Raw genomic sequence first — 60,948 nt, 5'->3', positions numbered from 1 at the left:
TACATTCTATCTGTGCCTGGATAAACTGGCCATTCCATTGGCTAAGGACAGGGATATGTAGTGTGTCTCTGAAATAGGCAAATAGAAGATGTAGACTTAAAAGCATAGGAGAGGTTCAGTGAGGGAGGAATCCCCTTATCCTCTGGGTCAAGTCATGGAGTGGAGCGAGTGTGGTCTATCAGTTTAAGAGGGAGCTGGGTAGGGGAAAGGACAAAGAAAGGGAGAGGAAAAGGAGAGATGGGCAGGAAAGGGGCACACTGGAGGGAATATGGTCGTTCGGGCATCATTAAAAGTAAAGAATACTATTCTCTGTTCTCTCAGAAGTCAAATGATGGCTCATGTCAAAACAGTTTATTATGTTTCCCTTTGCACATGACTTCTGATTTGCAGTTTTGTAGACCAAGCAGTTCAGGACTTTTAGCTTAATTATGAGGCTATATAGATTAGGTTATAGTCATACTTTTCTGAATTAAATTACCCTTGAAGCCTTTTACTTAATCTAATTTAATCCCCTCTATTGGCTATAAAATAGAACTAGACTAGTCATCAATGATCTTGTCTAGAAATAAGAACTTCCAAAACATACAGACCATGTTAAAATGCATTGAATAAGAGTAATCCACATTACCATGACATTCAGCACAATCAGCTCCAACTGTGCTTGAGTGTGCCACTCTTCTGAATAAAATCTTTCCACCTCTGTATTGGAGGAGAGGGTGTATCGACATGTCGGTGACGTCCCTGCATTACTACGCTCAAACAGCTCATTCAGGGAGAGGAACCCATGGCTCACTCACGCAGAACATCCGCATTATACTTACCAAAGAAAAACAAACGCCGGCAAAACATAGACCCTTAAATAATGGACGGAATGACTACACATCGGCTGGTTCAGACTATTGTCGTTTTTTTCTCTGGACAGGAAACAATATAGAAGTAGGGCAACGTGTGCCTATATTTTGTGAATCAAGACTTCGCAAGAGTTGTAATTTGTGTGAAGAAAAGGTGGAGAGAGAAAGCGCGTGGCTCCATACTCTAGCATGATCTCGCATCACAAGCTCCGGATCACAGCAAAGCAAAACAAAGGCAAACTTTATTTCATAAGAGGAATAGAAGTTGGTATACTTCACTTTGCGCTTTTTATTTTTGAAGTGCTGAAACAAAAGCACTGTCTTATTCTCAGGAACAGTGAATCGTTTTGGAATCTCACCCAATCAGCACTGAAGTCTTGGACGGAAGCAAAACTCTTCCTATGGCAAACAACACCGAGAAGGACCCATGCCACAGCAACCTGCACATCGACAATGGGAACCCGCGCACCAGCGCGATAATGTTCTCTGCCGGAGTGATAGGGAACTTGGCCGCTTTGATCCTTCTGGAGATCCGTCGCAGGAAGGACAAGAGCCGGCAGCGACTGTCGCTCTTCCACGTCCTGGTCACCACGCTAGTCGTCACTGACTTGATGGGCACCTGTCTGGTCAGCCCTTTCGTCCTGGCAGCCTACTCCTTTAACACCACCATTATTTCTATGATTGACAGTAACCCTCCCGCAATGTGTGAGTATTTTGGATTCTGTATGACTTTTTTCAGCTTGGCCACGTTATCTGTCCTCTTCGCAATGGCGCTTGAGCGATGCCTCTCCATTGGGTGTCCATACTTCTACGGGCGGCACATCACCAAACGTTGTGGATACATCACCATTCCATTCATCTATTTAGTGTGCGGGGTGTTTTGCCTCATGCCCTTTTTGGGTTTTGGGGACTACGTGCAGTATTGCCCGGGGACGTGGTGCTTCATTGATATGAATCCGTTAATGCCGGAAGACCGAGTTTATCCAGTCCTTTACGCAACGGTTATGCTCATCCTAGTCCTCGCTATAGCGGCGTGTAACGCCTTTGTCGTTTACCACCTGGTTTTGATGTACCGGAGGCGCAAACTAAACGGGGGATCCGTGACAACTCGGAGTAAGAAGGACCGGAGAGTCCTCTCCATGTCCGAAGAGGTCGAACATCTTATAGTACTGGTGTTCATGACGGTGATATTCGTGATTTGCTCCCTTCCTCTGGTGGTAAGTTAAACAATTGTTTTTCTAAAAGTTATACGATTTGTCTGTTTTCCTCCCGGGTGTTCCCTTAATTGACTAACACTGATATTTTTTGCACAATTGAATCAAGCAAAATTTTATTTCTCAATTGATAGGCGGTAGTTACACTCTTTAAAAAAAGGCTGGAGGCACCTTTAGGGGTTATTCAGATTGCAACACCAGCAGAACACCTAAAGGGCCTCCAGGAACCTTTTCCCTGAGGAACCTTTTAAAAAAGTTACTCAAAGAACCTTTTAGGGTGTTAAAGTTCCTGTAGGAACCTTTTATGTTGCATGTATTCTATTATGAATAATAGTAGTAATAATCATAACAAGAATAATAAAATAACATGGAGTGGCAATCTTGTAAAGTCACACATTCATTTTATTGACTTAAGGTAATACAAATACAAATATGCAATCAATAAATTAAGTACTCAGGGATACAAACCTACCATTGTTCAGTGATATTCACCATTTTGATCTCAAAATAGGTCATCCATGTGAATTGTGTAGATTTGCAAAAAAAAGTTTTGGGGGGGTCTGACAAAGTATCCAGACGCAGAGTGTATCACCCATTTAGCTATAAAAGAGGCGCAGACAGATATTCTCCCTGGAAGAATCTCATTTGCATGCTCCTCATGTCCTCTTCTCGCCCCCTTCTCAAAACCCATTGGAGAAGGTCAGAGAGAGGGGAGGGAACTCTGGCTTTCTCATCAATTAACAGTAAAGAAAAGCAGTAAACAAAAGCAGTAAACAAAAGGCGAATGGAGATCCAAATAACCAAAACATATGCACAGCAGCCATGCACAGGTGTTTTGCCAAACAAATAGGCCTATAGTCCCGCTCATGAGCTCAGCGACACGTTGTGACACGTTGTGATATGTGATATGGCACAATACACTTCTGTGGATTAAATTTGACCTACGTAATAAATTACCATAAACATGTTTCCAGAGTATTAAGATTGTTAAAATATGTATTATGTACTTGTTATTCTCTGCAAATATGCAAATTATATGCACATTTTTTGTTCCCTTTTTGGACCCTCACCAGTTGTAACGTCCGTCGTCAGAATTAGACCAAGGTGCAGCGGAGGATGTGTTCATCATTAGAATTTTAATTGAAAAAGAGAACACTTGACAAAAATAAACCAAAGACGACAGCAAAACAGTCCTGTCAGGAAAACACACTAACAGAATACAATCACCCACAAAACCCAAAGGAAAAACAGGCTACTTATGTGTGACTCCCAATCAGCAACAACGAACTACAGCTGTGCCTGATTGGGAGCCACACACGGCCAAACCAAAGAAACCAGCCAACATAGAAAAATGAACATAGAACGCCTAACCAAAATAAAGAACAAAAAACCCCTCTATGGCCAGGGCGTTACACCAGTTTCCATCCCTGATACAATGTCAACTGTTGATGAACATTCATATTTGATAATGTATCAACAACAAGATAGGAACCTATACTAAAAATACAATAATAATTATTGTTATCAACCATACCAATCAAAAGACTATCTTACTGATAAAAATTATATGTGTAGGTACAGTGGGAGAAAAAAGTATTTGATCCCCTGCTGATTTTGTACGTTTGCCCACTGACAAAGAAAGGATCAGTCTATAATTTTAATGGTAGGTTTATTTGAACAGTGAGAGACAGAATAACAACAAAAAAATGCAGAAAAACGCATGTCAAAAATGTTATGAATTGATTTGCATTTTAATGAGGGAAATAAGTATTTGACCCCCTCCGAATCAGAAAGATTTCTGGCTCCCAGGTGTCTTTTATACAGGTAACGAGCTGAGATTAGGAGCACACTCTTAAAGGGAGTGCTCCTAATCTCAGCTTGTTACCTGTATAAAAGACACCTGTCCACAGAAGCAATCAATCAATCAGATTCCAAACTCTCCACCATGGTCAAGACCAAACAGCTCTCCAAGGATGTCAGGGACAAGATTGTAGACCTACACAAGGCTGGAATGGGCTACAAGACCATCGCCAAGCAGCTTGGTGAGTAGGTGGCAACATTTGGTGCGATTATTCGCAAATGGAAGAAACACAAAAGAACTGCCAATATCCCTCGGCCTGGGGCTCCATGCAAGATCTCACCTCGTGGAGTTGCAATGATCATGAGAACGGTGAGGAATCAGCCCAGAACTACACGGGAGGATCTTGTCAATGATCTCAAGGAAGCTGGGACCATAGTCACCAAGAAAACAATTGGTAACACACTACGCCGTGAAGGACTGAAATCCTGCAGCGCCCGCAAGGTCCCCCTGCTCAAAAATACATATACATGCCCGTCTGAAGTTTGCCAATGAGCATCTGAATGACTCAGAGGACAACTGGTGAAAGTGTTGTGGTCAGATGAGACCAAAACGAGCTCTTTGACATCAACTCAACTCGCCGTGTTTGGAGGAGGAGGAATGCTGCCTATGACCCCAAGAACACCATCTCCACCGTCAAACATGGAGGTGGAAACATTATGCTTTGGGGGTGTTTTTCTGCTAAGGGGACAGGACAACTTCACCGTGGTCGTGGATGGGTATTCCAGTATGACAATGACCCAAAACACACGGCCAAGGCAACAAAGGAGTGGTTCAAGAAGAAGCACATTAAGGTCCTGGAGTGGCCTAGCCAGTCTCCAGACCTTAATCCCATAGAAAATCTGTGGAGGGAGCTGAAGGTTCGAGTTGCCAAACATCAGCCTCGAAACCTTAATGACTTGGAGAAGATCTGCAAAGAGGAGTGGGACAAAATCCCTCCTGAGATGTGTGCAAACCTGGTGGCCAACTACAAGAAATGTCTGACTTCTGTGATTGCCAACAAGGGTTTTGCCACCAAGTACTAAGTCATGTTTTGCAGAGGGGTCAAATACTTATTTCCCTCATTAAAATGCAAATCATTTTATAACGTTTTTGACATGCGTTTTTCTGGATTTGTTTGTTGTTATTCTGTCTCTCACTGTTCAAATGAACCTACTATTAAAATTATAGACTGATCATTTCTTTGTAAGTGGGCAAACGTACGAATGTGATGGAATAAACAATGTCTGGGTAGGAACAATGGTGTTAAAAGTTTATTAGTGTGTGAATTCATGTGAGTAGGAAAATTGAAGAATTCATACATATCCCTTCCCCGTCTGGTCTTTCAACGAGGAGTACTTTTGAAGCATAGAAATAGCACACATAGAACAGATCTACCACTTCTTATACTTGCTTTCAATGATAATCACAGATCTATAACACCCATTTCTATGTGAATTTGCTCAAGTCGCCCAAAAAGTTACATATTGCTGCTTTAATGCTTTAACTGGACAGAAGCAGAATAAGACAGGGACTAAATTCTTGAAGGGAGGAGGATGGAAGGAGGTGGTGAGAGTGTATCAGGGTTAAAATGAAGACTAACATTTCTAAATATTGAATTGAGCTAGCTAAAGTTAGCTAACATTACAGTAACTGTCACTGGCTAGCTAACATTTTTTAATTTAACTAGCCAAGTCAGTTAAGAACAAATTCTTATTTACAATGACGGCCTACCCCGGCCAAACCCTAACCCGGACGATGCTGGGCCAGTTGTGCGCCTCCCTTCTAGACTCCAATCACGGCCGGTTGTGATACAGCCTGGAATCGAACCAGGGTCTGTAATGACGCCTATAGCATGCAGTGCCTTAGACCGCTGAGCCCCTCGGGACCCCAAAACATTAGCTAAAACGTACCAACAATTATCAGCTAACATTACAGGCTATGTAGCTTGGCTAGCTGATCAAAACAGAGTACATTACTAGATTTGGCATAGCTCCTCAGAAGGTTCTACAGCTGCACCATTGAGAGCATCCTGACTGGTTGCATCACCTCCTGGTATGACAACTGCTCAGCCTCCAACCACAAGGCACTACAGAGGGTAGTGCATATGGCCCAGTACATCACTGGGGCCAATCTTCCTTCCATCCAGGACTTCTATACCAGGCGGTGTCAGAGGAAGGCCCTAAAAATTGCTAAAGACTCCAGCCACGCTAGTCAAACTGTTCTCTTTGCTACCACACGGCAAGCGGTACCTGGAGCGCCAAATCTTGGTCCAAAAGGCTTCTTAACAGCTTCTACCCCCAAGCCATAAGACTCCTGAACAGTTAATCAAAGGCTATCTGGACTATTTGCATTGACCCCCCTCACCCCCATTTTTACTCTGCTGCTACTCTGTTTATTATCTATGCAGTCACTTTAGCTACATGTACGTATTACCTCGACTAACCTGTGCCCCCGCACATTGACTCAGTACCGGTACCCCCTGTATATAGGCTCATTACTATTATTTTATTGTTGCTCTTTAATTATTTGTTGTTTTTCTATTTAATTTTTTACTTAACACTTATTTTTCTTAACTGCATTGTTGGTTAAGGGCTTGTAAGTATGTATTTCACTGTAAGGTCTACACCTGTTGTATTCAGCACCTGTGACAAATAACATTTGAGTTGATTGTACTGTTTTTTGATAATAGTTTGAATTATTATTGTTAGCTAGTGAATAGCTAACATTTACTCACCATTCACATCGATCCATTGCAAGTCGTCTCTCACCTGTCGTGTCTCCAACCATCCGTGCACGTCCCACCTCCAGTGCGTCTTTGGACCAACGGATTATACATACAAGCACCCTTTACTCACAAGCGCACTGCTGGTTTCAAAGCGAACCACTCGTTTGAAAAGGGTTCTCAAAAGCACGCCTTAAGTCTATAAACGTTTAAAAACAAACTGATGGCAGAGTATGGGTTCTTAAATTAACCTTAAAACCTCTTAAATGTAATCAGAAATATAATCTACGTACTCCCCAAACTTAATTATTTATCATAAGAGCCATAAAAAATAACTAGTAATGCTAAATACTCCAAGAAAGGATAAAATCTCACCTTTCTGGTAAAAATAGTTATAAATTGCTGAAGTGTAGTTACTTTTGAGGACAAAAGCTCAAGTACACAGTACAAATACGATATAAATATCTGATGTATTTCCTATTCAACAAAACTATGAATAAGGCTTTTTTTCTCTTCCTAAATAGAGTATAATCAATATATAAAATGACAAAAAACAATCACCATCCTTATAACTTTAAAATACATATTTGTGTATTGAGTGTTAGAGAAAATGTGCATATTCTCAAAAGGTCTCTCTTGATCAAACCGTCTGCCCCCATCGCTGTGAACATCTCACAGAGCTCTAGCTTGGCTTCCTGAACTTGTTAGGAACCCGCCATTCATATTAATAATTTCAGTCTATGACAAACAGAAAGTGGTGTTAATTTAAAGTCTATGAATTATTTTATATGAATGGCTATGAATCGATCTCTGAATGTCTTACAGCGACGAAACTGCAATCTCCTGCTGGGTTACCAGGTAAGGATTCCAGGCATATTGTTGTTAGTGGCTGTGACATAGGGTTCAGCCAGGAGTTGATGGACAGTCGGAAGAGCGAATTAAATGGTTGGAGGGACATCCCAGCTTCATGTGGTGTCAGATTTCACATCCTGGTGTCAGACGTACTCCTGTGTCCATGAGAATCACGGCTACCACTCAATGCAAGCCATTTCAATATATGGTGTCGGTCGAAACAGAAAAATGTCAGTCGAAACCGGTACCAGAACCACACAGATCCCCAAAACAGGGGACTTTACATCTAAGAGGTTTAAGGTTCCTTTTTTAACCTTGTATTATCCTTAACGATATCTGTCAAAAATAAGCCCAATGCGTTTCTATCAGTGGCGTATATTCATGGATGCCAAAGGAAGAATTTACCAAGAAAATATACCAAGAAAAAAACACAATGTATCTTTTTGTTTCATACGTTCAGCTTTTCATACATTCAGCCTGCAAATTGAAGGAAATGTATCTCAGCGGAGAAAGCATCCATCCGAGCGAACGAAACAGCGCCCTTCTGTCTTAGTATGTGCCACCTGTAGCATCGAATGCAAGGGAAGCCAGCAAGCATTTGGCTTCCCTTGATAAAAAAAAAAATGTCAAGGGAAGCCAGTTTGGATTTGGCTTCAGACCAATCACATCACAAGCCAAATGTCATTATTGACCCCAAAAAATGGAATTGTTGCATGTCGTTGTCTTGTGGCCTTTCTGCCCCTGGCCTGAGAGGATGGAAGTTCAACAACTACAAGATGTAGTAGGATAATGTTAACTAGCTGACGTGGCATATCGTTGCACATGAAAGGAAGTTAGGCTAGCGAGCAAGTAGTTTAGCCAAGTAGCCTAGGACAACAAAAACTAAAAGTGTGTACTGTATAACAGAGTCATAGACCATTTAGGCATTGGAGGAGGATGGCATTGGCATTTCTCTACAAGTAGGGTGAGTCAACATGTTTTTTCTACTTGCACGCGCACACAAATCAGTACCATGGACAGCCACGTCATATTTAGCTGATGCTGATTGGACTAATTCGTTTTTGGTATCTTTTAGTTGTCACTGTTTTATACCAAGCATAGGTGATTAGATGATGTTGATTAGTGAAGGCAGATCCTGTTTTCTTTGCGACTTGCGGTAACTCGCTGTGGTTCTAAATCAATAGTTGTTTAGTAGTCCGAAAATGTTGGAAACATTACCTTGTTTGACCATGCTGTAGGTCATGTACAGTTGAAGTCGGAAGTTTACATATACTTAGGTTGGAGTCATTAAAACTCATTTTTCAACCACTCTACAAATTTCTTGTTAACAAACTATAGTTTTGGCAAGTCGGTTAGGACATCTACTTTGTGCATGACACAAGTAATTTTTCCAAAAACTGTTTACAGACAGATTATTTCACTTATAATTCACTGTATCACAATTCCGGTGAGTCAGAAGTTTACATACACTGAGTTGACTGTGCCTTTTAAACAGCTTGGAAAATTCCAGAAATGGTGTCATGGCTTCTGATTGACTAATTGACATCATTTCAATCAATTGGAGGTGTACCTGTCGATGTATTTCAAGGCCTACCTTCAAACTCAGTGCCTCTTTGCTTGACATCATGGGAAAATCAAAAGACATCAGCCAAAACCTCAGAAAAAAATTGTAGACCTCCACAAGTATGGTTCATCCTTGGGAGCAATTTCCAAACGCCTGAAGGTACTACGTTCAGCTGTACAAACAATAGTACGCAAGTATAAACACCATGGGACCACGCAGCCATCATACCGCTCAGGAAGGAGATGCATTCTGTCTCCTAGAGATGAACGTACTTTGGTGCGAAAAGTGCAAATCAATCCCAGAACAACAGCAAAGGACCTTGTGAAGATGCTGGAGGAAACAGGTACAAAAGTATCTATATCCAGAGAAAAACGAGTCCTATATCGACATAAATGGAAGAAGCCACTGCTCCAAAACCGCCATAAAAAAAGCCAGACTACGGTTTGCAACTGCACATGGGACAAAGATCGTACTTTTTGGAGAAATGTCCTCTGGTCTAATGAAACAAAAATATAACTGTTTGGCCATAATGACCATCATTATGTTTGGTGGAAAAAGGAGGGGGCTTGCAAGCTGAACAACACCCTCCCAACCGTGAAGCACGGGGGTGGCAGCATCATGTTGTGGGGGTGCTTTGCTGCAGGAGGGACTGGTGCACTTCACAAAATAGATGGCATCATGAAAATTCTGTGGATACTGTATATTGAAGCAACATCTCAAGACATCATCAGGAAGTTAAAGCTTGGTCGCAAATGGGTCTTCCAAATGGACAATGACCCCAAGCATACTTCCAAAGTTGTGGCAAAATGGCTTAAGGACAACAAAGTCAAGGTATTGGAGTGGCCATCACAAAGCCCTGACCTCAAACCTATAGAAAATTTGTGGGCAGAACTGAAAAAGCATGTGCGAGCAAGGAAGCCTACAAACCTGACTCAGTTACACCATCTCTGTCAGGAGGAATGGGCCAAAATTCACCCAACTTATTATGGGAAGCTTGTGGAAGGCTACCCGAAACGTTTGACCTAAGTTAAACAATTTAAAGTCAATGCTTCCAAATACTAATTGAGTATATGTCAACTTCTGACCCACTGAGAATGTGATGAAAGAAATAAAAGCTGAAATAAATCATTCTCTCTACTATTATTCTGACATTTCACATTCTTAAAATAAAGTGGTGATCCTAACTGACCTAAAGACAGGGAATTTTTACTAGGATTAAATGTCAGGAATTGTGAAAAACTGAGTTTAAATGTATTTGGCTAAGGTGTATGTAAACTTCCGACTTCAAATGTAACTGTTTGCTACATACAATATGTTATGATGGCAATATTGAGCATCCTCCCAAAACATATACTTCCACCATTTTCTGCCTGTGCATCCAACATTGTAATAGATCCTCAGTTGGTTGAGATGGACAACCCCGCCCATTTTCTTGTTGTAATCCATTATAAACTCTGGAACAGTTACACACTATATATACAAAAGTATGTGGACACCCCTTCAAATTAGTGGATTCCGTTGCTGACGGGTGTATAAAATCGAGCACACAGCCATGCAATCTCCATAGACAAACATTAGCAGTAGATTGGCCATACTGAAGAGCTCAGTGACTGTCAACGTGGCACCGTCATAGGATGCCACCTTTCCAACAAGTCAGTTCGTCAAATATCTGCTCCACTAGACCTGCCCCGGTCAACTGTAAGTGCTGTTTTTGTGAATTGGAAACATCTAGAAGCAACAACGGCTCAGCCACGAAGTGATAGGCCACACAAGCTCACAGAATGGGATCGTCGACTGCTGAAGCGTATAGCACATACAAATCGTCTTTCCTCGGTTGCAACACTCACTACCGAGTTCCAAACTGCCTCTGGAAGCAACGTCAGCACAATAAATGTTTTTCGGTAACTTCATGAAATGGGTTTCCATGGCCGAGCAGCCGCACACAAGCCTAAGATTCACCATGCACAATGCCAAGTGTCGGCTGGAGTGGTGTAAAGCTCGCCGCCATTGGACTCTGGAGCAGTGGAAACACGTTCTCTGGAGTGATGAATCACACTTCACCATCTGGTAGTCCAACGGACGAATCTGGGTTTGGCAGCCCTAATCACCCAACATCAGTGCCCGACCTCACTTATGCTCTTCTGGCTGAATGAAAACAAGTCCCCGGATCAATGTTCCAACATCTAGTGGAAAGCCTTCCCAGAAGAGTGGAGGATGTTATAGCAGCAAAGGGGGGACCAACTCCATATTAATTCATCTTCTGCACATCTATCACTCCAGTGTTTAGTTGCTAAATTGTAATTACTTCGCCACTACAGCCTATTTATTGCCTTACCTCATTTGCACACTGTATATAGATATTTTTTCTATTGTGTTATTCACTATACGTTTGTGTTGTTGTTTATGTCGCTTTGCTTTATCTTGGCCAGGTCGCAGTTGTAAATGAGAACTTGTTCTCAACTGGCCTACCTGGTTAAATAAAGGTGTGTGTATATATATATATATATATATACTGCTCAAAAAAATAAAGGGAACGCTTAAACAACACAATGTAACTCCAAGTCAATCACACTTCTGTGAAATCAAACTGTCCACTTAGGAAGCAACACTGATTGACAATACATTTCACATGCTGTTGTGCAAATGGAATAGACAACAGGTGGAAATTATAGGCAATAAGCAAGACACCCCCAATAAAGCAGTGGTTCTGCAGGTGGTAACCACAGACCACTTCTCAGTTCCTATGCTTCCTGGCTGATGTTTTGGTCACTTTTGAATGCTGGTGGTGCTTTCACTCAAGTGGTAGCATGAGACGGAGTCTACAACCCACACAAGTGGCTCAGGTAGTGCAGCTCATCCAGGATGGCACATCAATGCGAGCTGTGGCAAGAAGGTTTGCTGTGTCTGTCAGCGTAGTGTCCAGAGCATGGAGGCGCTACCAGGAGACAGGCCAGTACATCAGGAGACGTGGAGGAGGCCGTAGGAGGGCAACAACCCAGCAGCAGGACCGCTACCTCCGCCTTTGTGCAAGGAGGAGCAGGAGGAGCACTGCCAGAGCCCTGCAAAATGACCTCCAGCAGGCCACAAATGTGCATGTGTCTGCTCAAACGGTCAGAAACAGACTCCATGAGGGTGGTATGAGGGCCCGACGTCCACAGGTGGGGGTTGTGCTTAAAGCCCAATACCGTGCAGGACGTTTGGCATTTGCCAGAGAACACCAAGATTGGCAAATTCGCCACTGGCGCCCTGTGCTCTTCACAGATGATAGCAGGTTCACACTGAGCACATGTGACAGACGTGACAGTCTGGAGACGCCGTGGAGAACGTTCTGCTGCCTGCAACATCCTCAAGCATGACCGGTTTGGCGGTGGGTCAGTCATGGTGTAGGGTGGCATTTCTTTGGGGGGCCGCACAGCCCTCCATGTGCTCACCAGAGGTAGCCTGACTGCCATTAGGTACCGAGATGAGATCCTCAGACCCCTTGTGAGACCATATGCTGGTGCGGTTGGCCCTGGGTTCCTCCTAATGCAAGACAATGCTAGACCTCATGTGGCTGGAGTGTGTCAGCAGTTCCTGCAAGAGGAAGGCATTGATGCTATGGACCGCCCGTTCCCCAGACCTGAATCCAATTGAGCACATCTGGGACATCATGTCTCGCTCCATCCACCAACGCCACGTTGCACCACAGACTGTCCAGGAGTTGGCGGATGCTTTAGTCCAGGTCTGGGAGGAGATCCCTCAGGAGACCATCCGACACCTCATCAGGAGCATGCCCAGGCGTTGTAGGGAGGTCATACAGGCACGTGGAGGCCACACACACTACTGAGCCTCATTTTGACTTGTTTTAAGGACATTACATCAAAGTTGGATCAGCCTGTAGTGTGGTTTTCCACTTTAATTTTGAGTGTGACTCCAAATCCAGACTTCCATGGGTTGATAAATTGGATTTCCATTTATTATTTTTGTGTGATTTTGTTGTCAGCACATTCAACTATATAAAGAAAAAAGTATTTAATAAGATTATTTCTTTCATTCAGATCTAGGATGTGTTGTTTAAGTGTTCCCTTTATTTTTTTGAGCAGTGTATATATATATTTATTTATATATATTTATATATATATTTAAATATATATATATATATATATTTATTTATATATATATATATTTAAATATATATATATTTAAATGCCCATGATTTAGAATGAAATGTTCGACGAGCAGGTGTCCACATACTTTTAGTCATATAGTGTAAGTTCCTACCGTTTTTAAAAACAACTCCAAAGCCACTGTCACTTCAGGCCCAGGCAGTATGGTACAAGGGTGAATGGTGGTACAAGGGTGAATGGTGGGACTTCGGGCACACACAGTCCATGGAAATGTAGACTCCCCTCTTGGGTGTGCCCTCCCTCTTCCTCTTCATGTTCCTTTCCCTCCACTCTCCTCTCGCTCCCCTCCTCACTCCACATCTCTATCCCTCCAATTATCCCTAACTCCTCATACTTCCTGCCTTTTGCTCCTGAGCCCTTACTCTCCATATCCCTTCATTTACTTTCACTGACTTAGAGGAACAGAGTAACAGAGGGAGAGGAGAGGATCAACAAATACGGTACAATTGTGGTCAGAAACATAATCTCTCTCTCACACTGTCTGTATTCCTTCCTGTCTTTTAATCAACCATAGACACTCTTCATAATAAGGGGTTTCCATAATAAATTGTGTGATACAGTTACACACCTTCCAATTCCTCCCACAATCAACACTTGCTTTCTTGCCTGACAGACTAACTATAAAGTTTGTCAATTTTAGCTGATTAGTTACGAAGCTGAGACAGTTTCCAAATGAATTGCATTGGTAGAAACAGGACAAAACAAGCAACTTGTTAGCTGGCTATGTAAACATATATCCAACTCATCATATGAGCTCCACTTCACGGGCATCTACCCTAACACGAAAGCTAAGCTGTCAAATAATATGAAAAAATAGGCAATATATAGCCTTTGAATATCTGCACCTAGCAAACATGACAAACCATAACCTAAACACAACAGAAAACACAAATTACTCCAGCCTTCATTTCGGTGGCTAGTTAGCTGTTTGTCTGTGTGACAGCTGAGGTGACGTTTCGTGAGCGCAGCTCAAATTTACCGCTACATAGAGCTTTTCTTGTCTAACAGACTAACTAGCTTGCTAGCTAGCTAGCTATAGCAAGCAGCAGGCCATTTCCATATGAATTACATCGTTGTGAACAAGACAAAACAACCAACTAGTTTGCTTACTATATACAGCTAAACACTGCGACTATTTCCATGAGACAGAGCACAATCATTCGAGCTCCACCAATGATGTGCTCGCCTATACCAACAAAATTATCATGACATGACAGGACTTGCTAATCTTAGAGCTATTCCCCAAGTTTCACGGCATCAAACATACAGTATATCTGCTGTTTACTTATTTCACTCACCTCCACATCATCGCTTTTCAAAGTGCAAGGATGTGTCTGAATCCGTATCACCAACCAACATAGAGATACAACCTCTTTCACAGTGAAAAGTCGTGTCCGCTTCAGCGCGTTCATTTTGAGTAATGAAGTGAAAAAAACATTGAAAATTAAAATAACAGCATACCCTGTTTCTGGTTGATGACAACAGCCACGCGAATACAACAAAGTTTGTTAGCAAGTTCATTTAGCGATATTGACAAAGATATTATTGTTCGGAAAACAAGGCCAATCCCGGCCGCTATAGTAATTTAAAGAAAGGCTGTTGACTGCCGCTATGGGTTCTAAAGAGTTAATGTGTCACGCCTGCTCCTGCTCTTTGGGGCTCGAGGGCACCAGGCTGCCCATCTTTACGCACACCTGTCACCATCATTACGCGCATCAGCTCTTCATTGGATTCACCTGGACTCATCACTTTATTGATTTCCTCCTCTATATCTGTCTATTCCTCAGTTTGATCCCGTGTCAGCATTAATGTCGTTATGTTTCCCTTGTCCAGCATCTGTCCTCACAGAATGCTGACACCAATATTGGAATCAGGGAGTTTTTTGTTTTGGTTGGTGATGTCGGGTCCGGGTGCCGCTGCCAAAGGAACCGGGAATGCCTCATCTGGCTCATCAGGCTTCCATGCCTTAGCTGGTTTGAGAGCTTTTCTTGCCTCGGTTGGCTCGGCAGGCTCCCATCCCACGTCATGCCTCAGCCGGCTCGTCAGGCTCCCACGCCTCTGCTGGCCTCTGTCAGGCTCGCCAAGGTGGGACGCCGGGTGGCACCCCTAGAGGGGGGAGGGTACTGTCACACCTGCTCCCGCTCTCCCTCTCTGGCGCTCAAGGGCGCCAAGCTGCCCATCATTACGCACATTAGCGCTTCATTGGACTCACCTGGACTCCATCACTTTATTGATTGCCTTCTCTATCTATCTATTCCTTAGTTTCAGCATTAATGTCATCCATAGCTAATGTGAGTAAGACCTCTATACAGGTCAATATTCACAAGGCCGCAAGGCCAGACAGATTACCAGCACGTGTACTCTGAGCATGCGCTGACCAACTGGCCAGTGTCTTCACTGACATTTTCAACCTGTCCCTGACTGAGTCTGTATTACCAACATGTTTCAAGCAGACCACCATAATCCGTGTGCCCAAGAACACTAAGGTAACCTGCCTAAATGACTACCGACTCGTAGCACTCACGTCTGTAGCCTTGAAGTGCTTTGAAAGACTGGTCATGACACCATTATCCCAGAAACCCTAGACCCACTCCAATTTGCATACCGCTCCAACAGATCCAGAGATGATGCAGTCTATTGAACTCCACACTGCCCTTTTCCACCTGGACAAAAGGAGCACCTATGTGAGAATGCTATTCATTGACCACAGCTCAGGGTTCAACACCATAGTGCCCTCAAAGCTCATCACCAAGCTAAGGACCCTGGAACTAAACACCTCCCTTTGCAACTGGATCCTGGACTTCCTGACGGGCCGCCCCAAGGTGGTAAAGGTAGGTAACAACACATCCGCCACCCTGATCCTCAACACGGGGGACCCTCAGGGATGCATGCTCAGTCCCCTCCTGTACTCCCTGTTCACTCATGACTGCATGGCCAGGCACGACTCCAACACCATCATCAAGTTTGCCGTTGACAGTGACACAACAGCCTGATCACCAACAACGATGAGACAGCCTATAGGGAGGAGGTCAGAAATGTGGCTGTGTGGTGCAAGGACAACAACCTCTCCCTCAACGTGATCAAGACAAAGGAGATGATTGTGACTACAGAAGAAGGAGGACCGAGCACAACCCCATTCTCATCGACGGGGCTGTAGTGGAGCAGGTTGAGAGCTTCAAGTTCCTTGGTGTCCACATCACCAACAAACTAACATGGTCCAAATACACTAAGACAGTCGTGAAGAGGGCACTACAAAGCCTATTCCCCCTCATGAGACTAAAAAGATTTGTCATGGATCCTCAGATCCTCAAATGGTTCTACACCTGCACCATCGAGAGCATCCTGACTGGTTGCATCACTGCCTGGTATGGCAACTGCTCGGCCTCCGACCGCAAGGCACTACAGAGGGTAATGCATACGGCCCATTTCATCACAGGGACCAAGCTTCCTGTCATCCAGGACCTCTATACCAGGCGGTGTCAGAGGAAGGCCCTAAAAATTGTGAAAGACTCCAGCCACCCTAGTCATGAACTGTTCTCTCTGCTACTGCACAGCAAGCGGTACCGGAGCGCCAAGTCTAGGTCCAAAAGGCTTCTTAATAGCTTCTACTCCCAAGCCATAAGACTCCCGAACAGCTAATCAAAGGTCTACCCAGACCCCTCTTTTACGCTGCTACTACTTTCTGTTTATTATCTATGCATAGTCACTTTAACTCTACCTACATGTACATATTACCTCAATTACCTCGACTAACCAGTGCCCCCGCACATTGACTCTGTGCCGGTACCCCCTGTATATAGCCTCACTATTGTATTTTACTGCTGCTGTTTAATTATTTGTTACTTTAATTTTTTTCAATTACTTAACAAAATATTTTTCCACCGGCACAGGTTTCATACATTCACATATAACGATTAAATATTCACTTACTTTTTGAAAATCTTCCTCTGATTTGTCATCCAAAGGGTCCCAGCTATAACATGTAGTGTCATTTTGTTAAATAAAATCCTTCTTTATATCCCAAAAAGTATATTTAGTTGGCGCCATTGATTTGAGTAATCCACTCGTTCAACTTGCCGTTAAAGGAATCCAAAAATCTACCCCTAAACTTTGTTTCAACCAGTCAAAATAAGTTTCTATTTACTCCTCAGATATCCTAAAATGTAATCAAGATTTCCAAGATTGTGTCCTTCTACTAAAACTGTTAAATCTTATTCGTTTTTTAAGGTACAAGCCTGAAACCTTGAACATAGACTGCTGACACCCTGTGGAAGCCACAGGAATTGCATCCATGGAGCTAATTTACAATATGACCTTTCTCTTGCATTTCTAAGAGGATGGTCTCTTCTTTTACCATATCTGTTGTGTTATATTCTCCTACATTATTTTACCATTTCTACAAACACTACAAAAAGTGTTTTCTTTCCAATGGTACTAATTATATACATATCATGGCTTCAGGGCCTGAGCTACAGGCAGTTTATTTTGGGCATGTCATTCACACAGGAAATGGAGAAAAAAGGGGCCTATCCCTAAGTTAAAGCATTGTTGGTTAAGGGCTTGTAAGTAAGCATTTCACAGTAAGATCTACACCTGTTGTATTCGGCACATGTGACTAAATTTGATTTGATTTTCGACTTACTATTGTCTTTTTTTTATTTAACCTCCTTGAGATGGGGAAAACATATTTTTTATTATTAAGTTGAACGTGTTCTTCATGTCAGTTTCCCATTTTTTTTCACCAACTTACGCTACTCCTATAGGGACCCAGTTGTGCTATGATATAAACACATTACACAAGTGTATGTAGTTCAACACTTACATGAAGAAGTTATTAGTGTATTTAAATACACTTTAATAGGAGAGAAATTAAGTAGACAGCAATGAGGTGGGCGGAGTGGTATCCTCTAGTAGGTCATGTAGGCAGGAAACCAAATGTCACCAACAGTCCCTCACAAAACTTAAACACTTTTGTAAAAAAGTTGACTTTGTAGCTTTTTATTATTGGTGTTTCCTAAATCTGTCTTGCCTTACTTTGCTTACTAAAACGACATACTGTATACTAATCGTCCCACATACTATGCAGCCAATTCTACTAGATTAAAACCCTAAAACAGTATGACATCCTGGCATTTAAAGCATGCTACATTTTCTACATTTCTCATTATATAAAACTTTATATTTTGGGTACTATTTAGAACGTAAGTGAGGGTATTCAAACATGGCCGATGGGGTCATACATTATTACAAGTGAATGCATTATTACCCTATCATAATGCATTATACCTATGAATGCACAACACCAATGAAGATACTATCTAGAATGCGTATCTTCAATTAGAGCTTCATCAGGGTCACATAGACGTGGGACCAAGTTTCCATCTCAACCACCCCCGCTTCCTATGATGGAGGAGATGCATCGATTTATTAAATAGTCTTCTTACCAAGAAATACTCTACCGCTAAATTGACAAGGTGCCTGCCCCTAGGGAGTGTACACAGCAAAAACAGCCCTAGACACAAACACATGGATGCCCAATGACGCTCCAACCCACCGTGCATATATCAAGCAGAACATCGGCCTTATCAGGCAAAACATAGGGTCCCACATAAAAGTATGCTTGTTAACCACGCAACTTGTATAGGTTGTCATCAATAATGTCATAATTTGTTCCATTTCAAACATACCATTTCGTTCGGACACCCTATTGTGACAACCAATACGTTGAAGGTGGTAAAAGGGGATAAATGAGAATCTTAGGCTTTTTTAAAACTTATTTCCCACTTTTTGGTTAATGTTTACCTTATCACTCAGAGGTAGTCTTATAGGCAATATAGGGCACTCTATGGTAATGCAAACAGTCAGACCCCCCGTGGGGTTGGCGCCTATACTCTACGTCTGCCTGCTGTCGATGAAACCGGATCCTGCCTGTGAACACTGCTTGCTCGACTTTCCCTCGTTACTGTGCCAGCAGGCACCGATAAAATGATGAATAATTAAACGGCGTTTCACTGTTGAAATAAGACACTGACTGAGAATACAGGTTTCTGCATGTCTCCTCAATATCTGCCCAAAGTGTTCTCTAACTAATCAATAATTACACAATCCAGACAGTTTGTTCTAGATCGAGGGCACATAGGGTTCTGACAAACATAATTAGTAGAGAATTTAAAGGAGCTCTCTGAAATATTTTTATTTAGTATTAAACCCTGGGATTAAGGTGGTGTTCCCTAACAGCCTGATTATTGGCAAACAAAAATGGCAGCTTGGTTGGGGGAGGGAGGGAAATACCAAATTTACATGTAAGCTATTTCTCAATGATCTTTGCTCAATTTCTCAAGTCCTATCTCATCGCTTCCTACTCAAAATGCATTGAAGGAGGTCAGAAGGGAGGAACCATGGGTGTTCTTCTCCAATGTGTTCTGAGAGGGCATGGAGAAAGGACACAAGGGAAAACTGTTGAGAAAGTCTTGGAGAATCAACAAGTTCAACACAAAGTATTCATCTGGAGGTACTTATAAAGCCGTTACTGCATTTGCATAAGGCAGACTGATATTAGAATGCATTTAAAACACTAAATAACTCTGTGTCAACAATTCACACAGAAGAGTTCAGCTCATTATGTTGCCCCATTGTAATTTGAGTAATCTAAGGTCTCGTAAGGCATGGCTGTGGTGTTTTTCCACTCTACTCAGTGTTGTTCACAATGCTAGTTCCACCCACAGGATATTGTCGTAATGATAGATGTTTCAGGAAATTTGCCCGAAAGAGTCTAGAGTACTTTCACTTTTACTGGACACAGCGCCCTTGAGTCACACTGGGAAACCCCAACAGTACACACAGCTTAGCAGCATACAGTTTGTGTGTGTGTGCTCGGTCGAGGAATGTGCATCTCCACTGTTTCAATAATACCAAGAGTAATAAAAACCTGTGAGATGGTTGGTTACATTTTCCGATCATTATTGTGGAATTACTTAAGGGGGAAATTGATGTAATTTTCTCCAAAAATAATATACTTTATTTGACTTTAATTTAGAAAATAGCAACTGTTATAAGGTATCTAGCGACAGACAGTCCGGTGGAAATTTGTACCTGACCAAATCTTGTTTCATTCCCGCAAATACCTTTTTGGCTCTGTGCCATTTAGCATGTGGAATAGCTACTGTGCCTTCAGAAACTATTCATACTCTTTGACTTATTCTACAATTTGTTGTTACAGCCTGAATTCAAAAGTATTATTTTTTTAATTCTTTAAGCTCTGTGAAGTTGGTTGTTGATCATTGCTACTGTAGATAGCCATTTTCTTGCTATATATTTTCAAGACGATTTAACCTCTCCGGGATCGGTGTCGCTATACTGGGACTGTTGAGCTAACGTGCACTAATGTGATTAGTATGACGTTGTAAGTAACAGCAAACTTTTCAGGACATAGACATGTCTTATATGGGCAGAAAGCTTAAATTATATAATCTAACTGCACTGTCCAATTTACAGTAGCTATTACAGTGAAGAAATACCATGCTATTGTTTGAGGAGAATGCACAACAGCAAAAAAACGTTTCTCACAGCAACTGGTTTGATACATTCACCTCTGAAGGTAAATAATGTGCTTCAGTAATTTTGCTCTGATTTGTCATCCCGAGGGTCCCAGAGATAAAATGTAGCATAGTTTTGTTTGATAAAATCAATTTTTAAAATCATATATAAGAACTGGGTTCTACAGTTTGAACCCCTGCTGTCTCTGGCTCCACAGCCACCCCGTCTGGCCATCTAGATGTGTGAAAGTTAGTGTATAAGCTAATGATCCATCATGTATGACATTCCTAGGAGTGTGTAAAATTACCTTTGTATTACCATATCATTTTTGTATGTTCTCTATATTTATGGACTTGAAAATCTATCAATTGACCAATTCAGCACATTTGGGCAGACTTGACACAAAATATTGTCCAGTATTGCAATGCTTCTCTGGATCAATCTGAAACTTTGCACACACACTGATGCCATCTAGTGGCCAAAATCTAAATTGTGCCTGAACTGCAATATTATATTATGGCCTTTCTCTTGCATTTCAAAAGATGGGGGAAAAAATAAATAATTGAAAATGCATGTTTTTTTGTTTGTATTATCTTTTACCAGATCTAATGTGTTATATTCTCCTACATTAATTTCACATTTCTGCAAACTTCAAAGTGTTTCTATTTGGGTATGACATTTTAGACGAAAATTGAAAAAAAGGGTCCGATCCTTAACAGGTTTGTAAGTCAAAACTCTAACTAGGCCACTCAGAAACATTCAATGTTGTCTTAGTAAGCAACTCCAGTGTATATTTGGCCTTGTGTTTTAGGTTATTGTCTTGCTGAAAGGTGAATTTGTCTTCCAGTGTCTGTTGGAAAGCAGACTGAACCAGGTTTACCTCTAGGATTTTGCCTGTTTTAGCTCTAATTCCCTTATTTTTGCCCCCCCCCCCCCAAAAAGAAACTCCCTAGTCCTTTCCAATGACAAGCATACCCATAACATGATCCAGCCACCACCATGCTAGAAAATATGAAGAATGTGTTGTGTTGGAAAGTCACTATTGGCCTTGTAGTGAAATCCCTGAGTGGTTTCTTTCCTCTTTGGCAACTGAGTTAGGAAGTACGCCTGTACCTTTGTAGTGACTGGGTGTATTGATACACCATCCAAAGTGTAAATAATAACTTCACCACGCTCAAAGGGTTATTAATACATTTTTGTTGTACTTTTTTACTTGATCTTTTATAAGCAATACAAACACACACACACACACACACACACGACAACATCATACAAACATCAACTACATCCCACATGGCCTGAAACTGCACCATTTTGTTTCTCTCCGTAGCCCCGGCACTTTCAGTATTTAAATAAATTATTCAATTTTTTCCATTGTGTTAATGATGGCAGATTGATTGATTGATTGATTGATTGATTGATTGATTTTCCAAGTTTTTAATATACGTTTTTTCAGAGTGATTGGGGGCTTCTGACTACGCCCCCATATGCCATGTCTTGAAATATGGAGATATTTCCGATTACGGCTTAAAAGTACATTTACACTGTAATACTTCTGACAGCCGACTTTTTAGCTCTGCCCACAACTTCCGGACTTCATAGCGTTCCCAGAAAGCATGAATTATTGAGTCATTATTCGTTTTACACTTACCATTGTGCTGTAAAATGTGTGCATTTTGTCTCTTGTATAAAAAAATCTATACATTTAGTTATACTGGATTAAGCGCACATTTTAGTTAACTGTAATTTCGTTAGTTATGCTCACACTTTCCCTCCATCTTGTGCCAACATCAGTTCTTTTTAAGTCTTGCTTCCAATAGTTCATATTTTTTTCTAAGAGATTGTCAGTTGGATATGCTCTCTGCAAGATTTTATTTAGCTTCCCTATCATATTAACATAATTTTATGACAAAATAGAAGTTTTGTGATGCAACTTTTACATTGCATGTATTTGAAACTATCTACATTGATCAGTCCAAAATTACTTTTTAATTTCTTTCATGGAAATAAATGTATTTCCTGTTACCAAGTCATTTACGGTTTCTATGCCTTTAGTTATCCATGTGGATCAAAGGGATTTTCAGTGTATTCTTTTTTTATTTTTACCCATTTACTGATAGGTGCACTTTGCAAGGCATTGGAAAACCTCCTTGGTCTTTTTGGTTGAATCTGTGTTTGAAATGCTCAACTGAGGGATCTTTACAGATATTGTATATGTGGGTAGTCATTCAAAAATTATGTTAAACACTATTATTGCACAGAGTGACTTATGTGACTTGTTAAGCAAATTTTGGCTCCTGAAATAATTTAGGCTTGCCATAACAAAGGGGTTGAATACTTATTGACTCGACATTTCAGCTTTCATTTATTTATTCATTTGTAAAAACATAATTGCACTTTGACATGATGGGGTATTGTGTGTAGACCAGTGACACAATTGAATCAGTTTGAAATTCAGGCTGTAAGACAACAAAATGTGTAAAAAGTCAAGGGGTGTGAATACTTTCTGAAGGCACTGTATTTCGGGTCAAGTGACTTGGACTTTATATGTTTCAATATTTATTTATTACAGACTTGTTCTTTTTTCACATAACTCCAGATTTAATGAATTATTAGCTTCTGAAGCTTTTGTTTCCACCAAAGACGATCTGTTTTCAATAATCTGACATTGACGCTAATCTCCAAAACAAGGGTTTCAAAAAGGATTCAAGGAATGTGGTTTGGCTGGTTAGGAGCAGGCAAGGATTACATTCTGGTCTATTTGACTTTTGGGAGAATGGAAGAACAAAGATGTTTGCGAGAGCTTGGAGAATCAGATGTTAAGCCTTGCTAGTGATTGGTGGTGACAGCATATTGAGACGGTTGGTGGCATCGGTGGGATCACACACTATTTTAAAAATAATGTTTGTGTATTTTAATTTTATTCAGACAGAGGATTAAATGAGTGGGGAAACAGATAGGGGAGATGCAGTGGTGATTAGTACCCACGGTGGGGTGGGGAATATGTGCTGCAATATGTGCCGTACCCACTACACCAGCTTCAGGCAAGGATCCCGCACTTAGACAGTTTTTAAAAAATTGAATAAGAACAAATTCTTATTTACTATGACGGTCTACCAAAAGGCAAAAGGCCTCCTGTGGGGACAGGTGCTGGGATTAAAAATCTAGGACAAAACACACATGACAACAAGAGAGACACCACAACACTACATAAAGAGAGACCAAAGACAACAACAACAGCATGGCAGCAACACATGAAAACACAGCATGGTCGCAACACCACATGACAACAACATGGTAGCAACAAAACATGGTACAAACTTTATTGGGCACAGACAACAGCACAAAGGCAAGAAGGTAGAGACAACAATACATCACGCGAAGCAGACACAACTGTCAGTAAGAGTGTCCATGATTGAGTCTTTGAATGAAGAGATTGAGATAAAACTGTCCAGTTTGAGTGTTTTTTGTAGCTCGTTCCAGTCGCTAGCTGCAGCGAACTGAAAAGAGGAGCAACCCAGGGATGTGTGTGCTTTGGGGACCTTTACCAGAATGTGACTGGCAGAACGGGTGTTGTATGTGGAGGATGAGGGCTGCAGTAGGTATCTCAGACAGGGGGGAGTGAGGCCTAAGAGGGTTTTATAAATAAGCATCAACCAGTGGGTCTTGCGACGGGTATACAGAGATGACCAGTTTACAGAGGAGTATAGAGTGCAGTGATGTGTCCTATAAGGAGCATTGGTGGCAAATCTGATGGCTGAATGGTAAAGAACATCTTGCCGCTCGAGAGCACCCTTACCTACTGATCTATAAATTACATCTCCGTAATCTAGCATGGGTAGGATGGTCATCTGAATCAGGGTTAGTTTGGCAGCTGGGGTGAAAGAGGAGAGATTATGAAACCAGGTCTAGATTTAACCTTAGCCTGCAACTTTGATATGTGCTGAGAGAAGGACAGTCTAGCCGTACTCCCAAGTGCTTATATGAGGTGATTACCTCAAGCTCTTAACCCTCAAATGTAGTAATCACACTGGTGGGGAGAGGGGCATTCTTCTTACCAAACCACATTACCTTTGTTTTGGATGTTGGTGGCAGCGGTGGGATTCCTCGGTAAGTCATTTGATCAGGACTCGTTATTCAGTGTCTTCTCTTCCTCTCTTGTCTCTTAGATCCGTGTTTATATCAACTCCACGGGGCAGAGGAAGGAGAGCCACAAGATGGACCTCATCGCCCTCCTCTTTCTCTCAACCAACTCCATCGTGGACCCCTGGGTGTTCATCTTCCTCAGCCCATCAGTGCTGCGCTTCTTCTGGGGAGCCCTGTGCAAGACGCCCCTCCTGCGGTCCAGGGAGTCTTTCTTCAAGTCCTCCCTGGGGAAGCAGACGCACACCCAGCTGGAGTTGTGCCATCCCAGTGCCGTCTCCTAGTTCCCCCCCCCCCGATATCCACGCATATGGTTTGACCCTTTGATGGACTGGACCTAATTGGGGCCTTGTATGTTGTCTCTGAAGGGAGAAGCCACTCAGAATAGTGCCACTGCCCATATGTGGTGCCTGCCTAGTGGTTTGGTACTATTGCAGGGATGTGGGGTGTGCGTGTGGCTACTTAGGGGCAACTTCTGGACAAGCGGAGCGGCAACCTACACATTCCTGCAAAGTAGGCTGGTGCTTACTTGTTTTGGAACAAGCTCTGAGGCTCATATTGGAAGCCTCCAGAGGCCAGCAACAGACATTTGACTGTCAGTTAGACTCCAACTCTGAGAAGAATGGTTGCAGTACGGGTCACGTTCTTAAAAGTACTACCCATTATTTGTTTTTACAGCCTGGACTCTCAAATCAGAGGCTACTGCAAGGACAGCAAACCAGGATTCACATCACTGAAGGGACTAAATCAGATAAGGACTGTTTATTCTATGTGAGTTGATCATGCTCCAGATGCATGCGTTGTTGGCACCGTGCCCTGTTACCACACCCTCGGACTCCCAGGGAAGTTTACATGTATTCTTTCTATTGAGATGTTCCTTCAGCTATCAAGTGGAATCCTTGTGGTTTTGGGAATTGTTATCAGAAAAGCCAGAGTCATCCATGTAATCTAACCAAGATTCACAAACTCCAGACCTATGTTCAAGTACTATTTAGGGTATTTCAAATACTTTCAAAGACATTTGGATGTAAGCATTTGGTATTTTTTTTCCGAAAACACAAGTAGTTTAATATTGGAATGTATTTGGAAATAACCTTGGAAAGCATTTGCATGTATTTTGTAAATAAATATTTAAATACTACCAACCAGGTCTGTTTGGTATTTGAAATAATGTATTTGGAAATAGGTATTTGGAAATACTTTCAAATAGTAGTCTATTTAAAGTAGGCTATCCAATAGAAGTGGTTGATTCGGGACACATTAAAATATTAGTACTGTATTTGTACTGTATTTTAGTAAAAAATACTCAAATACGGTACACAGAAAATAACAAATAATCAAATACATGTATTTGAACCCAGGTCTGACACACACATACACTATCCCCTCTCCCTGCAGCTATGACCCATTGACCTTTCCCCTTTCACCCCACTGGGTACTCACCTCAAACGGTCAAAGGGTAATAGCTCGAGAGTGACATTTCTTTTTGTAACATTCACATTTTTTATCAAACAAATTAATGTGGTTATGTTATGAGAATCGTGCTATGAGAGGAGGTTTCGTCTGTACTCTTATGAGGTACCTTAGTGTTGTATTTTATTTCACCTTTATTTAACCAGGTAGGCCAGTTGAAAGGACAGCTTGAGTATTTATTATGTGTCCCAGCCCTCAGATCTCATTGATGTGTTAGTGTACCTGGTGACAAGGTACTCATGAATGTTCAGTGCGCAGTTGTAAATGTGTTGTTTGTGTGTGTCAGTAAACCTTTTTATGTGAGTAAAGTACATGTCGTATAAAAAAATGTCACGACAGGCCTGATGGAAAAATACAATTTGTTGGTAAACATTCCAAATGTTGACAAGACAATACGCCAGACAATGTGGCTTATTTTTGTGTAGTTAACATTTATTATGCAAGAAATGGCGGTGGAAACGCTTTTTTCATTTCCAATACATATCGAGGGTCTTATTCTGGTGACATGATGATTCATGCTTGGCTGCCATTTGACAAATAAAAATAATCTTGCTATTTTGTCCATAATAATGTCATCATTTAGGCTATACCCGCACTGTATCTGCGAGTGCGAGCTATTAGCGAGTGTGCACGTGCCAAGACCAGAGTGGACACATTCGCTATATAACACAATTATTTTGTGACAAGACCATCAGTAGAGTTGAAAATGCGATGGAAACCCATTTAACTTTTTATTCGGTACATGGGAATATACACATTGTTTTATCCGTAACAAGTCAATTTGATGGAAACACATCTCTGGTGGGAAAATGTGCATGTTGTTTTTATATGGATTTTTGAATATTTGCATGAAAATCTGTCACCAATTGGATGGAAACCTAGCTAATGTCAAAGAGATGGCACTGAAAAAACATGATATCAGCAAGAAATCCTACCTCTACAGTTGAAGTCAGAAGTTTACATACACCTAAGCCAAATACATATAAACTCAGTTTTTCACAATACCTGACATTTAATCCTAGTAAAAATTCCCTGTTTTAGGTCAGTTAAGATCACCTATTTATTTTAAGAATGTGAAATGTCAGAATAGTAGAGAATGATTTATTTCAGCTTTCATTTCCTTCATCACATTCTAAGTGGGTCAGAAGTTTACATACACTCAATTAGTATTTGGTACCATTGTCTTTAAATTGTTTAACTTGCGTCAAACGTTTCGGGTAGCCTTCCACAAGCTTCCCACAATAAGTTGGGTACATTTTTGGCCCATTCCTCTTGACAGAGATGGTGTAACTGAGTCAGGTTTGTAGGCCTCCTTGCTCGCACACACTTTTTCAGTTCTGCCCACAAATGTTCGATAGGATTGAGGTCAGGGCTTTTTGATGGCCACTCCAATACCTTGACTTTGTTGTCCTTAAGCCATTTTGCCACAACTTTGGAAGTATGCTTGGGGTCATTGTCCATTTGGAAGACCCATTTGCGACCAAGCTTTAACTTCCTGACTGATGTCTTGAGATGTTGCTTCAATATAGCCACATCATTTTAATTCCTCATGATGCCATCTATTTTGTGAAGTGCACCAGTCCCTCCTGCAGCAAAGCATGATCCTGCCACCCCCGTGCTTCACGGTTAGGATGGTGTTCTTCGGCTTGCAAGCCTCCCCCTTTTTCCTCCAGACATAACGATGGTCATTATGGCCAAACAGTTCTATTTCTGTTCCATCAGACCAGAGGACATTTCTGCAAAAAGTACGGTCTTTGTCTCCATGTGAGTTGCAAACCGTAGTCTGGCTTTTTTATGGCGGTTTTGGAGCAGTGGTTTCTTCCTTGCTGAGCGGCCTTTCAGGTTATGTCGATATAGGACTCATTTTACTGTGGATATAGATACTTTTGTACCTGTTTCCCCCAGCATCTTCACAAGATCCTTTGTTGCTGTTCTGGGATTGATTTGCACTTTTCGCACCAAAGTACGTTCATCTCTAGGAGACAGAACTTGTCTCCTTCCTGAGAGGTATGACGGCTGCGTGGTCCCATGGTGTTTATACTTGCGTACTATTGTTTGTACAGATGAATGTGGTACCTTCAGGCGTTTGGAAATTGCTCCCAAAGATGAACCAGACTTGTGGAGGTCAACAATTTGATTTCTTTTGATTTTCCCATGATGTCAAGCAAAGAGGCACTGAGTTTGAAGGTAGGCCTTGAAATACATCCACAGGTACACCTCCAATTAACTCAAATGATGTCAATTAGCCCATCAGAAGCTTCTAAAGCCATGACAGTCAACTTAGTGTATGTAAACTTCTGACCCACTGGAATTGTGATACAGTGAATTATAAGTGAAATAATCTGTCTGTAATTGTTGGGAAAATTACTTCCGTCATGCACAAAGTAGATGTCCTAACCGACTTGCCAAAACTATAGTTTGTTAACAAGAAATTTGTGGAGTGGTTGAAAAATGAGTTTATAACTCCAACCTAAGTGTATGTAAACTTCCAACTTCAACTGTACCTATACCTGTTGTTAATGTTTATTTATATAACCCTTATTTTAGCAGGTAAGTTGGGATGCCGTGGTAAGTTGACAGAACAAATTCTCATTTACATGTAGATAGTCAGACCCTGTGGAAGATCCTGATCGCACTGAGCTTTTAAACTTTGTCAGGCATGTGTAATTATCTACATGTGCCTGCGTATGTGTATGCCTGTGTGTGTGTATGCGGGTGTTAACGCTTCTCTTAATATGCACCTGGCGCATCCATCTAGCCCTTATCCGTCAAACCTGTTCTGGAGCCCCCCTTCCTGTCATAGACCCACATCGTGGATGACATCCAGATGTGTATGTTAACAAAGTTAGTCTCCCAACCAGCCCTTTAAAAAACGTTATTACTCTCTCATAATCAAAACATACAGGGATTTGACTAGCTCCACCAATATAACTTACACAAGCAAATCAGACACTCAAGTTGCCTTTGGGAGAGCACATTGAATTAACAACATGCAGACCCTTTAAATTGATAACTAGTCACAAATACTAATGAAATAAACATAATTATATGGCATTAATTACATTGGAGATGGCTCCACAGGAACAGGCATGCGATTTTGATTACAAACGTGATTCATTCTGTTTACTCTTGCGATTGATTTAATGAAGGTGGTTAGTCAGAGGGAAATGACTTTGTTGAAACATATTGTGTCTCGTGTCAGTCCTGGGTCGTGTTGATTAGGCACCAAATATAAGAAAACCAACTGAAACAGGGAGGGACAACATGAACATGAACTTTTCTCAATTTCGTTTTTTTGCTGCAAAATGTTTTCCATTGCATGCCCTAATGAACATCACCCAAAGACGTTGTCTAGGCTTTAAGGTTGGAGATGCCGTAGCTAAAGTCTGGCCTGGTAAGACGGCCTAAGGCCGTGGGAGGATGTTTGGTTTCATATAGTCAAGTTCCTGCAAAGAAGCATGGGAGTACAGAGGCACAAACCTCCTCTCTGGTCAAAAGTAGTGCAATATATAGAGAATAGGGTGCCATTTGGGACACAAATTCCTCTCTCAAGGCTAATACACAGCCATGCCTATGATATTAGTACAAATGCCAATGTGTTTCCGTGTAGATAAATAACTGAAGTTTGTGGAGTTCAATCACAAGCCAGTTATCTACATTCTATTTTATATCTCTCAGTCACCCACTCTCTCTTAGTCCCTCTCCCTCCTTTTTTTCTCTCACTACCTTGTTCATTCTCCCCTCACCTTAGACTTCTTGGACACATTTCAAAGGGCCTCCTCCTTGTCCCTCACCTGAACATACAAACAGAAACACACGCACACAGCGGGTTAATTTGAGGGAATGTGATTAAGTCATGGGCTCTGACAAGAGACAGAGAACGCCAGACACCAATTGGAGAGAAACGTGTTTATCACCAACGGCAATACCTTGTCTGCCAAACTGATCCGAGTCGCCAAGAGCTGACATCCTCCCAGACGTGATTGTTCCATTCCACTCACTTAACCTGTCTGGTTCCATTTGGGCTTAGCTGACTAGTACATTTTGCACATTTGAAATGTACATGTGGTTGGCTTGACGTAAACCCAACATGACACATTCCAGGCGCTTGTACCTACGTACCATTGGGGTCTATGATTATTTCAAGCAAGGCAACTTGAAAATAGTCATTGTATGTGCTTTTTTTGTCTTGTTACTTGCAGCAGGTACTATATGCTACCTATTGTGTCTCAATTGCTGATTCTTGTGAATTTTTTGTCAAAATTAACAATGTTTTAGTAACGTGTCATAATAAAGCTGGTACCACTAAAGATTATTTCTGTGCCATGTTCCTTTTTTCCCGCTATCATCAGCAGCTCTACCATTTCCTGTGTGATGGTTATCACCTAAACCCAAGGACCTCATCACAAGTCACGACCAAAATGTCAGCACTGTTCTGTCCTTCATCGGTAATCCAATTCAATCTCACTTTATTTACGATGTCCTTGTTAATAGAATTATCTCTTGGCAGCCCTGGGTTTAATAGGCGAGGAGGGAGGAAATTCGCAATGTTGATGTATGTGTTTATTGCGTTTATCGAGACAGGCATAGCCAGGAAAACAGCTGCTATATTCATTTTGCATGGCCTGGTGCCCCGGGTGGGTGGAGATTTCTCTTTAGGATCAATGGAATGGTCGAAAATGAGCAAACCCGGGGCACCGGGCCATGCAAAACAAATTTGCCTTAAACGTTAGTGATCAAAACCATTCATCTTGAGGCGACTGGGGGAGCAGGGTTCTAAAATACAATCAGATTTGATTTGATATCACGCAATAAGTGAAACTGGATTATGATCATTGGCTCGTAAAAAAGGGGAGGTGCAAAAACATTAGTTTGCACTCCCTATTTTAATTTGCTCCATGACAAGGTGCCCAGGTATAAGGTCGTCACTAGGTAACACCGCCACAAAGTCATGAACCTTGTCTATTTCTACTTTTTCTCTTATAATTGGATTTTAAATCTAACTCTCACCTTAATCCTAACCTTAACCACACTGCTAACCTTAGTTTAACGCTTAGCTTAAATTAAGACCAAAAAGCTCAAGTTGTTTTCATGCATTTGTAAGATATAGCCAATTTTCACTTTGTGGCTGTTTTATCTAGTGGAAACCCAAGTGTAGGCTACAGAGAACATGTGTTTGGCTCTCAGCCAACTCGCGAATAGGAAGAACTTTACATCCGGTGTTTCTGACTAATAAACATTGCCATGCTGGTAGGTGGCAACTTTTAAATAAAACCCAGCCCTAAACGAAACGTAGGCTGAAAATAATTTGCACATTATCTCATAAGAATAGACACATAAGACTCACGAAAACATCTGAAGTCACACATTCAGATTTGGCACTTCAAGCCCAAATACACAAAAGTATGTGGACACCTGCTCGTCTAACATCTCATTCCAAAATCTTAGGCATTAATACAGAGTTGGCCCCCCTTTCGCTGCTATAACAGCCTCCACTCTTCTGGGAAGGCTTTCCACTAGATGTTGGAACATTGCTGCGGGGACTTGCTTCCATTCAGCCACAAGAGCATTATTGAGGTCGGGCACTGATGTTGGGAAATTAGGCCTGGCTCGCAGTCTGTGTTCCAATTCATCCCAAAGGTGTTCGATGGGGGTGAGGTCAGGACTCTGTCTAGACAAACCATTTCTGTAGCGACCTCTCTTTGTGCACGGGGGCATTGTCATGCTGAAACAGGAAAGGACCTTCTCTAAACTGTAGCCACAATGTTGGAAGCACAGAATCGTCTAGAATGTCATTGTATGCTGTAGCATTAAGATTTCCTTTCACTGGAACTAAGGGGCCTAGCCCGAACCATGAAAAACAGCCCCAGACTATCATTCCTTCTCCGACAAACTTTACAGTTGGCTCTATGCATTTGGGCAGGTAGCGTTCTTCTGACATCCGCCAAACCCAGATTCATCCGTTGGACTGCCAGATGGTGAAGCGGGATTCATCACTCCAGATGACACGTTTCCACTGCACCAGAGTCCTCTGGTGGCGAGCTTTACACCACTCTATCCGACGCTTGGCATTGCATAGGATGAGGCTGCTCGGCCACGGAAACCCATTACGTGAAGCTCCCGATAAACAGATCTTGTGCTGACATTGCTTCCAGAGACAGAATGGAACTCGGTAGTGAGTGTTGCAACTGAGGACAGACGATTATTAGTAAGGTTCTTCAGTAAGGCCATCCTGCTGCCAATGTTTTCTATGGAGATTGCATGGCTGTGTGCTTGATTGTATACACCTGTGTGGCTGAAATAGCCAAATCCACTAATTTGAAGGGGTGTCCACATACCTTTGGCCATGTAGTGTATATCATACTTTGACTAAAACGATGAACTATCGACTTACATCTTTCTGCAACATCATGGGTAAGCTCTGGTCATCAAATAAAATAAAAAGGGGATTTCTACTGGTATGGGCGTTTAAGCATATGAGTAATACACACTCCAAACGTACTCATAATTTAATTTAGCGTTATACAGTCAAGGAATACTTTGTTTCATTAAGTCTCCCATGATCCATCCCTTTTAAGATATGCCATATAAAGACATCTCTCACTTGCTTTGTTACTTGTGAAGGAATGCAATCAATGTAGGCACAAAAATTCTGAAACAAAAGTACTGTATTCAGACCCCTTTTTTCACATTTTGTTACATTACAGCGTTATTCTAAAATTGATTAAATTATTGTTTCCTCATCAATCTACACACAATACCCAATAATGGCAAAGCGAAAAGAGTTTTGTAGAAATGTTTGCAAATTTATATTTTAAAAAAAACATAAATATCTTATTTACATAAGTACTCAGACCCTTTGCTATGAGACTTGAAATTAAGCTCAGGTGCATCCTGTTTCTTAAACTTGATTGGAGTCAACCTGTGGCAAATTCAATTGATTGGACATGATTTGGAAATGCACACATCTGTCTATGTAAGGTCCCACGGTTGACAGTGCATGTCAGAGCAAAAACCAAGCCATGAGGTCGAAGGAATTGTTCGTGGAGCTCAGAGACAGGATTGTGTCAAGGCACAGATCTGGGGAAGGGTACCAAAAACTGTCTGCAGCATTGAAGAACACATTGGCCTCCATAATTCTTAAATGGAAGAAGTTTGGAACCACAAAGACTCTGGCCGCCTGGCCAAACTGAGCAATTGGGGGAGAAGGGCCTTGGTCAGGGATGTGAGAAAAAAACGATTGTCACTGACAGAGCTCCAGAGTTCCTCTGTGGAGATGGGAGAACCTTCCAGAAGGACAAACATCACTACAGCACTCCACCAATCAGGCCTTTATGGTAGAGTGGCCAGACGGAAGCCACTCCTCAGTAAAAGGCACATAAAAGCCCGGTTTGAGTTTTCCAAAGGCACCTAAAAGACTATTAGACCATGAGAAACCAGATTCTCTGGCCTGATGAAACCAAGTTTGAACTCTCTGGTCTGAATGCCAGGAAATGTCTGGAGGAAACCTGACACAATCCCTACGGTGAAGCATGGTGGTGGCAGCATCATGCTGTGGGGATATTTTTCAGCGGCAGGGACTGGGAGACTAGTCAGGATTGAGAGAAAGATGAACGAAGCAAAGTACAGAGAGATCCTTGATGAAAACCTGCTCCAGAGCACTCAGGACCACAGACTGGGTCAAAGAATTACCTTCAAACAGGACAACGACCCTAAGCACACAGCCGAGACAAAGCACGTGTGGCTTCGCGACAAGTCTCTGAATGTCCTTGAGTGGCCCAGCCAGATCCCGATCTATCATCTCTGGAAAGACCTGAAAATAGCTATCCAGTGACGCTCCCCATCCAACCTGACAGAGCTTTAGAGGATCTGCAGAGAGGAATGGGAGAAACATCCCAAATACAGGTGTGCCAAGCTTGGAGCGTCATACCCAGGAAGACTCGAGGCTGTAATCGCTGCCAAAGGTGTTTCAAAAAAGTACTAAGTAAAGGGTCTAAATACTTATGTAAATGTGAAATTTCCGGGTTTTTTTTAATAAATTTGCACAAATTTATAAAAAACAGTTTTTTGCTTTTTCATTATGGGGTATTGTGTGTTGATTGATGAGGGGAAAAAAACAATTCAATACATTTACGTCTGTAACGTAACAAAATGTGGAAAACGTCAAGAATACTTTCCGAGTGCACTGTACTTCCGAAATCGAAACAAACTTTTTGAAGTTAAAATGTTTTTATTTTCCAACATTACAAACAATTAGGTTTCTCAGAGCATGGTAGTGAGGTCATATGTATGAGATTAACATGCTGACCACACCGCTCGAGTTAGGTGCAAGAGCATTGCAAAATAAATGTACACATTCATGTTATTCAATAATTTCATCCAAACTGTGCTCATGTCAACGTGCATCTCATAGCCAAGTGTTAAACTTGGTTATATTTTGACGCTTGACACACTGCAAGTCCCTCCTCTCCGATCTCGTCATTGGTTTTTAGAAGCATATACCCATGTGGGTGATTGAAAGCTGAACTGAGGTCCACACTACAGTCGGTGGTGATAATGCACCTTAAAGTTGGTTGCCAACCGCCATATGAAGTCCAAAGAAGAAGAAGAAGAAGACTGAAGGAGGAGAGATTACTAGAAACGAACTCAGTTTACCATTTTATCTGTGGATTAATTGTCAGAGTAGAGGAACTTGTGCATATCAGGTAAAATAACAACTCAATGTTTATATCCCAGGACAAATTAGTGAGTAACAGAAAGCTAGCAAAATGGCCATGAATGTTTCATGCGTTTCGACGTGTACTCAAATTAATATAGTTGGTTCAGAGTTCGCTTTGATATTTCAACCTGTATGTCCTGATCACGTCTGGTGTGAATGGACAAAATCAACATGCGCACGATGGAGCATGCGGACGCACGTGCTTGCCCAGTCTAGTCAGCATGTGAGCTTATGGGCTATGTCATAAATAAAATATGAAATCCCCCAAAATATGAAATCCAAATTATTTGGGCGAGGCTCAATGTTATTTTATCTCACGAGATGACCACAAGATCTCAGTGCAAGAGGCGTCACTACAGCCCCTGGTTCGAATCCAGGCTGAATCACATCCGGACATTATTGGGAGTCCCATAGCGCAAGTCAGCCTAGCGCCGTCCGGGTTTGGCCGGGGTAGGCCGTCATTGTAAATAAGAATTTGTTCTTAACTGACTTGCCTAGTTAATCTTAGTGCACATGAACCACTAGCGGGTCACCTACATTTTACATTTACATTTTAGTCATTTAGCAGACGCTCTTATCCAGAGCGACTTACAGTAGTGAATGCATACATTTCATACAATTTCATTTAAAAAAAATTCTGTGCTGGCCCCCCATGGGAATCAAACACACAACCCTGGTGTTGCAAACACCATGCTCTACCAACTGAGCTACAGGGAAGGCTACAACAACATCCGGTGAAATTGCAGAATGCAAAATTCAAAATACATAAATCGTAATATTAAACATTCATGAAAATACAAGTGTCTTACATCATTTAAAAGCTTAACTTCTTGTTAATCCAAATGCGTTGTCAGATTTCAAAAAGGCTTTACGGTGGAAGCATACCAGCACAGGCATCACAAAATCACAAATAGCGATTAAATAAATCACTTACCTTTGAAGATCTTCCTCTGTTTGCAATCCCAAGGGTCCCAGCTACACAACGAATGGTCATTTTGTTTGATAAAGTAATTCTTTATATCCAAAAAAGTCAGTTTAGTTGGCGCCATTGACTTCACTAATCCATTCGCATACAAACGAATCCAAAAACTTACCGGTAAAGTTTGTCCAAACAAGTCAAACGATGTTTCTAATTAATCCTCAGGCACCCATATATCTAAATAAACGATCAAATTTAAGACGAAGAATAGTATGTTCAATAGGGAAGATAAACAACGAAGAGTGCGCAACTCATTCACGCGCGAATCAAGACTACTTTTCTAATGAGGTACACCATGGAAAAACTACAACTACTTGTTCATTTTTCAAAAAACAAGCCTGAAACCTTTTATAAAGATAGGTAGGTACTGCAATCTGGGTGCTTTTTGGTTGGAAATTCAATAGGGCAACATAGGAATGGCCTGGGAGCTCAAAAAATATATAACATTTTCCGGATGGATTTTCCTCGGGTTTTTGCATACCATATCAGTTCTGTTATACACACAGACATTGTTTTAAAAGTCTTAGAAACGTCAGAGTGTTTTCTATCCAATGCTACCAATTATATGTATATACTAGCTTCTGGGCCTGAGTAACAGGCAGTTTACTTTGGGCACGTCAGACTATCCAAACTTCCGAACACTGCCCTGGATCCCTAAGAAGTTGTTAAATAAAGGTTAAATAAAAATTTCTAAATTAAAAGATCTGAGAGGTCCTCCCATATCTTCACTCCTCCCACGCACAACCCCTCACGTACAAACATTCTCCCTTTTGCTCCAACACTTTAACATCGTATCATACCAGAGAAAACATGGGAGAGAGATGGTTTGACTGCCTTTTGTCAATCAAGGCTGATGAAAGGCCAACCACTTTGGGGCTCGTATTCATAAAGCGTCTCAGAGTAGGAGTGCTGATCCAGGATCAGTTTTGACTTTTAGATCTTAATGAATAAGATTACATGGGCAGGAGAGATCTGCATTCCTACTCTGAGACACTATGAATACGGGCCAAGCTCATGTGAACAGAGGGGTAAATTAAATACCAGATGTGTGTGGCATCTGTTTTCAATTAGCTGGATCTGAGTACTACTAATCGAAGCTAAAACAACATTCCACCGCCAAAAGGAGCTGAAGGCGATTTACAGAAAGTGAAAACCTCAGGCTTCAATTGGATTCAGATGAGGCAGAGAAAGGAGTGCTTGGCACTCATCTAAAACAGTAACATGGTAATGTATTAGACCGTGTCTATAGCAGGTTAGTTAAAGTTACTGTACATACTGTAAGTGACAAATGGGGGAGTTGAACCCACAACCATGGTGTTGCCAACACCATGCTACAACCACCAAAACCTTCGAAAGATACTTAAACCAACCCACTCCTTTCACCATTTATTATTCACCAAACCAATTCCTTTGACCAAACCACCCCTGTTTAACAAACCGCTCAAAACCAACTCCTCCTTATTTCGTTCACAGAGAAAGGAAGTTCCCCTCAGGTAAAACAAAAAAAAGAACATACAGTTGTCCATTTCACAAATACCCAACATTACAGCACTGTGACCCCATGAGGCTGAGACTAGCTTTGTGTTCGTCTCCATGGGAACCATACGAGCAGGGAGATCCCGTCCCAATTCTGACACCAGTGTAGCAAATTTGTTAATTTATTCAGACAGACAATATGGCTGCTTCTTTTACTGAACTAGGAGCTGGAGACACACAAATAAAATTCACGTGGGGCAGACTAGACCCTACACCACGAAAAATAAAGAAAGTCACTCTGTATTACTCCTAGTTATGTATTATTACGTGACTGAAACTATATTTTGTTGAGTCAGTGCCCAGTGTCGTAACTTTCTAAAAATGTTCCAAGCTCCCTCTACTGAACCACAAAATGGGTCTGGGAACAACCCCTCTCCAAAGACCACTGGGACCATTACAAATCAATACAGCCCATTGAGTCAGCTGATAGTCTGCAGTGTTATACACAGAAGGCTGGGCATTCCTGATGACGAAACTATGGGAACAGAAATGGAAGGTATGTTACAGAAATATGAGATTTGGTATCATTTCTATATCATATTTTTCTGTTTCTGTGTCTCACGAGGAATGGCTAAGACTCATTCGGTTAATGAAACATTTCTAGAAATGTTGGGCAGCAAATGATTGGAAAGACATATGAATGCCATGCGTAATGTTGAATTCATAGATGTTGACAGTACCAGTCCACAGTCTTATGATCTTTTTCAGCGTTTTTGGGAAATTATTTATAGGAAATATTTAAAATGTTAAATCCTTTTACAGAATAGCTTAGATATTGAGTAATGGAACGTGAGGTCAGCTCAGTGGCAGAGCAGTTAAAAAATGTATTATTTGAACAGATGTGACTCCTTACTCACCAAGCCCTTTTATTAGAGTATCACTAGAGCCTTGTCTCAACACGTTCTGAGCTTCACACTATTCATAGTTGGTATCTCTCAGCTTCTTAGATCCTTGCCTAGGCATACCTCTCCCTCCCTTCTCCGACATAAATGGTTCTGACAGTGGAGTAAAGGTACGTTAGGTGGGTGTTAATCAACCGCAACCACTCAATCTTTAGTGGAGGAGTGTGTCATGGAAGGGAACGTGTCAGAACTTGTCATGAGCATTTTTGGTTGTCTCATCAAACAGGAAGTGCAAGTGCGTATCCACAGTTATGGACAGTGAATCAGGCGTTTGTCTTTCGACACCCTAGGTATCAGGGGACCGATATTGATGTGACACCCACGGGTGCAGTTCAGAGAGAAGCTGGCCGGGTATCTAACTTTTTCCACATTTTGTTGTGTTACAGCCTGAATTTAAAATGTATTAATTTGAGATGTTGTGTCCCTGGCCTACACACAATACCCCATAATGTCAAAGTGGAATTATGTTTTTAGAAGTTTACAAATTAATTAAAAATGAAATGCTTGAATGTCTTGAGTCTTTAAATATTCAACCCCTTTGTTATGGCAAGCCTAAAGTTCAGGAGTAAAGATTTGCTAAACAAGTCACATAAGAAGTTGAATGGACTCTGTGGGTAATAATAGTGTTTAACATGATTTTTGAATAACTACCTCTGTACCCCACACATCCAATTATCTGTTAGTGTAACGGCTGTCTTTGGAAGAAGAGGACCAAGGCGCAGCGTGGTTAGTGCTCATCATAATGTTTTAATGTAACACTTTAAACAAGACAAGAAACGAACGACAGCCAAAACAGTTCTGTCAGGTAACAACACTAAACAGAAATTAACCACCCACAAAACCCAAAGGAAAACAGGCTACCTAAGTATGACTCCCAATCAGCGACAACGATGTACAGCTGTCCCTGATTGAGAGCCATACCAGGCCAAAACAAAGAAATACAAAAACATAGAAAAAAGGACATAGAATGCCCACCCAAATCACACCCTGACCAAACCTAAATAGAGACATAAAAAGGCTCTCTCAGGTCAGGGCATGACAGTTAGGTCCCTCAGTCGAGCATTGAATTTCAAACACAGATTCAACCAGAAAGACCAGGGAGGTTTTCCAATGCCTCGCAAAGAAGTGCACCTATTGCTGTAGGTGCCCTGTAGATGGTTAACATTTTTAAAAGCAGACATTGAATATCCCTTTGAGCATTGTGAAGTTATTAATTACACTTTGGAAGGTGAATCAATACACCCAGTCCCTATAAAGATATAGACGTCCTTCCTAACTCAGCTGCCAGAGAGGAAGGAAACCCCTCAGGGATTTCACCATGAGGCCAATAGTGACTTTTAAACATTTACAGAGTTTAATGGCTTTGATAGGAGAAAACTGAGGATGAAGCAAGTACGTTGTAGTTACTCCACAATACTAATCTAAATGACAGAGTGAAAAGGAGGAAGCCTGTACAGAATACAAGTATTCCAAAACATGCATCCTGTTTGCAGTAAGTCACTAAAGTAAAACTGCTAAAAATGTGGCAAAGAAATGAACTTTATGTTTGGGGCAAATTCAACACAACACGTCACTGAGTACCAGTATTCATATTTTCAATCATGGTGGTGGCTCATGCAATGGGTATGCTTGTCATCGGCAAGGACTAGGGAGTTTTTTTAGGTTAAAATAAACATAATAGTTAAGCACAGACAAAATCCTAGAGGAAAAGCTTTCCAACAGACAATGGAAGACAAATTCACCATTCAGCAGGACAATAACCTAAAACACAAGGCTAAATATACACTGGAGTTGCTTACCAAGATGACATTGAATGTTCCTGAGTGACCTAGTTACAGATTTGACTTTAATCGCTTGAAAATCTATGGCAAGACTTGAAAATGGCTGTCTTGCAATGATCAACAACCAACTTGTATGATGGCGCCGGAGAGGATGGCTGCATTGTTTTTAACTTATTCTGTACATAATATTGCTGCTAGTCTCTTATGACCGAAAAGAGCTTCTGGACAGCGATTACTCACCTCGAATTGGACAAAGAATATTTATTTGATGAGTCAGATGGGAAGGATATACTCCAAACACCCAAACAGGCCCTCATCCCATCATTCGCAGGAGAAAGAAACAGAGATTTTGCGGAAGGAGATCGGGGTGCTTTGTGAGGATCAGGCGACGAGTGGCTAATCTGCCTTTGCCATTCGTACTGTTAGCCAAAGTTAAATCGCTAGAAAATAAATGGGACAAACTAAAAGCACGTATATCCTACCAACGGGACATTAAAAACGGTAATATCTTATGTTTCACCAAGTCATGGTTGAACGACGACATTAATAACATACAGCTGGCGGGTTATACACTGTATCGGCAGGATAGAACAGCAGCCTCTGGTAAGACACGGGGTGGCAGTCTATGTAAATTTGGAAACAACAGCTGGTGAACAATATCTAAGGAAGGCTCGAGGGTTTGCTCGCCTGAGGTAGAGTATCTCGTGATAAGCTGTAGACCACACTATCTATCTAGAGAGTTTTCATCTGTATTTTTCATAGCTGTCTACATACCACCACAGACCAATGCCGCCATAAGCAAACAGGAAAATGCTCATCCAGAGGCAGAGCTCCTAGGGGATCGGGGACTTTAATGCTTGGAAACTTAAATCAGTTTTTCCTCATTTCTATCAGCATGTTAAATGTGCAACCAGAGGGAAAAAAAACTCTGGACCTCCATTACTCCACACACAGAGAAGCAAACAAAGCTCTCCCTCGCCCTCCATTTGGCAAATCTGACCATAATTCTATCCTCCTGATTCCTGCTTACAAGCAAAAATTAAAGCAGGATGCACCAGTGACTCGGTCTAGAAAGAAAGTGGTAAGCTGAAGCAGATGCTAATCTACAGGACTGTTTTGCTAGCACAGACTGGAATATGTTCCGGGACTCTTCCGCATGGCACTGAGGACACCACACACACGTCAGTCACCGGCTTTATCAATAAGTGCATCTATGACATTGTCCCCACAGTGACTGTACGTACATACCCCAACCAGAAGCCATGGATTACAGGCAACATTCGCACTGAGCTAAAGGGTAGAGCTGCCGCTTTCAAGGAGCGGGACTCTAACACGGAAGCTTATAAGAAATCCCGCTATGCCCTCCAATGAACCATCAAACAGGCAAAGTATCAATACAGGACTAAGATCGAATCGTACTACACCGGCTCCGATGCTCGTCAGATGTAGCAGGGCTTGCAAACTATTACAGACAACAAATGGAAGCACAGCTGAAAGCTGCCCAGTGTCACGAGCCTACCAGACGAGCTAAATAACTTCTATGCTCGCTTCAAAGCAAGTAACACTGAAACATGCATGAAAGCATCACCTGCTCCGGACAACTGTGTGATCATGCTCTCCGCAGCTGATGTAAGACCTTTGAACAGGTCAACATTCACAAGGCCGCAGGGCCAGACGGATTACCAGGACGTGTACACCGAGCATGCGCTGACCAACTGGCAAGTGTCTTCAATGACATTTTCAACCTCTCCCTGTCTGAGTCTGTAATAGCAGACCACCATAGTTCCTGTGCCCAAGAACAATGTTGTTTACAAATATACGTAGGCCGCCGCCCCTTGTCTTACCAGAGGCCACTGTTCTATCCTGCCGAAAAAGCTTCAAGCCCGCCAGCTGTATGTTAATCATGTCGTTGTTCAGCCATGAAACATAAGATATTACAGTTTTTAATGTCCCGTTGGTAGGATATACGTGCTCATAGTTTGTCTATTTTATTAGCCATTGTTTGTACGTTGACTAATAGGACCGATGGTAAAGGTAGATTACCCTCTCGGCAACGGATCCTTACAAGGCACCCGGACTGTCGTCCACAATATCTCCATCTTTCCTCCTGCGAATGATGGGGATGAGGGCCCTGTCTGGTGTCCGAAGTAAATCGTTCCTTGTTGAAGAAGAAGAATTCCTCCAGTACGGGGTGAGTAATCGCTGCCCTGATATCAAAAAGCTATTTTCGGTCATAAGACACGGTGGCAGAAACATTATGTACAGAAGAAGTTACAAATAACGTGAAAAAGCATACACAATAGCACATTTGGTTACGGGATCGTAAAAGGGCAGCCATCTCCTTCGGCGCCATTATTATATCCGCCTCACTCTGAGAACTACATTTTAATAGAAAACTATACAAATTATACATTTGTGACATTAATATGAAGAAGTATTCAGTTATATGAGATCTGTATGTAAAACATTTACATTTTACATTTTAGTAATTTAGCAGATGCTCTTATCCAGAGCGACTTACAGTAAGTGCATAATCTTAATTAAGATAGCTAGGTAAGACAACCACATATCACAGTAAAATATAAAAGATACAAACATTCCATTCCAGCTTAAAAATGGATACAGTACCTTCAGAAAGTATTCATACTCCTTGACTTATTCCACATTTTGTTGAGTTACAGCCTGAATTCAAAATTGATTATTTTGTATGTTTTCTCACCCATCTACACACAATACCCCATAATGACATAGTGAAAACATGTTTGTAGAATTTTTTTTATTGAAAATGAAATATAGAAATATCTCATTACATAAGTCTTCACATCCCTGAGTCAATACATGTTTGAGTCACAGATGTGAGCCTTTCTGGGTTAGTCTCTAAGAGATTTGCAAATGATTATTTTTTAAATTCTTCAAGCTCTGTCAAGCTCAGATCAAATCATATTTGTCACATGCGCCGAATACAACAGGTACCTTACATTGAAATGCTTACTTACAAGCCCTTAACCTACAATACAGTTTTAAGAAAATACCTAAAGAAAGTAACTCTTGGACCTAGACTTGGCGTTCCGGTAGCGCTTGCTGTGTCTATGACTAGGGTGGCTGGAGTCTTTGACAATTTTTAGGGCCTTCCTCTGACACTGCCTGGTATAAAGGACCTGGATGGCAGGAAGTTTGGCCCCGGTGATGTACTGGGCCGTAAGCACTACTCTGGTGTTAGAGTCGTGCCTGGCAGTGCAGTCATGAGTGAACAGGGAGTACAGGAGGGGACTGAGCACGCACCCCTGAGGGGCAACCATGCTGAGGATCAGCGTGGCGGACGTGTTGTTCCCTCTAGTTGCACATTTAACATGCTGGTAGAGATTTGGTAGAACGGATTTCAGTTTCCCTGCTAATCAAAAGGCTACCCAGACCCATTTTTTTCGCTGCTGCTACTCTCTGTTTATTATCCATGCATAGTCACTTTACCTCTACCTACAGTTGAAGTGGGAAGTTTACATACACTTAGGCTGGAGTCATTAAAACTCGTTTTTCAACCACTCCACAAATGTCTTGTTAACAAACTATAGTTTTGGCAAGTCGGTTAGGACATCTACTTTGTGCATGACACAAGTCATTTTTCCAACAATTGTTTACAGACAGATTATTTCACTTATAATTCACCGTATCACAATTCCAGTGGGTCAGAAGTTTACATACACTTAGTTGACTGTACCTTTAAACAGCTTGGAAAATTCCAGAAAACGATGTCATGGCTTTAGAAGCATCTGATAGGCTAATTGGCATCATTTGAGTTAATTGGAGATGTACATATGGATGTATTTCAAGGCCTACCTTCAAACTCAGTGCCTCTTTGCTTGACATCATGGGAAAATAAAAATAAATTAGTCAAGACCACAGAAAAAAATGGTAGACCTCCACAAGTCTGGTTCATCCTTGGGAGCAATTTCCAAATGCCTGAAGGTACCACGTTCATCTGTACAAACAATAGTATGCGAGTATAAACACCATGGGACCACGCAGCCGTCATACCGCTCAGGAAGGAGACGCATTCTGTCTCCTAGAGATGAACGTACTTTGGTGCGAAAAGTGCAAGTCAATCCCAGAACAACAGCAAAGGACCTTGTGAAGATGCTGGAGGAAACAGGTACAAAAGTATCTATATCCACAGTGAAACGAGTCCTATATCGACATAAACTGAAAGGTTGCTCAACAAGGAAGAAGCCATTGCTCCAAAACCGCCATAAAAAAGCAAAGTTGTGACAAAATGGCTTAAGGACAACAAAGTCAAGGTATTGGAGTGGCCATCACAAAGCCCTGACCTCAATCCCATAAATGATTTGTGGGCAGAACTGAAAAAGTGTGTGTGAGCAAGGAGGCCTACAAACCTGACTCAGTTACACCAGCTCTGTCAGGAGGAATGGGCAAGGGTGCCTATATATTTGTCCGCAAATGTATGTTAGCATTTTTACTCAGCTAGAGTCTGTATGAAGTTACACATCGCACTATTACTGTTTTGGAATATAATGTTCAAAATATTTTCTTGAACAGCCTCTATATCGTGTGCATGTTCAACCATTGATATGTTCTAGGGGCCATTTTGAAACCTTAAGGAGCATCGGGTACGTCTAGAATGTCTACCCAAATGGCATGTCTATCTTTTTGTGAGAAATAACACCGGTCACTCAAGACATTTATAAAGTATAAATAGCCCTCACATTAGATTAGGGACTGCAAAAATACTATATTAATGATTAGTAAATGGATTATAAGGACCTAAACATCTTATGAATTAAATTATAAATAATTAATATAAAGTTTTACTGTTGCCTGAATTGACGTGTTGTACCCAGTGCTTGAAGTGGACTGAAATAAATAGGTGCCGTACACATTTTGGGTTCCGCTGTTGTGCCGAAAATCTTCCCCCTGCCTTCCCCCTGCCTCTCGGCGACGGATCCCCCCTTCTAATTTCCTTAGTTTTGTGGCTAGAGTCAAATACTTTCTGTGACACACATCAGAGTCAAATACTTTCTATAGAACAAACTTCACGTCAGGATAGGCAACATAAATTAATAATTAATGTATATGTGTTACATTAAACATAGAGGAGGGAGTAAAATGTTGGCAAGCAATAAACATTTCAGAACAACTATGGCTCAATTATTATCCTTACACATTCAAAAATAATAGTCGAATAAGACATGGGAGAGATGACGAATATTGGCAAAGAGATTTTGGGGCAGCCGCCAAGGGCGGCATCTTGCCGGGGGCGGCTCCGGGTGGCCCAGGGTGCGGCGGGCGCGGGCGATGAAGGGGGGGTTCGCCAAGGGTGCCATACTAGCTAGAACTGCCACATACACTTGAAACAAATAGCCAAACCGAAAACTGCAGACAAAAGTGCTTTCTGCTACTAAGAGCAGTGAAATGTAGGCTTAACTGGCAACGGAGTGAAGAGCAGAAATCTCAACTAGCAAGCAAGTCCCAGCAATGAAGAACGCGAAGGAGGGGGGAGAATTCTGGCAGAGGAGAGATTTTCGGCACAACACCGGTACTCTTCATGTTTAGGTGTCTGTACTCATCATATTTTTAAACCAATATGCTATAAGATTCAGAATCACCTTTATTCGTCAAGTGCATTTAAACATACTCAGAATTGTATATGGGGATATGGTACTGCTAGTGATAGATAACATTTAGACACATACAGACAGAGGAATTTACACAAAGTTTACAAAGTTTACAGTACATTATATACAAAATAGATAAAGTGAACATAGATGGGATATACAAATTTACAGTATAAATACATCTATATGCAGAGGTAGGGATGCTCCGTAACGTATAATGATAGGTGCCTATGTACTGTGTATGCAGTGTTTTGTACAGATGAATCGGGTGTGGTTCCAGTATAGGGCAGTAACTATGTGCAGTTCAAAGGTAGCTTGATGCGGTGAGCAGCATGTACCTTTAATTTGAATTTTGTTGACAGATTCAATAGAATACATCCGAGTGAACGGGGTCAGAATATAGGATCAATGAAAGAAAGCCATTTATGCACATTCGTCTCAGTTTTAGCACAAACTTGTACATTATTTAGACACATTTTAGGGTTAGGAAAGTATATAAGAAAAATGGTTAGGAGAATCTTTATGCACAAAATATATTGATTTATAAAAAATACAGTGGTTTGATTCCTACTGAAAGTTGCCATGTTGAAGTTCAACCCAAAGAAGATTGGAAGGTGGGAAAAAGTGTACAATAGGGAATGAACAATAATCCTATAAATATACCCTAATTGTAACCAATCATGGAACTGTATGACAACGGTCCAGTCGTCGTGAAACGAGTGCCAGGCTCCAGGTTTAAACTGCTTCGTGTGGTCTGAGTTCCATAATGATTCAAATAGGCTACATGTCCCAAATTATTGCACAAAGTTAGCCTTTTATGATCCACCAATGCTAACGACCCTCAGGAACAAATTACAAGGACATGACAGACGAAAGGTGAATGTAATGATTGAAAAATAAATGTGGGTATTACTGGCGGTGGCTCCCGATAGAGGCTAATATTTAACATGAAAAGCCCAGGCATGTAATTTAAAATTCTAAAGCGCACACATCAACTTGGCAGGTTCAGTTTACTTGGGTCTCCAAATTTCATCCACGCTAATTGAGGGCACACATTGCAAATTCGGAATAACTGCACAGCTATTTATATCGTACCTATTTCACTGTGGAAAAGAGGATGCAATATATGTCATGTTGATATGATTTTCAGTCTGCTTCCATATGGCTGCTTTTTACATTTGTCTCCAGGGATCATAAGGAAAAATCATCTAAAACAATTGCTATGTGTATTTACAATCCCCTTCTCCAAACGGATTACTCATGCTGTTTTTTCTATGTGAAAAAAATTAAGTAGATGCTTTTTCCACTTAGAACCGGTAGGTTCGCTAGACCTTAATCATAGTTTCATCATGGGTAACGGTGGCATAGAAGTAGGGGGGCTGAAAAATCTGAATAAAAAATGATACAAATGTATAAATAGAAAAAAACAAAAATTCTCTCACAAAAGTAGTTCACTGGACCTTTACTAGTCCTGTATTACAGGACCTATTTAGCCATCTGTAGAGCAGCCCCCCAAAACATTCAGCGCAAGCACACACATACACACATTTCCTCACATGGAAAACAGCATTCCTGCCACAGATGTAATGGGGAACATTAACTCCAACCTGCTAATGAGGCTGTGATCAGCGACACGCTAAGTCAGAAGGTGAAAACAAATGATTCACTGTTTTTGAAGGACTTTAGCAGAACCTTTGGTGAGATTTCAACGAAATGAAGGCTAGACTTTGACGGGAACAACAAGCAAGCATGAAACAGCCACATGTCTGCTTTTGATATCAGTCCCCTGGTGTTATTTCTAACAGACCTTGACATTTCTACAGTGGGGTGAAACTGGACCAAGGGTTAGGAAACTGCTAGCACATGGTTATGACTAGGTTTCAATGTCTGGAATTCAAACATGTCTATGTCCCCAAATTGGGACTGTGTCTCAAATGGCACCCTATTCCCTATGTAGTGCACTACTTTTAACCAGGGCCCATAAGGGGTAAATTGATCAGTTTAATGGATGCTTACTTGCTAAAGAAGTATTGAGAGTTGACCTTGTGATTGTTGTTTGTGAGCGTTGTTCCACCCGTTGGGGAGTGATGACGTCATCACGTTTTATTGACTAAAACTGTGCATTTACACTAGAGACTTCCTGTTTTTTGCATTGGCTGAGGCGCACTCCCCTGATTCCACTGGTATAGCCATTCACCTACGCAGTAGGCAGGCTTGTCAGACATTCAGTGTTGCTCTACAATGCCCACAAGCTTTACACGACTCATCTCAAGTTAACCCGGAACTGGGATGAAACATTTTATGGAACTGAATTGTGCATTTCCAAAGGTATATGGGTCCTATTTGTTTTATATTGCATATAGAACAGACACTTCAAAACATACCTTTTTATAATTTTTTTGACTCTCCATTTTGCTATGTATGAATGTGTTTCTATGGGCTAATAGCAGTAAGGTCAAAGTCAATGTTTCATCAAATAACTACATTTTAGGGGTCCTAAAATTCTAAATTAAATAGCTAAATGATCCATGGTATGATCATCTTAAAACAATTCCATATGTTTGATGTATTAGTTCTACTAAGCTATCAGCCAACAAGTGAATACATTTAGAGGGACATTTAACAAGTCCACGAGCTTCACAGTCACTGACTCTCTAGACAGTGTGGTAGTTAGAAGTCAATGACCATCATGTTTAAATCTGAAATCCATTTTTGAACACCAGTAAGACAAGAGAGAAATGAATTGCTTGTCCACTCATGGAGTTCACAAGAGTAATTCCAACAACTAAGCAAGTACATGCTTAGAGGGCATGTCACATGTCCAGTCATGATGACGGAATTTAACATGTGCAATGGAATTTACATTGGTAATGTATCACCTGTCTTTCTCATGTTGAATATAGATGCATCTAACATGGAGGTGAATTTCATTGGTTACACCCCAGTACCTCCTCAATGGAATGCTTTTGACTCTAATTAAACAGGGTACAAGCTTTAGGGAGGACTCTTGAGTCTGAGATAAGATCAGGCTCATGTCAGGACAGAACTCCCCTAGCTCCCATACTTCTCTCTCCTTTTGATAGCGTCAGACCTATGCAATCATTTATATATACACTAGATGACTAATAGGGGGCGCTGTGCTGAAGCTAACACGCCTCCATCTTGGTACTCCCTAGAGTAAAAAAATATTTTGGAAGCTATAGAAATGCATTTATTAATGTCTACATTAGTGTTTGCCATATGTATTCTATTATAGACACCTTAATGCCTACTTTTAAATTATATTATGTGAGCTAAACATACACATTTAAAATATATTAAACCGATTACTAATGTTACTGTCCCCAGTTCAACAAAAACATACTTAAATACATGTTATTTTGTCCTTGAAACATTTAATTGAAATACTGTAGAATTCCATTCATTCCAATGGAGGACTGCTCCTACTGGGGAGTGCCAATATGGCTGACCGGTGGCTTTAAAGCATCTCAATAGACAACAGAGGAAGTGGCAAGGGAACTAATGTGGGTTAGAGGGGAGGAGATGCTGTGTATTAATGTGGGAATAGTCTGAATTGTAACCTCTCCTCCCCTCTTGTCCCCTTTCCCTCTCCTCCTTTCCTCCTGAGAGGATGTCACCTCTTCACCCAGTGGTCCAGTTGCCTTTATTAATGGCTAAAGTAAACAGATATGTTTAACATGTTGTTCATGCATTATGATACATAAGGATATAGTCATGATGAATGAGTAAATGCATGACGATTAATTAATTAATTCCTACTCATGTTCATTTACACAATTGATTCCTTATTACAGGCAGTAATAAGAGTGACAGTACCGCTTCCTCTTTCTCAGAAGGTTATAATTCTTTACCCAGTGCTCCAGTGTTTTCTTGGGACGTGAGACAGTTTGTTTGTCTGTCCGGATAGACCTCTCAACTGGATCCGGTAGGACAGTTCAACCTCCCCTCAAGAGACGGTACCAATTTAGAATCTTATACATCCCAAGACAAAACATTTCTCTGATTTATGATCAGAGAAATCTTAAGTAGCTCACGCTCTCTTTAAGGAATACACAACAAACCCATAGGAAAACATTCCACCAGGTAACATGACATCACTCGTTAGTCGTTAGATTTGATGTATGGTTTGCCAAAACCACTGTGTAAGAAAAAAATATATTACTGACCGAATAAGATACCGGATTTGTTTTTATGTGCATTCCTCCAATCCTAGAATTGGGTGGGCTATAGGGTGGGGGTAAATACAGGGATAAAGTACCTCTTTAAATGCTAGGAATAAACTACAGTCTTTTTTTAAAAGGGAGGATGCTATTGAGATCGAGGGCACACATAAAACCTCAATTTTATTGTCCAAAGATTTAGATAATAGGTAGAAGCGAGAGAGGAGAGAGAAAGAGAGAGTCTACAAACCATGCCAACATAGAAGAACGCACTGTAGTCAGGGAGGATGATAGCGAGGTCGAGGGAACACGAACCCTCTATACCCTTGTCGGAAGATTAACGGGCATGTGAAAATACACAGATTGCGCATTCTGCGTGTGATTGATTAAAGCATGTTTGCCTCATCCAAGACTGAGGAGCACAGGTAAAGACAAAACAGGTAAAGACATGTTGCAATTCTATGCCAGAAATATTTTTTTTAGAGGGGAGGGGATGAAATTCAAAGGACTGTAGTGGCTCATTGAATTAAGGATGGGTGAGAGTTGAGTCGAACGGCTTTGACATCAAAACTTGATCCCATGCCTGGCACAGCGGTCTAAGTTACTGCAGAGCTTGAGGCGTCACTACAGATCCAGGTTCAATCCCGGGCTGTGTCGCAGCCGGCCGCGACCTGGAGAACCATGAGGTGACACACAATCGGCCCAGCGTTGTCCGGGTTAGGGGAGGGTTTGGCCGGCCGGGATGTCCTTGTCCCATCGCGGTCTAGCAACTCCTGTGGCGGGCCAGGTGCGTACATGCTGACACGGTCACCAGTTGTACACTGTTTAATCAAATCAAATTGTATTAGTCACATGCGTCAAATACAACAGGTTAAACAGTGAAATGCTTACTTACGAGCCCCTAACCGACAGTGCAGCTTCAAAAAAATATGGATAAGAATAAGAGATAAAAGTAACAAGTAGAGGAGCAGTAAAAAATAACAATATATACAGGGGGGTGCCAGTACAGAGTCAATGTGCGGGGGCACTGGTTAGTTGAGGTAGTATGTACATGTAGGTAGAGTTAATTAAAGTGACTATGCATAGATGACAACAGAGAGTGGCAGTAGTGTGGAGAGGGGGGGGGGAATAGTCTGGGTAGCCATTTGACTAGATGTTCAGGATTCTCATGGCTTGGGGTAGAAGCTGTTTAGAAGCCTCTTGGACCTAGACTTGGCGCTCCGGTACCGCTTGCCATGTGGTAGCAGAGAGAACAGTCTATGACTAGGGTAGCTGGAGTCTTTGACAATTTTCAGGGCCTTCCTCTGACACCGCCTGGTATAGAGGTCCTGGATGGCAGGAAACTTGGCCCCAGTGATGTACTGGGCCGTTCGCACTACCCTCTGTAGTGCCTTGCGGTCGGAAGCTGAGCAGTTGCCATACCAGGCAGTGATGCAACCCGTCAGGATGCTCTCGATGGTGCAGCTGTAGAACCTTTTGAGGATCTGAGGACCCATGCCAAATCATTTCATTCTCCTGAGGGGAAATAGGTTTTGTCGTGCCCGCTTCACGACTGTCATGGTGTGCTTGGACCTAGCAGTGTCTGAATCCTGGCTTAGGAAGGCCACCAAAAATTCTGAAATTTCCACCCCCAATTACAACATTTTCCGTCAAGACAGAACTGCTAAAGGGGGCGGAATTGCAATCTACTGTAAAGATAGCCTGTAGAGTACTGTCATACTATCCAGGTCTATGCCTAAACAGTTTGAGCTTCTACTTTTAAAGATCCATCTCTCCAGAAATAAGTCCCTCACTGTTGCCGCTTGTTATAGACCCCCCTCAGCTCCCAGCCGTGCACTGGACACCATATGTGAATTGATTGCCCCCCCATCTATCGTCAGAGTTCGTACTAGGTGACCTATATTGGGATATGCTTAACACCCCTTCTGTCCTACAATCTAAGCTAGATGCCCTCAATCTCACACAAATTATCAAGGAACCTACCAGGTATAACCTTAAATCCGTAAACATGGGCACCCTCATAGATATCATCCTAACCAACTTGCCCTCCAAATACACCTCTGCTGTTTTCTACCAGGATCTCAGCGATCACTGCCTCATTGCCTGCGTCCGTTATGGGTCCGCAGTCAAACAACCACCCCTCATCACTGTCAAACGCTCCCTAAAACACTTCTGCGGGCAGGCCTTTCTAATCGACCTGGCCCTGGTATCCTGGAAGGATGTTGACCTCATTCCATCAGTAGAGGATGCCTGGTTGTTCTTTAAAAGTGCTTTCCTCACCATCTTAAATAAGCATGCCACTTTCAATTTAAAAAAAAAAATAAGAACAGATACAGCACTTGCTTCAATGCAGACTTGACTGCCCTTGACCAGCACAAAAACACCCTGTGGCGTACTGCACTAGCTTCAAATAGTCCCCGCGATATGCAACTTTTCAGTGAAGTCAGGAACCAATACACACAGTCAGTTAGGAAAGCAAAGGCTAGCTTTTTCAAACAGAAATGAGCATACTGCAGCATTAATTCCAAAAGTGTTCGGACACCGTAAAGTCCATGGAGAATAAGAGTACATCCTCCCAGTTGCCCACTGCACTAGGAAACACTGTCACCATTGATAAATCCACGATAATTGAGAATTTCAATAAGCATTTCTCTACGGCTGGCCATGCTTTCCACTTGGCTACCCCAACTTGGGGCCAACAGCTCTGCACCCCCTGCTGCAACTGGTCCAAGCCAGTTGCAGCAGATGTTTACATACACCTTAGCCAAATACATTTAAACTCAGTTTTTCACAATTCCTGACATTTAATCCAAGTATTAATTCTCAGTCTTAGGTCAGTTAGGATCACTACTTTATTTTAAGAATGTGAAATGTCAGAATAATAGTAGAGAGGATGATTTATTTCAGCTTTTATTTCTTTCATCAAATTCCGGAAGTTTACATACACTCAATTAGGATTTGGTAGCATTGCCTTTAAATTGTTTAACTTGGGTTAAACATTCCGAGTAGCCTTCCACAAGCTTCCCACTATAAGTTGGGTGAATTTTGGCCCATTCCTCTTGACAGAGATGGTGTAACTGAGTCAGGTTTGTAGGCCTCCTTGCTCGCACACGCTTTTTCAGTTCTGCCCACAAATTTTCTATAGGATGGAGGTCAGGGCTTTGTGATGGCCACTCCAATACCTTGATTTTGTTGTCCTTAAGCCATTTTGCCACAACTTTGGAAGTATGCTTGTGGTCATTGTCTATTTGGAAGACCCATTTGCGACCAAGCCTTAACTTCCTGACTGATGTCTTGAGATGTTGCTTCAGTATATCCAGGTAATTTTCCTACCTCATGATGCCATTATTTTGTGAAGTGCACCAGTCCCTCCTGCAGCAAAGCACCCCCACAACATGATGATGCCACCTCCGGGCTTCACGATTGGGATGGTGTTCTTCGGCTTGCAAGCCTCCCTCTTTTTCCTCCAAACATAAAGATGGTCATTATGGCCAAACATTTCTATAAAAAGTACAATCTTTGTCCCCATGTGCAGTTGCAAACCGTAGTCTGGCTTTTTTATGGCGGTTTTGGAGCAGTGGCTTCTTCCTTGCTGAGCGGCCTTTCAGGTTATGTCGATATAGGACTCGTTTTACTGTGGATATAGATACTTTTGTACCTGTTTCCTCCAGCATCTTCACAAGGTCCTTTGTCGTTGTTCTGGGATTGATTTGCACTTTTCGCACCAAAGTTCACCTCTAGGAGACAGAACGCGTCTCCTTCCTGAGCGGTATGACGGCTGCGTGGTCCCATGGTGCTTACACTTACGTACTATTGTTTGTACAGATGAACGTGGTACCTTCAGGTGTTTGGAAATTGCTCCCAAGGATGAACCAGACTTGTGGAGGTCTACAATTTTTTTCTGAGGTCTTGGCTGATTGCTTTTGATTTTCCTATGATGTCAAGCAAAGAGGCACTGAGTTTGAAGGTAGGCTATGAAATACATCCACAGGTACACCTCCAATTAACTCAAATGATGTCAAGTAGCCTAACAGAAGCTTCTAAAGCCATGACATTATTTTCTGGAATTTTCCAAGCTATTTAAAGGCACAGTCAACTAAGTGTATGTAAACTTCTGACCCACTGGAATTGTGATTAAGTGAAATAATCTGTCTGTAAATAATTGTTGGAAAAATGACTTGTGTCATGCACAAAGTAGATGTTCTAACCGACTTGCCAAAACTGTAGTTTGTTAACAAGAAATTTGTGGAGTGGCTGAAAAACGAGTTTTAATGACTCCAACCTAAGCTTCCGACTTCAACTGTATAGGCCCTCAAACAAATGAATAAGACCAAGGACATCCAAAATCCATCAGATGAACAGTTTTTAATGAAGCCAGCAATGCAAATAATTAATCACAGTGATTGACAGTATACAGGTATTATTGCATGTTCACTAACCAATCGCAACGAAATTAGATTCAATCTAGTCATGATCATAGTATTTTATTTCATTCAGATAAATTTAGTATATTTGCTTGATAGCGGCATTGACGTTGTTGGTTGGCTAGCAAACAAAGCTTGACTTTACACACAGTGTTAATTTTGGCAGCTATTTTACATTTTGTTTGATTCATAAAAAACCTTTTAGTCTTAGTCACATTTTAGTAATTTCATCCTTCGTTAGTTTTAGTTATTATCCTACCTTGTTTCCAGAGCCTTCGTAGCATTAAGATCATCGTTAGAACATTCTTACGCTGTATCTTTAGTAGCCGAGGTGTTTCCAAGAGCCTTCGTTAATAATGTGGCTCTTGAACAAACCTTCACACATCTACGAGTGATTCAGACTACTCGTAGAGCAGCAGAAGTGTATCGTTTGATGCTTTTTGCCCTTCTTTATTCCTAGAAGAACTCCGCTAAACATATAATCTTTGACTGCAGATAACTTCAGAACGTAGTTGACTATAAAAAGCAGCCTCAATAGCCTATTTGGAGCCATAGATGGTAATACACTATATATACAAAAGTATGTGGACAGCCCTTCAAATTTGTGGATTCGGCTATTTCAGCCACACCTGTTGCCAACAGGTGTATAAAATCGAGCACGCAGCCATGCAATCTCCATAGACAAACACTTGCAGTAGAATGGTCTTACTGAAGAGCTCAGTGACTTTCAACGTGGCACCGTCATAGGATCCCACCTTTCCAACAACAAGTCAGTTTGTCAAATTTCTGCACTGCTAGAGCTGCCCCGGTCAACTGTAAGTGCTGTCAAGTGGAAATGTCTTGGAGCAACAATGGCTCAGGTGCGAAATGGCAGGCCACACAAGCTCATAGAACAGGACCGCCGAGTGCTGAAGAGCGTAGCACTTAAAAATCGTCTGTCTTCGGTTGCAACACTCACTACCGAGTTCCAAACTGCCTCTGGAAGCAACGTCAGCACAAAAACTGTTCGTCGGGATCTTAATGAAATGGGTTTCCATTGCCGAGCAGTCGCACACAAGCCTAAGATGCCAAGCTCGGCGCAATTTGACTCTGGAGCAGCAAAAAAAACGCATTCTCTGGAGTGATGAATCACGGTTCACCATCTGGCAGTTCAACGGACAAATCGGTGGGTTTGGCAGATGCCAGGAGAACGCTACCTGCCCCAGTGCATAGTGCCAACTGTATAGTTTGGTGGAGGAGGAATAATGGTCTGGGGCTGTTTTTCATGGTTCGGGCTAGGCCCCTTAGTTCCAGTGAAAGAAAATATTAACGCTACACCATAAAATGAAATTCTAGACGATTCTGTGCTTCCAACTTTGTGGAAAAAGTTGTGGCAGATTGTAACCAATGCCAGCCATTGTTAACTATATAGGCTATAAAGCCTTGGCTGCAGGTTAAACAATTTACAGCTCTATTTTTCTCCCCCATCATAACCATCAAGGAGAGTAATTTAAAAGTGGTTTCCTTGAAAAGAGGTGAATTTGAGCTTTCCAAAAATGCTAAAGTATTATTGTACTCCTAATATTCAAATAGCACACGCATTTGCCGACCGTGGTGCGAGAGCAGTAACACAGATGATTGAATAACATTGCACATGGGAAAAGAGCTTCTGATGTGATCAAAGCAAAAAAAACATAAAAGTAAGAGAGAGAGTAAACGTGTTTGTTTCTAGATGAGGTTACTTACAAGTCAAGTGTCTTGGCTTCGATCATTTCAAAAGATTGACAAATCACTGAAGTGACTGCCTGGGAGCTGGGTGGGAGAGCCAGGCAGATCAGTTCATTCAGACCATGCAACTGAAAGATGTCAATTCTGCCAAAGTGAGGACTGCATGAAATACAGTACTCTGCATGCATGCTTAGGATTGGGCAAAACTGGTCAAAAGGAGCTTCATGTCAAATTAATGTCTATTAGTCTCACGTGAAATTTGCGTCTCGTCACATTTGCTTCTCGTCAGTAATTTCTAATAGTTATCGTTTTTTACCCAGGGCATCTTGCCTCATTATTGTAGTTGACGAGTATTTTTCGCCATAGCTATTGTTGATGAAATAAACAAACTGTACACATCATTCACTTTTGGGAAAACTTGTCCAGTTACTTGGTAGATAGCAATCATCAGTTAAAACAAAGCAAAATGATGTACAAATATGAAAGCGCAATTATAACTTATAAAGTATAAACCTTAATTTATGAACGAGGTCCCAGGCAGAAGATTTTCGGTTGAACTTGGTCATGCATGGGACAGTCCTTGCACTTTGAAACCCACACCCACCCTGATGTATAGCACTGCCCACCATGCCAAATAATGTGAAAAGAGTGGTCGCATACCTCTGCTCAGAAATTGCATGCATCAACCAATGGTTGCGTGCCACGTAATCGACTGTGTCATCGACTGAGAGATTGCTATACATCTGGCAGGCGTCAGCAACGCCTGTACAGAGGAACACACCCAGTGTGTCCCCTGCTATGAGATGCAGTGTGTGTGAAATTTGTGAAATGAAATCTAGCACCTCATTTTCATGGAGAGCGACAAGTCATAATTTTCTGGCCTATCCAGACAAAGGATAGATTTGTTCTGGCTGTTGTTGTGTCTTTGGCTATGCCGGATTAAGTGATAAGACATGCTATTCTATAAAATAATTTCTCTGTAATTAATATTACCTGATTAATCTAATCATGTAAATGTAATTAACTAGAAAGTCGGGACACCACAAAATAATGTTTATAGAGCTGTTATCTTCCGAATAAACTCTTAAAGACCTAGTCATCTTTTACATCAGTAGCAGTCAATATTTAATCGTCACTTTATTTAGTCTCATCTGAAAGTTGTAAATTCTTGGTTATCTTCTCGAACCCTGGCTAACAAGTTGAATCAGCAATACAAAATTTGGTTTAATTATTTATTTACTAAACACCTAAACAATCACACAGAATTACATCTACACAGAATGGATCATACATTGATTACAAATTATGTCATAGCGGACGGATGTCACGGTCGTCGTAGTAATTGGACCAAGGCGCAGCGGGTAGAGTGCTCATCTTAACTTTTAATGTGAACACTTAAATAAGCAAAACAATAAACGAACGAACGAACAGTCTTGCAGGCTAAACACAGCAGTGCAAAGAACAACCTCCCACTATTCCCATAACAAACACACTCCTAAATATAGGCTCTTCAATCAGATGCGACGGATAAACAGCTGCCTCCAATTGAAGACCCCAATCCCAATACCTAAACATAGATCTAAACACCCTAGCACAGACATAGAAATATACAACATAGAACTTAACCAAAAAACCCCGGACTAATAAATCAAACACCCCTCTACATAAACACATACTCAAACACACCCTGAACCACATAAAACAAATACCCCCTGCCACGTCCTGACCAAACTATAATAACAAATAACCCCTTTACTGGTCAGGACGTGACAATACCCCCCCCCCAAAAAAAAGGTGCAGACCCCGGATGCACCTCATACAAAAATAGACACAAAATAAACCCCCCAAACAAAAAGGGAGGGAAGGGAGGGTGGCTGCCGTCACCGACGGTTCCCGTGCTACACTCCCCCTCCCCAATCCTCCAACTGTGGCGGTGGCTCAGGTTCTGGCCTTAGTCCACCACCTAACCTGTCCACCCCCGCTGCATACCTTTGGCTAAAGTGCCTCGCTGTAGACCTCGGGCTGAAGCGCTTCGCTGTAGACCTCGGGCAGAAGAGCGACTCTGGAAGCTCCAGACTGTAGGTCTACTCTGGCTGCGCCGATTCCGGACTGTAGGCCGTCTCACTCGGTTCCGGACTGTGGGCCGTCTCACTCGTTCCAGACTGTGGGCCGTCTCACTCGGTTCCGGACTGTGGGCCATCTCACTCGGTTCCGGACTGTGGGCCGTCTCACTCGGTTCTGGACTGTGGGCCGTCTCACTCGGTTCCGGACTGTGGGCCGTCTCACTCGGTTCCGGACTGTGGGCCATCTCTAGACGGGGCACTGTCGCTGGACACTCTAGATGGGACACTGTCGCCGGAAGCTCTGGACAGGGTACTGTCGCCGGAAGCTCTGGACGGGGTACTGTCGCCGGAAGCTCTGGATGGGGCACTGTCGCCGGAAGCTCTGGACGGGGTACTGTCGCCGGAAGCTCTGGACGGGGTACTGTCGCCGGAAGCTCTGGACGGGGTACTGTCGCCGGAAGCTCTGGACGGGGTACTGTCGCCGGAAGCTCTGGATGGGGTACTGTCGTCGGAAGCTCTGGACGGGGTACTGTTGTCGGAAGCGGGGTTGTTGTAAACTCAGAATTACTATAAGAAAAATTGGATTACCTTTGCTGTTCTTCGTCAGAATGCACTCCCAGGACTTCTACTTCAACAACAAATGTTGTTTTGGTTCCAAATAATCCATAGTTATATTCAAATAGCTCCGTTTTGTTCGTGCGTTCAGGTCAGTGTCCGAAGGGTGACACGCGAGCGCATTTCGTGACAAACAATTTCAAAATATTCCATTACCGCAGAGATGCTGTATTTTTGATAGAGATGCCACAGAAGGAGAACAAATTGTCAGACAGGGCACTTCCTGTATGGAATCTTCTCAGGTTTTGGCCTGCCATATGAGTTCTGTTATACTCACAGACACCATTCAAACAGTTTTAGAAACTTTAGAATGTTTTCTATCCAAATCTACTAATATGCATATTCTCATTTCTGGGCAAGAGTATTAACCAGTTTAAATCGGGTAAGATTTTTATCCGGCCGTGCAAATACTGCCCCCTAGCCCCAACAGGTTAATATGACACCACATTCATCTCAATAGGAATGATACTCATGTTGTCTTCCATTGTGTAAAAACACCATCAAAAAACGATTAACACTCAACAGAAAAAACCCTAGAGTATTTAACTTGTAGTAAATTTGACTAAATTACTCACTCAAAATGTACCAAGTATAATATATTATACTTATGTTATTTATATATAAATATTTAAAAATGATCAAAAATTATTTGACCAGAGGACAACATTCAAAGTATTTCAAAACCCACACAAAGGTCCTGTTTCTGGTTGATGACAACAGTCACACAAATACAACAAAGTTTGTTAGCAAGTTCATTTTGCGATATTGACACAGATATTATTGTTAGAAAAACAAGACCCTATAGTAATGTAAAGAAAGGCCGTCAACGTCCGCTATGGGTTCTAAAGAGTTAACAACGTTCTCTCTGCGTGGTGTTTTGGGAAACACATGTCACATCTTTGGCTGTTGTAGGAAAGACGCATTGTTAAAGCACTCATAAGCCTAAATTCCAATGCTATCAGGAAAGCGGGCCCAAAGCCTTATTACACTTACAGTTAATAAAGTGTTACCAAACAAAGTTCACTGGAGGATTCCAGCGAAGATGACCTTATAACCCTCTCTCCAGTCTCAGTTATTCTATAACACAGGGAGGATTTAGTCTCAGGGAACTTGTATGACAATTACTAATAAAGGCTTGTAGATTACAGGGTGTTGAGCAAGGAATTCATTAACTGCCAGAGCTTGAGGTTTCATTTTATTAAATTACCCTGTCTAAACAACACTCCTCTCAGTTTCTGTTATTTCGAGGGGTGGAAAAATGTTAACACAAAACTCCCACTGAAACCCATCGGCTTCTGCTTGTTAGAGACGGCCGTAAACATGCAACAGCCGTGCTGCTGGCTTGGCTGCTGCTTTTGTCCGTACCGTACCTCACATGCTGACCAGACAGTCCGTGTGCACCATCGTGCGCATGTTGATTTTGTCCACCCACACCAGACGCGATCAGGACACACAGGTTGAAATATCAAAATTAACTCTGAACCAACTATATTAATTTAGGGACATGTCGAAAAAAGAATGAAACATTTATGCCAATTTAGCTAGCTAGCTTGCTGTTTGTTAAGATAATTTCTCCTGGGATGTAAATGTTGGGTTGTTATTTTACCTGAACTGCACAATGTCCTCTACTCCGACAATTAATCCACACAGAAAAGGGTAAACCGATTTAGTTTCTAATAATCTCTCCTCCTTCAGGCTACTTCTTCTTCTTTGAACTTTATATGACAGTTGGCAACCATCTTTAAGGTGCATTACCACTAACAAGTGGACTGGAGCGTGGACCTCAGTTCATCTTTCAATCACCCACGTGGGTATATGCTCCTAAAAACCAATGAGGAGATGGGAGAGGCGGGACTTGCAGCATGTCAAGCATCCCAAATATAACCAAGTTCTATTTTAGTGCCTGGCTACGCAGACACTCGTTGACACGCACGAGCAGTGTGGGTGCAATGATTGAATAACATGTATAGTATGTGTACATTTAACAGGCTGACCACACCGCTCGCATTGTATGTTACATGCTGACCACACCGTTTGCATCGTGTGCCTCGTT

At 41.7% G+C, this 60,948-nt stretch overlaps 1 protein-coding gene across 1 annotated transcript; it reads left to right on the top strand.

Moving 5' to 3' along the window:
* Nucleotides 1–459: 459 nt before the first annotated feature.
* Nucleotides 460–26,916, top strand: ptger2a (prostaglandin E receptor 2a (subtype EP2)). Its single transcript, XM_029729357.1, has 2 exons — nucleotides 460–2,068; nucleotides 24,915–26,916. The coding sequence occupies exons 1-2, from the start codon at nucleotides 1,253–1,255 to the stop codon at nucleotides 25,170–25,172; spliced, it is 1,074 nt and encodes a 357-aa protein (XP_029585217.1). The 5' UTR covers nucleotides 460–1,252; the 3' UTR covers nucleotides 25,173–26,916.
* Nucleotides 26,917–60,948: the final 34,032 nt, after the last annotated feature.

The sequence above is a fragment of the Salmo trutta genome, chromosome 33, assembly GCF_901001165.1.
Source record: "Salmo trutta chromosome 33, fSalTru1.1, whole genome shotgun sequence".
Taxonomy (NCBI): Eukaryota; Metazoa; Chordata; class Actinopteri; order Salmoniformes; family Salmonidae; genus Salmo; species Salmo trutta.
The sequence above is the reverse complement of the archived record's forward strand: the minus strand, read 5'-3'. Positions and strand labels throughout refer to the sequence as shown.

Bases quoted from the DNA above. Each gene is read 5' to 3' on its own strand.
- ptger2a (XM_029729357.1), top strand. From the start codon at position 1,253: ATGGCAAACAACACCGAGAAGGACCCATGCCACAGCAACCTGCACATC. The intron at 2,069-24,914 runs GTAAGTTAAACA...CTTGTCTCTTAG, and splicing joins TTTGCTCCCTTCCTCTGGTG to ATCCGTGTTTATATCAACTC.